At 44.3% G+C, this 72089-nt stretch overlaps 1 protein-coding gene across 1 annotated transcript; it reads right to left on the bottom strand.

The window, feature by feature from the left end:
• Positions 1 to 31409: 31409 nt before the first annotated feature.
• On the bottom strand, positions 31410 to 44468 carry LOC135549730 (transmembrane protein 170B-like). Its single transcript, XM_064979984.1, has 3 exons — positions 44028 to 44468; positions 38042 to 38212; positions 31410 to 35980 (listed from the first exon to the last, which is right to left on the bottom strand). Exons 1-3 carry the CDS (start codon positions 44185 to 44187, stop codon positions 35850 to 35852), a joined length of 462 nt encoding a protein of 153 aa, XP_064836056.1. The 5' UTR covers positions 44188 to 44468; the 3' UTR covers positions 31410 to 35849.
• Between the last annotated feature and the right edge of the window lie 27621 nt (positions 44469 to 72089).

The raw sequence follows: 72089 nt of genomic DNA, 5'->3' as shown, positions 1-72089 counted from the left end.
TCGCTTCTGGTTGGGGCATATTATCCCCTACCATAGCTCTGTCCTAAACGGCACTCTATTCCCTACATAGTGCACTACGTTTGACTATGCACTATCGAATCAAATTTTATTTGTCACATATGCCGAATACAACAGGTACTGTTGTATTTCACCTTACTGTGAAATGCTTACTTTCCATCCCTTAACCAACAATACAGTTCAAGAAATAGAGTTAGTAAAATATTTACGAAATAAACTAAAGTGATTAAAAATAAAATAATAATAATCATATATATATCAAAAAGTAACACAAGAAAATTACATAACAATAAGGGGGCTATATACAGGGGGTACCGGTACCAAGTCAACGTGCGGGGTACAGGTTAGATGAGGTCATTTGTAAAGTGACTATTTATAGATAATAAACAGCGAGTAGCAGAAGGGTAAAAACAAGGGGGGGTCAATATAAAAAGACAGACTGTTCAGCAGTCTTATGGTTTGGGGGAACCTTTTGGTCCGAGACTTGGCGCTCCCGTACCGCTTGCCGTGTGGGAGCAGAGAGAACAGTCTATGACTTCGGTGACTGGAGTCTTTGACAATTTTTTGGGCCTTCCTCTGACACCGCCTAGTATATACAGTTGAAGTCGGAAGTTTATTACATGTACCTTAGCCAAACACATTTAAACTCAGTTTTTCACAATTCCTGACATTTAATCCAAGCAAAAATTCCCTGCCTTAGGTCAGTTAGGATCACCACTTTATTTTAAGAATGTGAAATGCCAGAATAATAGTAGAGAGAATGATTTATTTCAGCTTTTATTTCTTTCATCGCATTCCCAGTGGATTAGAAGTTTATATACACTCAATTAGTATTTGGTAGCATTGCCTTTAAATAGTTTAACTTGGGTCAAACGTTTCGGGTAGCCTTCCACAAGCCTCCCACAATAAGTTGAGTGAATTTTGGTCAATTTTTCCTGACAGAGCTGGTGTAATGAAGTCAGGTTTGTATGCCTCTGTGCTGGCACACGCTTTTTCAGTTCTGCCCACAAATTGTCTATAAGATTGAGGTCATTGAGGTCATGGTTTGTGATGGCCACTCCAATACCTTGACATTGTTGTCCTTAAGCCATTTTGCCTCAACTTTGGAAGTATGCTTGGGGTCATTGTCCATTTGGAAGACCCATTTGCGACCAAGCTACAACTTCCTGACTGATGTCTTGAGATGTTGTTTCAATATATCCACATCATTTTCCATCCTCATGAAGCCATCTATTTTGTGAAGTGCACCAGTCCCTCTTGCAGCAAAGCACCCCTACAACATGATGCTGCCACCCCCGTGCTTCATGGTTGGGATGATGGTTTTCGGCTTGCAAGCCTCCCCCTTTGTCCTCCAAACATAACGATGGTCATTATAGCCAAACAGTTCTATTTTTGTTTCATCAGACCAGAGAAAAATTTGCCAAAAGTTTGATCTTTGCCCCCATGTGCAGTTGCAATCCGTAGTCTGGCTTTTTTTATGGCGGTTTTGGAGCAGTGGCTTCTTCCTTGCTGAGCGGCCTTTCAGGTTATGTCGATATAGGACTCGTTTTACTGTGGATATAGATACTTTTGTACCGGTTTCCTCCAGCATCTTCACAAGGTCCTTTGTTGTTCTGGGATTGATTTGCACTTCTCGCACCAAAGTATGTTCATCTCTAGGAGACAGAACACGTCTCCTTCCTGAGCGGTATGACGGCAGTGTGGTCCCATGGTGTTTATTCTTGCATGCTATTGCTTGTACAGATGAACGTGGAACCTTCAGGCATTTGGAAATTGCTCCCAAGGATGAACCAGATTTGTAGAGGTCTACAATTTATTTATTTATTTTGATTTTCCCATGATGTCAAGCAAAGAGGCACTTAGTTTGAAGGTAGGCCTTGAAATACATCCAAAGGTACACCTCCAATTGACTCAAATGATGTCAGAACTTCTAAAGCCATGACATAATTTTCTGGAATTTTCCAAGCTTTTTAAAGGCACAGTCAACTTGATGTATGTAAACATCTGACCCACTGGAATTGTGAAACAGTGAATTATAAGTGAAGTAATCTGTCTGTGAACAATTGTTGGAGAAATTACTTGTGTCATGCACAAAGTAGATGTCCTAACAGACCTGACAAAACTATAGTTTGTTAACAAGAATTTGTGGAGTGCTTGAAAAATACATTTTAAGGACTCCAACTTAAGTGTATGTAAACTTCCGACTTCAACTGTAGGTCCTGGATGTCAGGAAGCTTGGCCCCAGTAATATACTAGGCTGTAAGCACTACCCTCTGTAGCGCCTCACAGTCAGATGCCGAGCAGTTGCCATATCAACTGCATACCAATGCAACCGGTTAGGATGCTCTCGGCGGTGCAGCTTCAGAACTTTTTGAGGATCTGGGGACCCATGCCAAATCTTTCCAGTCTCCTGAGGGTGAAAAGGTGTTGTCATGCCCTCTTCACAACTGTCTTGGTCTGTTTGGACCATGATAGTGCGTTGGTGATGTGGACACCAAGGAACTTGAAACTCTCGAACCTCTCCACTTCAGCCCCATCGATATTAATGGGAGCCTGTTCGGCCCTCCTTTTCCTATAGTCCACGATCAACTCTGTCTTGCTCACATTAAGGGAGAAGTTGTTGTCCTGGCACCACACTGCCAGGTCCCTGACCTGCTCGGTGACCAGGCCTACCACTGTTGTGTCGTCAGCAAACTTAATGATGGTGTTGGAGTCGTGTTTGGCCAAGCAGTCGTGGATGACTATGCACACACCCGTGAGGGTTTTTGCCCACCCTTACCACATGGGGCCGGCCCGTCAGAAAGTTCAGGGTCCAGTTGTAGAGGGAGATGTTTAGTCCCAGGGTCCTTAGCTTAAGGATGAGCATTGTGGGCACTATGGTGTTGAATGCTGAGCAGTATTCAGTGAGTAGCATTCTCACATAGGTGTCCTTTTTGTCCAGGTGGGAAAGGGCAGTGTGGAGTGCGATTGAGATTGTGTCATCTGTGGATCTGTTGTGGCGGTATGCGAATTGGAGTGGGTCTAGGGTTTCCGATATGATGGTGTTGATGTGAGCCATGACCAGCCTTTCAAAGCACTTCATTGCTACCGGGCGGTAATCATTTCAGCAGGTTACCTTCATTTTCTTGAGATTGAAGAATGTAGGGAATAAGGTGCCATTTGGGACACACTATGTTTAAGTGGGTTTTTTATTGCGTTCTGGTATGTTTTCTTGGCGGGATGGATAAATAATCATTGAATACAGAAACAAGCCCACAAATTTAGCAAGCTTTTCTCAGGGGCATGCTTGCATGTAGGCTGCACATATTCCTCTTAGCACATTTGTTCTTCATAGAGTATAGATTTATGTCCTTATTAAAGTATATAGGTTGAAGTGCTTTCATTTATTTCCCCCATCCATTTTACAGTGATATAGAAATTAAAAGGATTTGGCTCAATTGAACAGCGTAAAATAAATTCTTTAATTTTTCCTTCACCACAAGGAGCTGTCTTCCAGTGATAAGCGCTACTATATACACATATCACACAAGACAGTTCTCTAATTAAATGCTATTATATATCTGAAGCCACAGAAAAAACAGCTGGTAAGTTCCCAAGCGAACTATATTTCATTATTTTCTGTTAGGGCAACCACGCATTGCTGTTAAAATGCTCCTATTATTGTAAGCAAGCGTTAAAGGGAGGGAAAGAGGGAACACTGCTGGGGCGCTTTGTTTACACCTTGCCATATGATGTTACATAACTGAGGCTGTTGCCCCGGCAACGCTGACTCTGACTCCACTCCAAGGCCCCCCTGCTCATGAGAGAGAGAGGACATTCTGTGGCCACATGAGTGACTGACTGATTTAATGCTGCTCATGTAAAATACTTCACGCTGCTTGCTTAGGGAGTACCATTTCCTCCTGATTTGGCCCATACCTAGAGTGAACTCAGGACCTCTGCCTCCAAAACACACATGACTTCTTACCCAAGCGTCTTAGCCGATCGCACCACCTCATAAGCTAGCTAATGAAGCAACACAAGTGGGACACTTTAGGCTGAGGAGTAAGTTTCACACATCCCCATGTGCTACACTCACCGATAGATATACACCCCGTAATGAGATGGCTAGCTGTCTCTCTTTCTCTCTGGTGCCCTGAAATGTTATTTCTAAGAGGGTCTAAATAGATACCTTGGGGCTGAGATGCACACAAATTAAATAGCCACATTAATGAAGAGTCTAGTGACACACCTGTAATAAACACGTGTCAGTTTAAGCTAGAGAATCTGTTTTTGATGTTGGCCTTATGCATCTGTGGTGGAGGTGTCCAAGCTACAACGATGTTTGTCAGACCATGAGACATCCTGAAAATCAGTATCCTCACGAAAATGTCTATAGCATCCAAACGGTTTAATATGGAAAGATGAGACACTCACAAACATCATAGTATTTTCTCTCCGACCCCCACAAGCCCCACGGGACTCGTCTGAATGTAACCCATACAAATTAATGTAAGTATGGAGGTAGTTTTGTGCCAACAAAAATAAGGGGTTAAATATGTGTCAAATACAAATAAAAATATATCCGAGATATAGGACAGATATTTCAAAACCTTATTCCTTATAATTACATTTTTGACTGTCTTTTTTTTATTCAATGCGTTTCTATGGGCTATAGTAGTAAAGGCCAAATTCAATATTTTATCAAATAATGTTTAATAGTGTTCAAATAGCTAAATGATCCATGGTATGACCATCTTTAAAAAATTCCATATGTTAACTTGTTTTTACCCATTTTTTCATGATATCCAATTAGTAGTTACAGTCTTGTCCCATCACTGGATCACCCCTATGGACTCGGGAGAGGTGAAGGTCGAGAGCCATGCGTACCCCGAAACACAACCTTGCCAAGCCGCACTGCTTCTTGACACACTTCTTAACCCGGAAGCCAGCCGCACCATTATGTCGGAGGAAACACCGTACAGCTGGCCAGCTGGCGACAGTAGTCAGCTTGCAGGTGCCTGGCCCGCCACTAGGATTTCGCTAGAGCGCCATGGGACAAGAAAGTCCCGGCCGGCCAAACCCTACCCTAACCAGGACGACGCTGGGCCAGTGTATTAGACCACTGCGCCACTCAGGAAGCCCTCCATATGTTAACTTATTAGAACCCCCCACATTCTAACGGCTTAGACCTTTAGAAGTTTTTAAAGGGGATCTGAGGGAGGGGATTGATGATGAAGGAATTATGAATGCATTTTTCATCATGAGGGGATCTCATGTTGCATCTGTGTAGTAGGAATAGTACAATATATTAAAATGTTTTTTTTTATGGCATTTTATCGTATACATCTGAACCAGCCTTGGTCCTTCACAATTGAATTTACCCCAAAGTATCAAATGTCAAACATTTTGTTGTACAAAAAAGCAAACCCCTAGGTAGCCTTACCTTTGAGAGAAATGTAAGGAGGCTACTTCCTGTTCAAGTCACATACAAACACGCAATATCACTGGTAACAATGAGAGTCGATTCTCATTACTTTGTGGGTGTAATCCCTCTAGAAGATGGACTCAAGGTCACAAGCACTCTGGTCCTCCTGAGCCGTGCAATAACAGCACCCGGCTTCCCCACAGAAGAAGCTGTCTCTTTGTATTCCAGGGAACATCACTGAGTGCTCTCTCAGCTCTCAACACTGCCGCTCCCTTCTCCATTCATATAGCCTACCATGTGACTTTAGTCCTTACCATCAATCAGCCTCTCTGGAATAAGTAGAAGCTTCCATGTTTCCAATCGGCAAGTCTGAGCATTCTTTGCTTGCTTTGCCTTTCTAGCAATCAATGAAAAACTCAATGAAGTGCCATTTTTCTCTTCACATTTTTGCTGATCTGTGCTTCTCACTTAGAGAGTATTGATGTCTGTGCTCTCCACAATATCCTTGATAGATTTGAGCTTGAAACATTGCAGCTCTTCGCACATCCATAAAATCAATTTGGGAGGATGAAAATTGAAAACCCTCTAACGATAAGAGGTCTGTATTAGAGATAAGCCCAGTGATCTTTTATATGGTCATTGGACCTCTAGGGCTTCTGCTTGAGCATGAATGTCAGATTTAGCCACATATAGAGAACTGTTACGATGTGTTCTTGCCTTGGATGGTATGAGTTCCAAGTCACATTTTGGTGTGCATGCGTATCCATGTGTGCGAGCATATGGTTTTACGAACCCACCAAAAAGGCCATTGCGAGAGCACCTTGCGCAGAGGAAGCCAATGTCTATGATTCACAAGGTATTTGAGGGGCTTCCGGACATGCACAAATCAAAGTAACTACTCCACCCACAGGCACTGAGCCACACAGATGCAGAGATTCTTAATGAGAGAATGGAGGGGAGAATTAAGAGTGTGCACATGAAGACTTGAGGCTGGTGGAACAGCTAGATGGAATATCCATCATGGAGCTGTAGGTTCCACTACATGTGCAGTGAATACATAATGACACGTGAGGACATTGGCCTGGTTGCATAAAACAACTTAAGTGTTTCCTTTAAGGGTTTACCTGAAGGAAACCCCTCAAACATTTCCTTAGGTAAGTGTCACGTCTGCTCCCGCTCCCCCACTCTGGCGCTGGAGGCTGCCAGGCTGCTCATCATTACGCACACCTGTGCTTCATCAGACTCACCTGGACTTCATCACGTCATTGATTGCCTCCTCTATATCTGGCACGTCCTCAGTTACACGCACCTGTGCTTCATCAGACTCACCTGGACTTCATCACGTCATTGATTGCCTCCCCTATATCTGGCACGTCCTCAGTTACACGCACCTGCGCTTCATCAGACTCACCTGGACTTCATCACGTCATTGATTGCCTCCCCTATATCTGGCATGTCCTCAGTTATACGCACCAGCGCTTCATCAGACTCACCTGGACTTCATCACGTCATTGATTGCCTCCCCTATATCTGGCACGTCCTCAGTTACACGCACCAGCGCTTCATCAGACTCACCTGGACTTCATCACGTCATTGATTGCCTCCCCTATATCTGGCACGTCCTCAGTTTCATTCCCTTGTCTACATTGATGTTGTTTTGTTTATCTTGTCCAGATGGTGTTTTTTGTTTAGTTTCTTGCTTCCCGTCTCCCAGCATCTGTGGTTACTGAAATGTTAGAGGTAAGGGTTTAATGAAGCATTTTCCTGCAGTCTAATGACCTAGTGGCCTTATGGGTGTAATGTTATTAATATTTTTCATAATTAATAAACTATTTCAAAAACCCGCCGAAAATATGGTGTTTCTATGTCAAACGGTTTTGTTATATTTCAGTCTTTTGTGATGTGTGTGTGTATATAAAGTGTGCAATTGAATACAATTTACCTGTACCATGTCAGGTATCACCGCCTGGTATGGCAACTGCTCCGCCCACAACTGTAAGGCTCTCCAGAGGGTAGTGAGGTCCGCATCACCGGGGGCAAACTGCCTGCCCTCCAGGACACCTACACCACCCAAAGTCATAGGAAGGCCATAAAGATCATCAAGGACAACAGCCACCCGTGCCACTGCCTTTTCACCCCGCTATCATTCAGAAGGCAAGGTCAGTACAGGTGCATCAAAGTAGGGACCGAGAGACTGAAAAACAGCTTCTATCTCAAGGCCATCAGACTGTTAAACAGCCACCACTAACATTGAGTGGCTGCTGCCAACATACTGACTCAACTCCAGCCACTTTAATAATGGAAAAATGTATGTAAAAAATGTATCACTAGCCACTTAATATAATGTTTACATACCCTACATTACTCATCTCATAAGTATATACTGTACTCTATACCATCTACTGCATCTTGCCATCTTTATATAATACATGTATCACTAGCCACTTTAAACAATGCCACTTTTATATGTTTACATACCCTACATTACTCATCTCATATTGCCACGATCGTCGTAGTGAGGAGACTAATGCGCAGCGTGATGTGAATACATATTTTTAATGAAAGACGAAAAAACCAGAAGTACACTAAACAAACAAACAAACAAACATGACGAACGTGACTGCTATCAAAACACTGTGCTAACATGCAACGTAACATAGACAATAACACACCAACCACAATACAAAACAGGCTACCCAAATATGGTTCCCAATCAGAGACAACGACAATTACCTGCCACTGATTGAGAACCATATCAGGCCAAAACACATAGAAATAGACAAACTAGACATACAACATAGATTACCCATTCATATCACACCCTGACCAAACAAAACATAGAAACAAACAACGCAAATCATGGTCAGGGTGTGACAGTACCCCCTCCTAAGGTGCGGACTCCGGCCGCAAAACCAAAACCTACAGGGGAGGGTCTGGGTGGGCATCCGGCCGCGGTGGTGGATCTGGCGCGGGACGTGGACCCCACTCCACCATAGTCATTGCCCTCTTCAAGGGCCTCTTTAGAGTGACGACCCTCGCCTCCGACCTTGGGCCTAAGACCCTAATTAAAGGCCCCACTGGACTGAGGAGCGCCTCTGGACTGAGGGGCAGCTCCGGACTGAGGGGCAGCTCCGGACTGAGGGGCAGCTCCGGACTGAGGGGCAGCTCCGGACTGAGGAGCAGCTCCGGACTGAGGAGCAGCTCCGGACTGAGGAGCAGCTCCGGACTGAGGAGCAGCTCCGGACTGAGGAGCAGCTCCGGACTGAGGAGCAGCTCCAAATTGAGGGGCAGCTCCAAACTGAGGGTCAGCTCCGGACTGAGGAGCAGCTCCAGACTGAGGGGCAGCTCCGGACTGAGGGGCAGCTCCGGACTAAGGGGCAGCTCCGGACTGAGGCTCCTGTCTGGTTGACGGCTCTGGCGGTTCCTGGCTGGCTGACGTCTCTGGCGGCTCCTGGCTGACTGGCGGCTCTGGTGGCTCAGGACAGATGGGAGACTCTAGCGGCTCAGGACAGATGGGAGACTCTAGCAGCTCAGGGCAGATGGGAGACTCTAGCGGCTCAGGGCAGACGGGAGACTCTAGCGGCTCAGGACAGACGAGAGACTCTAGCGGCTCAGGACAGACGGGAGACTCTAGCGGCTCAGGACAGACGGGAGACTGTAGCGGCTCAGGACAGACGGGAGACTCTTGCGGCTCAGGACAGACGGGAGACTCTGGCTGCTCAGGACAGACGGGAGACTCTGGCTGCTCAGGACAGACGGGAGACTCTGGCTGCTCAGGACAGACGGGAGACTCTGGCTGCTCAGGACAGACGGGAGACTCTGGCTGCTCAGGACAGACGGGAGACTCTGGCTGCTCAGGACAGACGGGAGACTCTAGTGGCTCAGGACAGACGAGAGACTCTAGTGGCTCAGGACAGACGGGAGACTCTAGCGGCTCAGGACAGACGGGAGACTCTAGCGGCTCAGGACAGACGGGAGACTCTTGCGGCTCAGGACAGACGGGAGACTCTGGCTGCTCAGGACAGACGGGAGACTCTGGCTGCTCAGGACAGATGGGAGACTCTGGCTGCTCAGGACAGACGGGAGACTCTGGCTGCTCAGGACAGACGGGAGACTCTGGCTGCTCAGGACAGACGGGAGACTCTGGCTGCTCAGGACAGACGGGAGACTCTGGTTGCTCAGGACAGACGGGAGACTCTGGTTGCTCAGGACAGACGGGAGACTCTGGTGGCGCTGAGCAGGAGGAAGGCACTGGCGGCACTGGACAGGCGGGAGCACCTGTACGGATGAGACGGAGAGACAGCCTGGTGCTGGGGGCTGCCACTGGAGGGCTGGTGCGTGGAGGCGTACTGGAGATCGTACTTTCCATGCACCAGATAGACCGGACCGTGAAGGCGTACTGGAGATCTTGAGAGCAGGGCTGGCACCATCCGCCCTGGCTGGATCCTCACCCTAGCCCAGCAGATGCAGGGAGCTGGGATGTAGAGCACCGGGCTAAGCATGCGTACTGGGGACACCGCACGCTCCACCGCATAACACGGTGCCTGACCAGTACAGCGCCCGCCACGGTAAGCAAGGCTCGGAGAACTGTAACACCGAGCTGGCACAGGACGTGCAGGGCTAGGGAGGCGCACAGGAGGCCTGGTGCTTGGGGCTGGCACAGTCTTCACCAGACGGCTAGCACGCACCTCAGGACGAGTATGGAGAGCTGACCCAGGTGACATCAAATCCCTGACACGCTCTGTCGGGCGGATGTCGTGCCTCAGGCACCAACACAGCACCTCCCTCATAACTCTCTCCTCCAATCTCGCGATTAACTCCTTCACTGTCTCTGCTTTGCTCACCTCCAATACCGCCCTAACTGGCTCTGGTTCCATCCTTGGCTCCTTACGGTAAGCAGAGGGAGTTAGCTCAGGTCTGACTCCTGACTCTGCCACACTCTCCCTGTGCCCCCCCCCCAAGATATTTTTTGGGCTGCCTCTCAGGCTTCCAGCCGCGCTGCCATGCTGCCTCCTCATACCGGCGCATCTCTGCTTTTGCTGCCTCCAGCTCTGCTTTGGGGCGGCAATATTCCCCTGGCTGTGCCCAGGGTCCTTCACCGTCCAGAATCTCCTCCCAAGTCCATGAGTCCTGTGTTCTTTGCCGCTGTTGCTGCTGGCCATTACCACACTGCTTGGTCCGTTGTTGGTGGGTTATTCTGCCACGATCGTCGTAGTGAGTAGACCAAAGCACAGCGTGATGTGAATACATATTTTTAATGAAAGACGAAAAAATACGAAGTACACTAAACAAACAAACAAACTAACAAGATGAGCGTGACTGCTATCAAAACACTGTGCTAACATGCAACGTAACATAGACAATAACCCACCAACCAGACTACAAAACAGGCTACCTAAATATGGTTCCCAATCAGAGACAATGACAAACACCTGCCACTGATTGAGAACCATATCAGGCCAAAACACATAGAAATAGACAAACTAGACATACAACATAGAACATAGAATGCCCATTCATATCACACCCTGACCAAACAAAACATAGAAACAAACAACGCAAAACATGGTCAGAGTGTGACACATATGTATGTGTCCATCTGATACCATCTACTGCATCTTGCCTAAGCCGTTCTGTACCATCACTCATTCATATATCCTTATGTACATATTCTTCATCCCTTTACACTTGTGTGTATAAGGTAGTTGGTGTGAAATTGTTAGGTTAGATTACTCGTTGGTTACTACTGCATTGTCGGAACTAGAAGCACAAGCATTTCGCTACACTCGCGTTAACATCTGCTAACCATGTGTATGTGACAAATAAAATTTGATTTGAGTTGTCTTTTTTTAAACCCATAACCATGTGTGTGAGGTGTATACTTTTGCTTCAAAGTAGATTTGTTTAAGACTACCAAGAAACACTCTGTGTGACCCTGATTTATCCCACTGCAGTAAAACGTTTAAGGTTTTGCAATAGTTTGAAGGCATGTAAGACAGAAAGAGTCTCTGGTTACCATGGAGATAACCTGATTCAAGATAACAAAACACTTATTTTAGCTACTTTTTCTCAACTTGTTTCTATTACTTTTTAGTTAACTTTGGCCTTATTGCCATGGATTGTGGACCTTTCATTGTTTAGCTAAGTAGCTAGCTGGTGGATGTTTTGTTTTTGAAACCAGTGCAGAGGAAAGCAACATTCACCTCCACAAATGATGTTGACATTATCCATACTGAATGAAGCATGTATTAAGGGACCTCAAGAGCAACCTTAACTTTTTCACTTGATTTAAGGGGGAAATTCACCTTAATGTTTTGTGCAACTGAATTAAAAACCTCTAAAACGGGGGAACCGCTTTGAATAAACACAAAGACAGAAATTGCTACAGTCAGAAGTTGGCATAGCAGCATTACCGACCTCAAATGAATCCTGTGACATTTGTGGGGGTTGTGGAAAAAAATGGAGAACAGCATTGTGTTCATGCGATTCTCCCTTTTCCATAGTAGGGTCATATTAGTTTGTAGCTCAAACTGGATGCTATAGACAGAAGTTGGCACATCAGCATTACTGACTTAAATCCAGTCTCGTGACCCTTGTGGGGTTTATAGAGCAAAATGGAGAACCCCATCGTGTTCGTGAGAATCTCCCCCTTCTATAGTTTGTAGGATGCTACAGATATTTTTGTGAGAAGACAATTTTCGGGACGTGTCATGGTCTGACAAACACCGCTGTAGCACGGCTACCTTCCACCGCAGATGCGGTAAGCTGACATCGGCGGATGTGGTGGATTGAGACGCATCCCACATCGATCAATCATAGACCCTTGAGGATTAAAGTTAAGGAAACTAAGGGGAAAATTCACTTAAGATGTTTTCTTCATCCAAGCCCCTTTTCCTTTGTTGCAAAAGAATGTGTAGAATTCTTATGAATAAAGCAATGATATCACCATGACCTTACCTTACACAGGGTGCATAGCATATGCCTTCTCAAATGGGACATTTTCTCTGGGTTTGTATACATGAAAGTAGGTAGCAACCATTGATTTGAAAAAGGCAGTGTTAGAATTTGGCATTTAATGCAAACTTCCCTCATCAGTGTTGCCACTGTAATGGAATATAACGTTATGACGTCCACTGAGAGAGAAGTCTAAAAATATTCTTACACCCTAATACTAATCCCTGGTGAGAAAATCACTCTGCCCTGCATCAGCTTTAAGCAGAGCGTTTCTCAGAAAACTAACATTGCTGCCTGCCTGCGGTAAACTCTGATTCTGTGCTCCCTTCGACCTACGGCTGCCTGGCTGGATCCAGCTCTCTGCTTTCTCTCTCCACAAAACGAGGCTTGAGGAAAAATAAATCCCATATTTAATTGCCCCTATGTGACCTGGCCAGGGGAGGAATTCAAGAGAAAGATGCATTTTTAAGGGCACTTCTTTCAAGTGGGGCCAGATTATTAGGAAGTGCCCTACTTCTTTGGGGGATTTTTGTTGGGACTATTTAAACTAAGAGTCACTGACCCGGTCATGGTGCGAGTGGATTACTACAGTCCATTTTCCTGCAGCGGTTCAACTGAAGACCAGCCAGGCCAGCAGGGTACAACTGAGACGATGTTATGGCAACGTTGTGGCAACAATTCAGCAATGATCCACAGTGGGATGAAAGGGAAGAGAGGGAACCTCATCCAGGGGGAGAGAAGGGAGACTGGAAACCTGGATGCTTGGTGTGTTTTGGGACTCAGGAGAAGCCTGATATTTTGTCAACATTTCCAGTGACATTATTTCAGGGAAAAAGCTGCTTGGGTTGTTGGTAAGGCAAGTCCCTGAGGAGAGGTCTATATTAAGAAGGCTAGAAGACATGCCCAAGTAGACACCATGAGACAAGTCATTTTAATAGAGCAGTCTGAGGAGGACCAATCACTTTTATTCCATTGCTTTTATATAAAGTCTCACTGCATACACGTATGCATGGTTATGAGAAAACACTACTGAAGCTGTTTTACCCTCTTCTCTGAACAAAGTGAATATAGAAGACTGCAAAGCACATACAGTCTGAAATGGCTGCAGTGGAAAAAATATCTCTGGAAAAAAACAAGGAAAATCCAAGTCATCGAAAAGCTCTGACTGTGCGGGCCACTCCTTTTTTGAGCCATCACTGGAAAGAAAAGCCCTACCTACCCCAAGCACAACCTTACCACCCTTCTTTCAGACACCTCTCTTTGTCTACACACTTGAAAGCGTTTGAAAAGCTCAATTTGTGGGGAGCTGAGGGGTGAGGTGGTGGTGGTGCCAGATGCAGGGCCCCTGGTAGATCATACATCAGATGATTTATGAGCTCCCCACACCACTTAGTAATCCTCCTCCTCGTCCTCTGTGTTGCTGGGCCGGGGCCCTGGGGAGCAGTGGCGCGGCACATGACTGGCCAGCGTCCCAAATGGAACCCTATTCCCTATTTAGTGCATTACTTTTGACCAGAGCACTATGAGATTTCCATATGGAACCTGGTCAAAATTAGTGCACTAAATAAAGAAAAGGTTGCCATTTGGGGCGCAGCCTAGTCTGCCTGCAGAGAGGAAGAGACCTGCGTTTCAATGTCTTTCTGACGCCTCCACTTGATCACTGATTAAGCTCTCTCTCTCTCTCTCTCTCTCTCTCTCTCTCTCTCTCTCAATTCAAGGGGCAATATTGGCATGGGAAACATATGTTTACATTTTACATTGGCAAAGCAAGTGAAATAGATAATAAACAATATAAAATGAACAGTTAACATTACACTCACAAATGTTCTAAAGGAATAGAGACATTTCAAATGCCATATTATGTCTATATACAGTGTTGTAACGACGTGCAAATAGTGAAAGTACAAAAAGGAAAATAAATAAACAGAAATATGGGTTGTATTTACAATCTTCACTGGTTGCCCTTTTCTTGTTGCAACATGTCACAAATCTCGCTGCTGTGATGGCACACTGGTATTTCACATAATAGGTATGGGAGGTTATCAAAATTAGATTTGTTTTCGAATTCTTTGTGGGTCTGTGTAATCTGAGGGAGATACAGTGCATTCTGAAAGCATTCAGACCCCTTGACTTTTTCCACAATGTGTTACGTTATGGCCTTATTCTCAAAATATACAGTTGTCGGAAGTTTACATACACTTAGGTTGGAGTCATTAAAACTCATTTTTCAACCACTCCACAAATGTCTTGTTAACAAACTATAGTTTTGGCAAGTCTGTTAGGACATCTACTTTGTGCATGACACAAGTCATTTTTCCAACAATTGTTAACAGACTTATTCACTGAATCACAATTCCAGTGGGTCAGAAGTTTACATACATTAAGTTGACTGTGCCTTTAAACAGCTTGGAAATTTCATGAAAATGATGTCATGGCTTTAGAAGCTTCTGATAGGCTAATTTACATAATTTGAGTCAATTGGAGGTGTAACTGTGGATGTATTTCAAGGCCTACCTTCAAGACAAATCAGCCAAGACCTCAGAAATAATTGGTAGACCTCCACAAGTCTGGTTCATCCTTGTGAGCAATTTCCAAATGCCTGAAGGTGCATGTTCATCTGTCCAAACAATAGTACGCAAGTATAAACACCATGGGACCATGCAGCCGTCATACCGCTCAGGAAGGAGACGCGTTCTGTCTCCTAGAGATGAACGTACTTTGGTGTGAGAAGTGCAAATCAATCCCAGTACAACAGCAAAGGACCTTGTGAAGATGCTGGAGAAAACAGGTACACAAGTATCTATATCCACAGTAAAACGAGTCCTACATCGACATAACCTGAAAGGCCGCTCAGCAAGGAAGAAGCCAATGCTCCAGAACAGCCACATAAAAGCCAGACTACGGTTTGCAACTGCACATTTGAACAAAGGTCATGCCTTTTTGGAGAAATGTCCTCTGGTCTGATGAAACAAAAATGGAACTGATCACCGCTATGTTTGGAGGAAAAAGTGGGAGGCTTGCAAGCCGAAGAACACCATCCCATCCGTGGCAGCATCATGTTGTGTGGGTGCATTACTGCAGGAGGGACTGGTGCACTTCACAAAATAGATGGCATCATGAGGTAGGAAAAGTATGTGGATATATTGAAGCAACATCTCGAGACATCAGTCAGGAAGTTATAGCTTGGTCGCAAATGGGTCTTCCAAATGGACAATGACCCCAAGCATACTTCCAAAGTTGTGGCCAAATGGCTTAAGGACAACAAAGTCAAGGTATTGGAGTGGCCATCACAAAGCCCTGCCCTCAATCCTATAGAAGATTTGTGGGCAGAACTGAAAAGGCGTGTGCGAGCAAGGAGGCCTACAAACCTGACTCAGTTACACCAGCTGTCAGGAGGAATGGGCCAAAATTCACCCAACTTATTGTGGGAAGTGTGTAGAAGGCTACCCAAAACATTTGACCCAAGTTAAACAATTTAAAGGCAATGCTACCAAATACTAATTGAGTGTATTACACTTCTGACCCACTGGGAATGTGATGAATGAAATAAAAGCTGAAATAAATCCTTCTCTACTATTATTGTGACATTTCAGTCTTAAAATAAAGTGGTGATCCTAACTGACCTAAGACAGGGAATTTTTACAAGGATTAAATGTCAGGAATTGTGAAAAACTGAGTTTAAATGTGTTTGGCTAAGGTGCATGTAAACTTCTGACTTCAACTGTATATATTTTTTATATTAAAAAAAATCTCATCAATCTACACACAATAACCCATAATGACAAAGCGAAACAGGTTTTTAGACATTTTTGCAAATTTATAAAAAACAGACACCTTATTTACATAATTATTCAGACCCTTTGCTATGAGACTCGAAATTGAGTTCAGGTGTATCCTGTTTCCATTGATCATCCTTGTTTCTACAACTTGATTGGAGTCCACCTGTAGTAAATTAAATTGATTGGACATGCTTTGGAAAGGCACACACCTGTCTATGTAAGGTCCCACAGTTGACAGTGCAGAAAGGCCTTGGTTAGGGAGGTGACCAAAAATCCAATGGTCACTCTGACAAAGCTCCAGAGTTCGTCTGTGGAGATGGGAGAACCTTTCAGAAGGACAACCATCTATGCAGCACCACCAATCAGGCCTTTATGGTACAGTGGCCAGACGCAAGCCACTCCTCAGTAAAATACACACGACAGCCTACTTGGAGTTTGCCAACAGGCACCTAAAGACTCTCAGACCATGAGAAACAAGATTCTCTGATCTGATGAAACCAAGATTGAACTCTTTGGCCTGTATGAAAGCGTCCCATCTGAAAGAAACCTGGCACCATCCCTACGGTGAAGCATGGTTGAACCAGCGTCATGCACTGGGGATGTTTTTCAGCGGCAGGGACTAGGAGACAAGTCAGGATCGAGGGAAAGATCAACGGAGCAAAGTACAGAGAGATCCTTGATGAAAACCTGCTCAGGACCTCAGACCGGGACGAAGGTTCACCTTCCAACAGGACAACGACCCTAAGCACACAGCCAGGACAACAGAGGAGTGGATTCAGGACTGACAGAGCTTGAGATGATCAGCAGAGAAAAATGGGAGAAGATCCCCATATACAGGTGTGACACTTGTAGTGTCAGACCCAAGAAGACTCAAGGCTGTAATAGCTGCCAAAGGTGCCTCAAAGTACTAAGTAAAGGGTCTGAATACTAATGTAAATGTGATATTTCTCTTTTTATGTTAAATAAATTAGCAAAAATGTCTAAACCTAATTTTGGTTTGTCATTATGGTGTATTGTGTGTAGATGAGGGGGGGACTATTTAATCCATTTTAGAATAAAGCTGTAACGTAACAAAATATGGAAAAAGTCAAGTGGTCTGAAAACTTTTCCGAATGCCCTGTATGTATCTCCAATATGGTCATACATTTGGCAGGAGGTTAGGAAGTGCAGCTCAGTTTCCACCACATTTTGTGGGCAGTGTGCACACAGCCTGTCTTCTCTTGAGAGCCAGGTCTGCCGGTAGCATCTCTCAATAGCAAGATTATGCTCACTGAGCCTGTACATAGTCAAAGCTTTCCTTAATTGTGGGTCAGTCACAGTGGTCAGGTACTCTGTCACTGTGTACTCTCTGTTTAGGGCCAAATAGCATTCTAGTTTGCTCTGTTTTTTTGTTAATTATTTCCAATGTGTCAAGTAATTATCTTCTTATTTCTCATGATTTGGTTGGGTCTAATTGTGTTGCTGTCTTGGGGTCAGTTTGTGTTTGTGAACAGAGCCCTAGGACCAGCTTCCTTAGGGGACTCTTCTCCAGGTTCATCTCTCTGTTGGTGATGTCTCCCTGCTTAGGTTTGGGAATCCATTCCTTTTAGCTGGTTGTAGAATTTAACAGCTCTTTTCTGGATTTTTATAATTAGCGTGTATCGGCCTAATTCTGGTTTATGTGCATTATCTGGGGTTTTACGTTGTACACAGAGGATGTTTTTGCAGAATGTTGCATACAGTCTCAATTTGGTATTTTTTCACATTTTGTGAATTCTTGGTTGGTGAGCGAACCCCAGACTTCAACTATAAAGGGCAATGGGTTCTATAACTAATTCAAGTATTTTTAGCCAGATCATAATTGGTATGTTGAAATTTATGTTCCTTTTGATTACATAGAATAGTGTTTCCCAACCAGGGGTACTAGGTACTTGGCCTACACATAGGGGTACTTGAAAAGACTCATGAGGGAGCTCTGCTTTCATGCTCCAACTGGACCAAACCTGGGGCCCAACTTGAGGCATGACATTTTCATTGAGGCTTCGCTAAGGTGCTGCCACTATGAAGCCTCCGCTGATTTAGAGACATGGGTGCCAGCGCCATCCCGTTGCTTTCAAAACAGGGGAGACCATTTTTAATATATGGTGCCATATGGTATTCAGCCCCAGGCATTCCTATCAGTCCCACAGTTCCGACCTTTCCACCAATGCTTGCCCACAGGGAAATACCGATTAGCATTGTTATGCTGGGTTGGCATGCCACTGTGTGTGTGTGTGTGTGTGTGGGGGGGGGGGGTGTGGTTCTATGTGTGTGTGCATACAGGAATTTGTGTGTGAGGGGATTGTTTGGTAGGTGAGCTGGGCCAGCAGGTTGTATTCTACTGTATCACTGCTTTAAGCAAGTGTTGTAGGCTTACTGTATGTAATTCACTTGTGCTGACTGCAACTTCTTCAAATACAGTAGTGGCTGTACGCTCTAATTGATATACTACTTCCTAGTAGTCTGTCTATTGAGTTGAGATTTGTTGCAGTATTTGCTATAGAATTTCACTGGAGCATAGGATCCAGTATATTAAGCTTTTCTATTGTCAATATCCAGAACATCACATTAGGTAATGTTTTCATCTCAAATATATGTAGAGGTAGGACCTGAAGACAGAGACATTGAAACAGTATTATGACAACATGATACAGTTGGGATATGTCTAAACCAATATTTTTATGAGGCATATTTCTTGGTATATCGGGGGGAGGGGGGAGGGGGGGGTGACTCATCGCTCCCTCAATCCCAGTCTGGGTATAAATAGACACACACACATACACACACACACACACTTTCCACACCCTGCTGCCATTACATAAGTTTGGAGTGTGGGAGGTGCGATGCAAGCCGTATATAATTCATCAATGTGGGATTGGATCTAGCCTCAGCTCCCATCTGACCACAAGACAGACCCCCCCTCAACAAACGCACACACATTCACACGCACTCACAAACAGATCTTCCAGTGTATGTTTCCATCTTTGTCCCTCTGAGCTGTACATTCCAGTAAAGTGACTGGATCATAACACACTAAGAGCTTCCTGAATACGGTGGCTTGACATGCTCGGAGATTTGGTCCTTTGTAGGAAGTGCCAATGGAGTCGTGTTGAGCCACAAAACACTTGCATTCACTGCATTCATTCTGACAACAAGATCCAAGTTTGGGAAACCCTGTCCTAGGGTAAAAGTTGAATCCCTTTGCTATAGAACAGGGATGTCAAACTCATTCCATGGAGGGCCTAGTGCCTGCTGGTTTTTGTTTTTTCCTTTCAATTAAGAACTTTTGCTATTATAAACTGGTTACCAATGGGGTTACTTTGGCTCCTGAGATGCTCAGCGGTCTAAGGCACTGCATCTTAGTGGTAGAGGCGTCAGACACCCTGGTTTGAATCCAGGCTGTATCACAACCGGCCGTGATTGGGAGTCCCATATGGCGGCACACAATTGGCCCAGCATCGTCCGGGATTGGCCGGACAATTTGTTCTTAAATGACTTGCCTAGTTAAATAAAAAAATATATAGTAAAAAAAAGGGGTTAATAGAAAATACTTAATAGATAGATTATATTGTCAAAAGGGGACCTTTTTACCTGAGGGTAAAAAATCAAGAAATGCACGTAGGAAGGCATCGTCAGAGACGGAAGAGGAAGCGAGGCATTCCACTCCCTCATTTTTTCTGGTTTGTATACAGTCAATGAACTAAGCAGAGCAGACCCAGCTGCTAATGCATTGGTGCCTATGGGAGAACCACCTTCTTAAGCACATGTACATTTTTTCAATGGTAAATGGCCTGAGTGGGACATCTTCATTTACTTACCATCTTTGGCATCATTTCTCCTCCACCACTGATACCAACTCTCCTGATCTCCATTTTCTTTTCTTCATGAAGAGTTGGTGCTCATCATTTAAATTAACATTTAAACATTTACCATTGAAAAAATGTAAGTGTGCTTAAGAAGGTGGTTCTCCCATAGGCACCAATGCATTAGCAGCTGGGTCTGCTCTGCTTAGTTCATTGACTGTATACAAACCAGAAAAAATTAGGGAGTGGAATGCCTCGCTTCCTCTTCCGTCTGACGATGCCTTCCTACGTGCATTTCTTGATCTTTTACCCTCAGGTAAAAAGGTCCCCTTTTGACAATATAATTCATTCAGATTGACTATCTATTAAGTATTTTCTATTAACCCCCTTTTTTTATTATATATTTTTTTATTTAACTAGGCAAGTCAGATAAGAACAAATTGTCCGGCCAATCCCGGACGACGCTGGGCCAATTGTGTGCCGCCATATGGGACTCCCAATCACGGCCGGTTGTGATACAGCCTGGATTCAAACCAGGGTGTCATTTAAATTAACATTTAAAGATGCACTGTGCAGAAATTGCTCCACCATTTACTGGTTTCTAAAATTCCAATAGTTTGCCTATTTTCAGCTTGTTACAAAACAAGCAAGTATAGTGCAGAGAATCATTGTACTATCTAAACCGCTGTGAAGTATCTTTTTCATAACCAAAAATATAGAATTTTCAGCTGTTTGAAGCTGGTCTACAAAACCAAAAAGAAAAGATGCAAAAACTAACCTTAAGCACTGGAAGTATAGAAATACGGCACATAGAACCGATCTACTGCTTCTTAGAATAGCTTTCAATGTGAATGAGATATCTATAACTCATATTTCTATGTGAATTTGTTTGGGTCGCCCAAAAAGTTGTGGCAGGTTTAACTCATTTGGCAGACGCTCTTATCCAGTGTGCCGTATAGGTGGAACTAGGGTTAAGTGCCTTGCTAAAAGGCACATCGGTTGATTTTTCAAACAGCCATTTCTGGGGAGACCTGATAGTCACAAGTTAAACTCAAAGGGCCCTGGGACTGTACCTTGTAGAATGCCATCGTGCCTCCAAACCATGCCTGGAGTATTATATTATTCTGTGACAGCATTACATAACTTTCCTAGTAGGATGTCATGGACTATACTCACTGTTTTTCATGAAAACATTTAACTACTTTATATCATGGCATCCAATATTGATGAGGATGATGCACATGAACAGCACATGTAGTTTGGATCAAGTAACCTCACGATGCTCTGTTGTTTCATCTGTGGAAAGAGAAAACAAAACAAGATTTCAGGAACAGTGAATGTGCATGGAGGAATCCTGGAATTTCATTGGTTTGTGGTCAGGAGGCTACAGCGTCTAACACCCAGTTTGATGCGATCTCACCTATACAACTCTGGCTTGTCCAAATGCACTGTGAGAAATGTCTCTTTGATAGTCGAACACCGGTCTACCTTCTGAATGAGATTGCTATCTCAATGGGCCTTGCCTGAGTAACGGATAAATAAATAGAAATAAAATATTGATTGTCAGTGTGAAACAAAGGCTCTGTATGCTAATTAGATGAAGCTGCCTAAACTTTACGCCTCACTCTTCCAGACGTCTCCCTGCTCATTGTTGAACTAACCTGTGGGCAGCCGGACACTCTCTCCTTCACTTTGAATATGTATCTGATTGATTATTATTTTTACTGCTCCATGGATAGAGTTATTGCCTGGGTAATCTGATTTACTATTATGTATTGGTTGATTTTCTTTTACTCTTTATCCGGTGCGCGCTGCACAGAACACCAGAAGAATTATCGCTGAATTGTCACAGTTATTATTGTAATGTTTGTTTATGTGTAAATTGTGTAAATTAATCCTGTAAGGGATGGTTGCCAACTGGCGATTTCACACGAAAATAAAATGGCATTAATTCGTCACTCATACACGATGGCTGTATGGTAAACTGAAGTACCATCCTATTCCCTGTATCTGAAGGGCTGTATCTCAATCTGAAATATCTGAAATGACACCCAATTTCCTTTATAGTGCACTACTTTTGAGTACTATGGGCGCAGGTCAAAGGTAGTGCACTATATAGTGGATAGTGTGCCAGTTCGAACACACACAATCCCTCTTTTACCACACATGGTGTGAGCCTACTGCTCTGTGGACTGGGAGCCCTGAGGTGTGAACAGTCATTATTTCACTGACGCCATCAGAGAATATAAGGGCTAGTGTCTTGATTTACAGTGGATCATCAATGCTTTGATTGACTATTGATTGTGAGAGTGACTGATGGGTTGTTTTGGCTCACATATCAGTCCCCAATAGATTGCAAAGATTAATCATACATACACACAACAGGCAGTCAGTCCCACTGGAAAATACAGCCTGGCTTGTGCCGATGAGTCGTAGACATCCAGAGAATAACTCATACACTGCTGCCCCCTGGTGGAAGTTCTGAACAAACACCGGAACTGAAGTAAAAAATAGCCAGGTTAAAAATAGAAATGCCATTTTGACTTCTCTTCTGAGGAATTACCTATTTGTGTATGGTGTGAATCTGGCAGATTTCATAAAGTAGATGTCTCAAAATGACCTGCCTGCGAATCAGAACCTGAAGTATTGAGTAACACACAAGACTACTATTCATACAGACACACCAAATGATACTCAATCAGACTGCAGTCAATTAGGGTCACTCACTCAGAGCCATGTGTGGCTGAATCTCCTTTCAACATCTTATGGTGAGAAGCCTGTACCAGAACCAGAACTAGAGGCGTGGGTCAACGCCTGCCACACTGTCCCCGCACACGACCGCCACCGGCCCAGACAATGGTCCCCTCTCAGGCGCTGAACATCAACAACAAAGGGAGGACGCCCCATCCTCACTCTCTCTCACACACACACATGCCCCTCCCCAGGGGACAACCCAGCAGGGCGAGGATTGCTTATTGTTCAGAGGGAGAGTCAGAGTGTCGGAGAAGAAGCCCAAAACAATGGGAACCAGAGAGAGAGGCCATTTTTCATGTTGTCTATAAATAGGATGAGAGGGGAGAAGACCGTAAATCAGTCCCAGGGTGCATTGTGCCGTCGGACCGCGCAGTGGGCCCGGAGCCAGTCAGATAGACCTAGGCTGAGTCCCAAATAGCACCCTATTCCCTATGTAGTGTACTACCTTTGACCAGGGCCCATAGAGCTCTGGGAGCTCTGATCTTTTGGGACAGAGCATTAGTCAGACCCAGAGCCAGGAGGAAAGTACAGTACCCGAGGTACTCCCCAAAGCATAGCCTATACAATGCACAAGACTGACCCATAGAAATAGAATTACTTTGCATAGAAAGTCTCCTGACCCACCCTCAGTGACTAAGCCAGACTGTTGGCACTGCTTTTTATTGTTCATTTATCCTTTATTTAACTTGGCAAGTCAATTAGTTATGAACACATTCTTATTTACAATGACGGCCTACTGAGGGGACAGGGTGAAACAAAACACACAATAAGAGAGACACCACAACACTACATAAAGCGAGACCTAAGGCAACAACACAACATGGCAGCAACATTGGCTACTGGCTGGATTGGACCCCTGGCCAGCTCAGGAGACAATCTTACAGTCATAGGAGGCAAGGTCAATAATTTGATATGATATGCCAGGTCAAACAACTTGGTCAGGATGCAGCCAACATTGAAGGTTGTCACTAGTTACTACAGTGATAAAGTCATAAACCTTTGCTTTTTTCAACAATTTATCTTCTTAAAATGTGATTTTAAACCTAACCCTAATATTAGCCCCACACAAACTTTATTCCTAACCCTAATCTTAAATTAAGACCAAAATGCTAATTTTGTTTCATGAATCTTTACAATAAAGGCAATTATGACTTTGTGGCTGTGCTATCTAGTGAAAACCATTGTTGAAGGGGTCTTTTCCTCTAGTCTGGACTAGTACTCAACTCTTGAGGATTTCCTGAGGAGGGAACAATAACACAATAAGACCAAGTGGTGAGATGGGGGACTTAATGAACAGACTAATCTACGGAGACAATACATTTCTATGATGAATCAATATTGAAAAAAATGTTGGGATTAGTGCAGTGATATGAGTAATTTAGTCACCATTGTGAGAAGATAAATTACATAAATGTAGTCTTGAAAGCTAATGTGTCAGTTAAAGTAGGGTGCTATATCCTAAAGAGACAATTTGACATGCTGAAATTGAATACAGTCCTGAAGGAAATAGGACATGATAGGACTTTTCACCTTAAATCAAATCAAATTTTAATTGTCACATGCGCAGAATACAACAATACTTACAGTGAAATGCTTACTTACAGGCCCTTAACCAACAAACCAAATTTAAGAAAAAACCTAAGACAATAAGTAAGAGATAAGAATTCCGGTGTCGAGGTAGAGTTATTAAAGTGGCTATGCATAGATAATAACAGAGAGTAGTGCTGGAGGGGGGGGGGGGGGGTGCAAATAGCCTGAGTAGCAATTTGAATAGCTATTCAGGAGTCTTATGGCTTGGGGGTAGAAGATGTTTAGGAGCCTCTTGGACATAGACTTGGCGCTCAGGCACCGCTTGCCGTGCGGTAGCAGAGAGAGCAGTCTATGACTGGGGTGGCTGGGGTCTTTGAACATTTTTAGGGCCGTCCTCTGACACCGCCTGGTATAGAGGTCCTGGATGTCAGGAAGCTTGGCTCCGGTGATGTACTGGGCCATTCGCACTACCCTCTGTAGTGCCTAGCGGTCGAAGGCCGAGCAGATTTCATACCAGGCAGTGATGCAAACCGTCAGGATGTGCTCAGTGGTGCAGCTGTAAAACCTTTTGAGGATCTGAGGACCCATGCCAAATCTTTTCAGTCTCCTGAGGGGGAATAGGTTTTGTCATGCCCTCTTCACAACTGTCTTGGTGTGCTTGGACCATGTTAGTTTGTTGGTGATGTGGACACCAAGGAACTTGAAGATCTCTACCTGCTCCACTACAGCCCCGTCGATGAGAATGGAGGCCTGCTCGGTCCTCCTTTTCCTGTAGTCCACAATCATCTCCTTTTGTCTTGATCACGTTGAGGGAGAGGTTGTTGTTCATGTCTCATCGATTTTGGTGAGCCCTACCACTGTTGTGTCGTCAGCAAACGTAATGGTGTTGGAGTCGTGCCTGGCCATGCAGTCATGAGTGAACAGGGAGTACAGGAGTGGACTGAGCACACACCCCTGAGGGGACCCCATGTTGAAGATCAGTGTGGCGGATGTGTTGTTACCTACCCTTACCACCTGAGGGTGGCCGTCAGGAAGTCCAGGATCCAGTTGCAAAGGGAGGTGTTTAGTCCCAGGGTCCTTAGCTTAGTGATGAGCTTTGAGGGCACTATGGTGTTGAACACTGAGCTGTAGTCAATGAACAGCATTTTCACATAGGTGTTCCTTTTGTCCAGATGGGAGAGGGCAGTGTGGAGTGCAATAGAGATTGCACCATCTGTGGATCTGTTGGTGTGGTATGCAAATTGGAGTGGGTCTAGGTTTTTTGGGATAATGGTGTTGATGTGAGCCATGACCAGCCTTTCAAAGCATTTCATGGCTGCAGGCGTGAGTGCTATGGGTCAGTAGTCATTTAGGCAGGTTACCTTAGTGTTCTTGGGCACAGGGAATATGGTGGTCTGCTTGAAACATGTTGGTATTACAGACTCAGACAGGGAGAGGTTGAAAATGTCAGTGAAGACCCTTGCCAGTTGGTCAGCGCGTGCTCAGAGTACACATCCTGGTAATCCGTCTGGCCCAGTGGCCTTGTGAATGTTGACCTGTTTAAAGGTCTTACTCTGCGGAGAGCTTGATCACACAGTCGTCCGGAACACATTCGTCCATCACACAGTTGTCCGGAACACATTCGTCCATCACACAGTCGTCTGGAACACATTCGTCCATCACACAGTCGTCCGGAACACATTCGTCCATCACACAGTCGTCCGGAACACATTCGTCCATCACACAGTCGTCCGGAACACATTCGTCCATCACACAGTCGTCCGGAACACATTCGTCCATCACACAGTCGTCCGGAACACATTCGTCCATCACACAGTCGTCCGGAACACATTCGTCCATCACACAGTCGTCCGGAACACATTCGTCCATCACACAGTCGTCCGGAACACATTCGTCCATCACACAGTCGTCTGGAACACATTCGTCCATCACACAGTCGTCTGGAACACATTCGTCCATCACACAGTCGTCCGGAGTCTCATGTAGATTAGCCACTTGTTGCCGGATCTTCACAAGGCATCTTGATCTCTTTCCGCTAAATCTACGTGTCCTTTTCCAGCGAATCACGGGGATCTGGGCCTGGTCGGGTGTATGTAGTATATCCCTCACTTCCAACTCTTTTTTTAAATGTTTTATTTCACCTTTATTTAACCAGGTAGGCCAGTTGAGAACAAGTTCTCATTTACAACTCCAACCTGGCCAGGATAAAGCAAAGCAGTGCGACAAAAACAACAACACAGAGTTACACATAAACAAACATACAGTCAATAACACAAAAGAAAAGAAACATAAAAAATATATGTACAGTGTTTACAAATGTAGAAGAGTAGGGATGTAGGCAATAAATATGCCCTAGAGGCTAAAATAATTACAATTTAGCATTAATACTGGAGTGATAGATGTGCAGATAATGATGTGCAAGTTGAGATACTGGGGTGCAAAAGAGCAAGAGGGTAAGTAATGATATGGGGATGAGGTAGTTGGGTGTGCTAATACAGATTGGCTGTGTACAGGTCAGTGATTGGTAAGCTGCTCAGACAGCTGATGCCTAAAGTTAGAGAGGGAGATATAAGACTGCAGCTTCAGAGATTTTTGCAATTTGTTCCAGTGGGTTTGAAGATGGATATGTAGTGAGGGCCAGCCAACGAGAGCATACAGGCTGCAATTGTGGGTAGTATATGGGGCTTTGGTGATAAAACGGGTGTCACTGTGATAGACTACATCCAGTTTGCTGAGTAGAGTGTTGGGGGCTATTTTGTAAATGACATCTCTGAAGTCAAAGATTGGTAGGATAGTCAGTTTTACGAGGGTATGTTTGGCGGCATGAGTGAAGGAGGCTTTTGTCACGCCCTGACCTTAGAGAGCCTTTTTATGTCTCTATTTGGTTTGGTCAGGGTGTGATTTGGGGTGGGTATTCTATGTTCTTTAGTTCTACTATATGTTTTGGCCGGGTAGGGTTCTCAATCAGGGACAGCTGTCTATCGTTGTCTTTGATTGAGAACCATACTTAGGTAGCCCTTTTTCCCACCTGTCTTTGTGGGTAGTTACCTTGGTTTGTGGCACTAATGCCCTGTAAAGCTTCACGGTCGTTTTTGTATTGCTTTGTTGAGTCATTTCAAATAAAGAGGAATATTTAAGCTCACCACGCTGCGTTTTGGTCCAGTTCATTCGATGGCCATGACAGAACTTCCCACCACCAAAGAACCAAGCAGCGTGGTCAGGAGGAGAGGACACGAAGGAAACCTGAGAGACAGCCCCAAAATATTTTTGGGGGGGAGCAGATGACTTGGCGTCGGTGCTGAGGGGTGAGTCCGAGACCGAGGTGTAATTCTTGGACCGTTTGAGTGAGGAGTGTTTGGCAGTGGAGAGGGACGAAAGAGTTTGGAGGGGTTGGAGTGTGGAGCAAGACAGTCGCTTTGAGGAGCATGTGACCCTTCAGGCACTGTGCTTTGCGGTTACACGTACTGTATCGCCGGTACACAGTTGCCGGGCTAGGGTGAGCATCCAGCTAGGATGGGTTGTGCCAGTTCTGCGCTCCAGACCTCCGGTGCGTCTGGTGCGTCCACACGGCCCAGTATATCCTGTGCCAGCTCTGCGCTCCAGACCTCCGGTGCGTCCGGTGCGTCCACACGGCCCAGTATATCCTGTGCCAGCTCTGCGCTCCAGACCTCCGGTGCGTCCGGTGCGTCCACATGGCCCAGTATATCCTGTGCCAGCTCTGCGCTCCAGACCTCCGGTGCGTCCACACGGCCCAGTATGTCCTGTGCCAGCTCTGCGCTCCAGACCTCCGGTGCGTCCACACGGCCCAGTATATCCTGTGCCAGCTCCAAGCACCTTGTCTCCTGTCTCCAGTCCGGAGCCTCCAGCGACGGTGCCCAGTCTGGGGCCTGGAGCGTGGTCTGCGTCCCACACCTGAGGCGCCACCGCGGATAGAAGCCCACCCAGACCGCACCTTAGAATGCCTTTTTATGTCTCTATTTAGTTTGGTCAGGGTGTGATTTGGGATGGGTATTCTATGTACTTTAGTTCTATTATTTGTATTTCTATGTTTTGGCCGGGTAGGGTTCTCAATCAGGGACAGCTGTCTATCGTTGTCTCTGATTGAGAACCATACTTATCCCTTTTTCCCACCTGTCTTTGTGGGTAGGTGTCATTTCAAATAAAGAGGAATATGTACACTCACCACGCTGTGCTTTGGTCCAGTTCATTCGACGGTCGTGACAGCTTTTTTTTGCGAAATAGGAAGCCGATTCTAGATTTAATTTTGTATTGGAGATGCTTAATGTGAGTCTGGAAGGAGGGTTTGAAGAACTTCTCGTCAAACAAGAACTCCTCGTCCAATTTGAGGTGAGTAATCCCAGTTCTGATGTCCAGAAGTTCTTTTCGGTCAAAAGAGACGGTAGCAGCAACATTATGTACAAAACAATTGACAAACAATGTGAAAAAACAAACAAAATAGCTTGGTTGGTTAAAAGCCAATAAGACGGCAGCCCTCCCCTCCGGAGCCATCTGTATGTACCTGTCCGTGTTTTTATAGTTCACCAGTGGACCATTAATCTGTGGTATTTTAGTGGAAACTATTACGGCATGGCTAGATAACAGTCCTTAGAATAATAAACCTCTGGTCTGTAGAAATGTGTGTTTGAACTAGATCACAGAGGTGAAGGCCGTGACCAGAGCACTTCCAGGTTACTTTCCTGGAAAATAAGAGTACAGATTGTACCAGGGGCCACGTGAAGGACAACTGGGTTTCGTCACAAATGGCGACCTATTCCCTATATAGTGCACTACTATTGACCAAGCTCAGTAGGGCTCTGGTCAAAAGTACAGTATTTAAGGAATAGGGTGCTATTTGGAACATACCTCTGGTGTGACATGTCCAATACCAGGACAAGCTATGGAAGACAGTTAAAATAGGAAAGCAACAAAACAGAGTTCCGGTTTCAGAAGATAAAATAAAGTGTCCCACAGGTAAAGTTTGGGGTAGCACCAAGTTGGCACACACACACACACACAGACTCTGCCACACGTTCCCTGTATCATTCTCACACCGCCGCTCTGCCCTACTCTATCTACTCTTGTAAAACATTTCCTGCCCCCTATCCGTGCTTAGCCTCAGGCTAAGTCCCAAATGGCATCATATTTCCTAGATAGTGCACTACTTTTGATCAAAGCATTATGGGTCCTGGTCAAAAGTAGTATACTATATAGGGAATAGGGTGCCATTTGGGACATAACCTCAGACTGGGCCACAGAGCAGCCACTGACCTCTTAACAGCTCCTCTCAGCCAAACTCCTACTCATGAAACCCTCTCCTACTGGTTATAAAACCCTCTCATACTGGTTATAAAACCCTCTCCTACTGGTTATAAAACCCTCTCCTACTGGTTATAAAACCCTCTCCTACTGGTTACAAAACCCTCTCCTACTGGTCATGAAAACCTCTCCTACTGGTTATAAAACCCTCTCCTACTGGTTATAAATCCCTCTTCTACTGGTTATAAAACCCTCTCCTACTGGTTATAAAACCCTCTCATACTGGTTATAAAACCCTCTCCTACTGGTCATAAAACCCTCTCCCACTGGCCATAAAACCCTCTCCCACTGGTCATAAAACCCTCTCCTACTGGTTATAAAACCCTCTCCTACTGGTCATAAAACCGTCTCCTACTGGTCATAAAACCCTCTCCTACTGGCCATAAAACCCTCTCCTACTGGCTATAAAACCCTTTCCTACTGGTCATAAAACCCTCTCCTACTGGTTATAAAACAGTCCCTTATTTGAAGCCTTCTGGAAGAAACCACAGGTCTAGCCAGGACGCAGCGCTCTCAGGTGAGTAGAATAACAACAAAAAAAAGAAAACATGGCGATAACGACTTGAGACTATTTACTTTTTCATTCTACAAGCTACTGATTCAATTCCAATACACACACACACACCTCAATCAGCCTATATTAGGAAATAAAGTGAACAATGACCCTTGGACATTGAGTACTTATGGTAGTACAGCTCAGAGGCTGCTAGGACATACAGTAATAGGAGACTCGGCATCTAAGCCTTGAGCTTTTGGGTTCCAGTCACGTACTTTGAATCCTCTGACAAGGCACGTTACACAAATATCAACGGAAAGAACACTTGTCTATGGTTCTAAATAGTCTTTTGTTCTGACATGGAGACTAAGATGGGATCAAGATCTTTACGATTGTTCGGCTCCACTTGCTGTGTGACGATCTATCATGTACTGAGGGCTCTCATTGAACATTGAAGGGCTGTACCATACTAGCCGAAACAGCAAACTTCCTCAAACCCAAGGGGCGGCCACATCACGTCATTCAGCAGCTCGGTTCAAAATGGCTCTTATGCAGTATTTAGAGCACGTATTATTTAACTGCTTCGTCTATAAATAGCCTAGGCTCCAGGCTCCATCTCCAGTGGTCTCCTGTTCCACCTAAAGCTGGATGTTGGACCCCTTTCTAGATCATCAGAGAAGGAAGCGTCTGGTCACCCAAGCAGCGGCACTTGGCAGCGCCAGCCCCAGTAAATGGCCGCTCCCTCCTCTCATGATCGCTCCCTGGCATAGACTCCACATCCAGCACATCCCGCTGGGCAGACTCTTGCGAGCAATGCCAGGAGACCAGACATGAATGGGAGATGGCAGGCCTGAGCCCAGTAAACAATGGCAGAGTCATATGGAAACACAATGGGGATTTGTGTTGGGGATGTGCGTGGATCTGTGGGTGGGGTGTGCCAGCCTGGTACGGCTTCAGCATGGTCAGACTGTAGGTAGTGTTCATTTTGACAGGAGGGAGGGAGGGCCGGATAGACAGGACAAAAGGAGGTAGGAACAGAGAATAATGGCAAGAGGAAAAGATAGGAAAGTTTAACAGAGGGGTGATGTGGTAGAGGAAGGGAGAGAAAACATTATTTCCAGATGGTATACTGCAGAACAGGAGCTTCTAGAAAGCAGAACGGTCGGTTGCCATGGTCGGTTGCCATGTAAGGCAGAGCTTCAGCATCATAGTCCCAATAATACTTCTACTAATACTAATCGTATTTTTTACAACATCTTTCAGCTGAACATACTTTACTATGTGAAGAAATATATTTAATACATTTAGGAACAAGTGACAATGTTAGCAAGCAGTATTTTTACTGTAAAACATTTTATTCCAACTGACTGCTCAGTATGTACAGGAGAACATTTGTACATAAATAGGCAAGTTATAAACATCAGCGGTTCGCTGGTACAAAATTAAAAAATAACATATTATACATTATCTACATGTGTCACTTGTTTTGCACACCATTGTCTATAATGGATTGTCCAAATCCATTCACACACATTATCCGAGTTGTATTGCGCATGCAATTGCTGAGGGGCAGACTTGTCAGTGGAAAGTAAGTGGCATTTTGTACAACACTGGAGAGAACTGGGGGGGGTGGCATTGGCTATAAACTCATGAGGAACACAGCGAGAAGGATTCTAGGACAGGGCTTCGTACGGTCAGATAGCGGTTGGTGCTATTTGAAACTAGGGATCGTCTGTTGCAGAATGTCGCCTTTGAGTTATTGCAGTGTAAACCAAGGATTACCCACAATCACACAGGGATAGAACCAGAAACAGACAACCCAATTCTTACTCGTCCTCATCAGATTCCAAACATTTGAATTCATGGCACACACATTGACGTTCTGAAATGTGGTAATAGACTGTATAGACAAATACATGTTATGAGTTTCAAAATACTGTCCATGGCGCAGTCATGATGTCTATGTGTGTTTCCAGTACATGTCATGGTACACATCCCTCTGATGTGAACTTTATTCTATTTACCTTAATAGCCGATGCATCGTGGTGCACTGATCTGAACAACAAAAGCTATGCTTCTTTGTCTCTCAACAAGAATAGTGCTTGGAGGTTTGTCGGCAGAAAAGTAGTTGTGAACACCTTGTAGATGACATTGTTTTTTTTAGATTTTAAAAACACATTATGTAAGACATTGCTCAGTAAGACAACATTGCTGAACACACTGGGTCAGTCAGTGTTACACCTATGACAAGGTCCTTACCCCTTTTGCTCAACTCGATAAAGCATTTCAGATGCTGCAATGACAATTGTATTGCAGGCCCCTTCTGAAAAGAAAAAAGTTAATGCATGTTATAACACTCACATTTACAACCACACAGACATACAGTACAACATCACACAACAACACTCTTGTCACAAGTCCTATGCACCATATCCAACTCTCAAACGCAGTTTCATTCACAAACAGAAATATCTAGATAATATCGCTATGACAGCATTGTAGAGCCATCAGAAATAACTCACATTTGGTCTCCGAACTCGAGCCAAAAATATTCAAATGAGTGTAATAACTTACTAATACAATATGAATTCAGTTGATCTGGGGAATTTGATCATTAATAGTATTTGCTGATTATAGTTTGTTTTATCCAAGAATTTTCTTGAATCAGAGAGTTCTGAGAGAGATAGTATTGGATAGCCATATTAGATTAGGCAAATAATCAAACACAGTCGTTTCCAGACCATCTGCAAGCCTCAGGAATTCATTTTAGAATCAAATACAAATTCAAATACAAATTGACAATATCAAAAAACTGCCACAGGTATATTTTCTTCTATACAACAACCCCGATCATTACTGTATCATTCCTAATCCACCACTGACACTGGCTACTACTCTCTTATTCAATACTCAGCGTACTGGCTCCCTCTGGTGTGCAGACTGGGTATTGAAGGTGAGTGGTGTCAATTACATAACTAAGGAAAAAACAGAGCAATCACTTTCATTGGTAAACACTCTTAGATCACTCAATTCGGTCACACACTGGAATTTCATATTAAGCCAAAATGAAGCAAATGTTGTTAACTTTTTGTGGGTTTGGGGATTTTAAATCTGTTTAGCTCAGCTAAACGTTTAGCTCAGTGCAAAATAATGGTTCTGATAAGCGATTCATACTTTCTCAGCAATAATAACAACAATCAAAAAATAAGGAACCCTTAACAAATAAAGCTAACATGTGAGAATGAAGTCCTTTGGCATAAAAACAAACCCTTTGTTTCCAGAGAGGGCCTGGTGTGGTATTCACACCTAGTTTAGGGTGCAGCAGAGGGCCTGGTGTGGTATTCACACCTAGTTTAGGGTGCAGCAGAGGGCCTGGTGTGGTATTCACACCTAGTTTAGGGTGCAGCAGAGGGCCTGGTGTGGTATTCACACCTAGTTTAGGGTGCAGCAGAGGGCCTGGTGTGGTATTCACACCTAGTTTAGGGTGCAGCAGAGGGCCTTGTTTTATTGGTCAACAGTCATTTACTGACAAATGAAAGTGACTGAGAGATGAGATATCGTCAGCTATTGATTCAAAATGAATGACATTGTAAGGTACAAACCAGTGGGCCTTGCAACCCTTCAATTCCAGGAGTGAATGTGTGCATCCCAAAATTCCCCCATAGGGCTCTGGTGAAAAGTAGTGCACATTGTAGGGAACATAGTGCCATTTGGGATGCAGTAAGACCTGTCCTATAGTTGGTTAATAAACGTGAACTGTTCCAGAGTGTGGACAGGACAGACACAAAAACATTCATTATGGTTAGTCCCACAGGGCCCCACAAAAACAAAACATTGCTCTGCAATCCCAAAAGCACCTCCAAAACCACAGCAGTGCTTCTCAAACCCATTTGGCTATGGTCAAAAAAGGGTGCACTATGAAGGGCATAGGGTGCCATTTTGGACAAAAACCTGCTTTTTGGGACCCACTGTGTGTACTGATGATGGGACATACTGTATAAAATCCTATATGGATCTATGGGTCACCCACTGGGACCAATATCATAAAACAAACTGTGCGAAATAAAGGCAGACCGTTGTCAGTGCAATATGCAAAGTCTAACTTAGTTAAAACACAAACAATACACACACGATTAGCAAGAACTAACAGGGAGGAAGGCAGGGAGCCAAAGAAAATGGCTGTTTCAGCAGCAGTAGAGGATGCTTTCCAAATGGCCCCCTATTCCCTATACAGTCCTACTGACCCTGGTCAAAAGCAGTGTACTATATATGAAAAGGGTACCATTTGGGATGCACACTAAGTCTCTGACCTTCTCCAGGAATGGCTCTCTATGGAGTGGGATTTATAGGAGTCAGGACAACATTGTTATCACAACAGCCAAGTAGCGGCTGGATTCCAACCGCTAAACCTTAACAGTAAATCTGCACCACAGCACAGACAGTAAAACTTCCAAGAGATACTTTATCAGAGATATTCCTCAAGAAGCAATACAGCTGCGACTACTAGGACAATTCTTCCTTTTTACTTCAGTTAATACATTAGTTTACCTCCATAAAACCCTGTAAGAACCAAGTAGCAACTCTGACCCTCTCCAGACAAGGTTCATGGTCAGAGTTGCTATTTCCCCAGAGTACGTTGGACAACCTGGACTGGTCTAGACTTGACAAACATCTAAAGGGCTCTACACTGTCAACGCAAATGATGGACCTACGTCAGCTCCGTTTGCGTATGCAGAGCCCTTAACAAGCGTAGTGGTTATCTCCATAGTAACCTTGAACCAACGGAACCTCAACAACCTACTGTATTTAGACACCTCTTAGATAAAGGAGGTGGATCACCAACATTTAGAAAGTGCAAAGGTTAAGCATTATGGAGTGTTACAAACAAAAAACCTGCTGTGGTAGTTGGAATACTTTACAGGAAGGAATGGTTATTAGGATGTCATCTTCCAAGGACAGAACATCCAGTTGATTGTGGTTGGTAGATTTGTTCTAACACTGAATGGTAGTTTGGTTGACCATCATCGTTGCGTTTACAACCTCTCAGGCATGTCAGAATGATGGTGGGTCTTCACAGGTCCAATTTTGTTCTGGCCATCTCATCAAAATACCGTGGCACTTCAAGGACCGTAGACTTGAATTGTTCAATTCATTACAGGTTGCTGTGGTTTGTCTTTACTGTAAAATAAATAAATAGGAGTCGTCCCCCCCCCCCACAAATAGAACAGAAAGCTTTCAACAGTCTGTAGAGATGCCATGAAATCCTTCCCCTTTTACAACACTGAAGTTAAGTCCCAGAGGACATCGGCACATAGAACCTCAAATTAGCTTTCAGTTCAGGATGTGGTTTCACTGGCTTGACACTTGACAGAGTCTGTGGACATCGCCAACTGGTGGAGAGCCCAAGGAAGTGTGTGTCTTTGACACACAGAAGTGAGGCCTGCATTGAGAGGTCCCTTGTAGCAAAGGGAGCTCTGGCAAACGTAGCAGTGGCTGAACAGAGACACTAGGGGGCACTCTTCCACATTCATTCATCCCCAAATGTCTAGACGTCTAGTACTGGGACACCATCTTCTTCTCTTCTTCTATTTGACTCTGTTTGTTTTCCTTCAAATACTACATGCAGTTAACTGCCACCCATTGCCGTCTCTGCTTGTGTAACTGGTGGGATGTGAACTCCGGTCTATCGGACATGTCCCTCCCTTCCCCTTTCCTCTCTCCTCTCTTGTGTGTCTGTTCGTCAGTGAGTCTGTCCGTGTAGTAGAGTCATCTCTTCAGAGAGTGGCCAATATACGTGAGAAGGAGATGACTACAGAGAGTGTGGTCTGGCCCACTCCAAACACCAGGGCCTGGAGGGGGGCCATGTCCTTCCCTGCCACACGATACACCCCTGCCACGGCCGCACCTGGAAAGAGACACACACATATAGATTATATGACACTGATATGACTATAAATATGGCATACAATGGGCCTGCAGACATACCGGCAGCCAGTCAAAGCTTGTCAACTGTGGCACAGACTGTTCAATAGCATTTTAGTACCAATTAGGATACACTCAAAAAAGCTCTTTCCATGAAATAGACTGACCAGGTGAATCCAGGTGAAAGCTATGATCCCTTATTGATGTCACTTGTTAAATCCACTTCAATCAGTGTAGATGAAGGGGAGGAGACAGGTTAAAGAAGGATTTTTAAGCCTTGATATATTTGTGACATGGATTGTGTATGTGTGCCAGTCAGAGGGTGAATTGGCCAGACAAAAGATTTGAGTGCCTTTAAACGGGGTATGACAGTAGGTGCCAGGCGCTCTGGTTTGAGTGTGTCAAGAACAGCAACGCTGCTGGGTTTTTTACGCTCAACAATTTCCCGTGTGTATCAAGCATGATCAACCACCCAAAGGACATCCAGCCAGCATGGGCCAGCATTCCTGTGGAATGCTTTCAACACCTTTTAGAGTCCATGCCCCAACGAATTGAGGCTGTTCTGAGGGCAAAAGGGGGTTCAACTCAATATTAGGAAGGTGTTCCTATTGCTCTGTACACTCAGTGTAGGATCTCTCCTCATCCTTCCCTCGTATCGTCATAGTTCCCTACTGGAATCTAAAGTTGTCTCCGTAGAACCTCCTGCATGGGCAGATGTAATACCGTTAAAAGATGTCCCTTTTAAAGCTGGTCGCATTAATACGTGTGATTGAGTGCCTGACCCCATACTGTGTTTACTTGCCACTCTGGATGCATCCCAAATGGCACCCGATTCCCTTCATAGAGCACTAGTGCACTATGTACTGTAGGGATTAGGGTGCCATTTGGGATGCATCACTCTCTCTCTCTCCCGACAATTTAGTCATGCTTCTCTCACAATACGCCAACTGCCTGTATTGAAGAAGGTCTCAAAAGTACAACTGTCTGAGTGCAACTTTTTTTAAATCTTATCTCAAAGCCAAGATACAAATCTTAATTTAAGTCAACATGGTAAAGAAAAGACAAGGGAGCGATAACCTATAAACTGGCTCAAAGTTGTTGACGTCTGACTTTTGCCAGTCGACCAGTGAATAACCTCACCTTCCCTCCGTCTTGACAGAGTGTTACTGGCTGGCTGCTGCTAGACGGTGCTCGCTCTTAGCTGTTTCAGCGTACACACGGGGCAATGCACAGGCAATAGTCTGCTCTCTCTCTCGGCGAGCTTCCACATTAATAATAAAGTGGTCTGTCTATTTTTGGCTTGGCTTGCCTCTCTGTGATGGAGTGTGATTCACCCAGCCCTGTCCTCAGGAGCTCCTGCCCTGTCATACCCTACGTACTGTAGCTCACAGACTCACAGACTCACAGTTTGCGTCCCAAATGGCACCCTATTACCTATACAGTGCACTGCTTTGACCAGAGCCCTATGGGTGCACTATGTGGGGTAGAAGGTGCCATTTGGGACACATAAAAAGACCGGTCTATTTCCACAGAAAGATACAGTACTATGTACCACTCTCTGATATACTTAGCTACTGGACTGGAAGATGATACATCAGAGTAGGGAGCATGATATTTGGGGTAAATAATTTGAGCATGTGTACAGAAGACAATGGGATAGAGAGAGTCAGACAGACCGGACGGACAGACAGTACACAAACAGACAGACAGACAGACAATACACAAGCAGACAGACAGACAGACAATACACAAACAGACAGACAGACAATACACAAACAGACAGAGAGACAGACAGACAATACACACAGACAGAAAGACAAACAGACAGACAATACACACAGACAGAGAGACAAACAGATAGACAATACACACAGAGAGACAGACAGACAGACAATACACACAGAGAGACACAGACAGACAATACACACAGAGAGAGAGACAAACAGACAGACAATACACACAGACAGAGAGACAAACAGACAGGGACACACCAGCCCCCCACCCCCACCCCCCACCACACACACACACACACTGTTTGACTTACTGGTGATGACCCCACCGGCCAAGGAGGCCAGGAAGCCCACGCTGACCAGGACCAGGGTGATGAGGCGACCCCTCTTGTGGCGCTGCAGCATAACTAACATGAGCAGGCCCATCGCCCCGTGGACGAAGAGCGAGGAGAAAAGACACCACAGGAACACCCAGTACCACATCTCTGAGAAGAGGATAGGAAAGAACACATGCAGTCGAGTGGTTATAAACAGGGAAACAACACGCATCGAATAGAGTGGTTAGTTAGACAGCTCTGTAGGCATACCAACAACCTCAGAAATGTTGACATACAAGTGTAGGATCTTAATTTGAGCCAGTTTGTTACAGCAGGAAAATAATCCAGCAGCAATAGGAAATGGGAATTATTATGTAGATTGTAATTGACCCTGTCAATCCCAAGACCACAGCAAAAATCTGCTTTTCTTTTATCTGACTTTCATTTATCGGCATGTCCAGCCCTTATATTTAGCCTCACAATGAAGTGTTCTACCATTTTATTTTCAGGACAACCGGGGCTACAAGTAGAATAGAAAACAATTTGACATAAACAGTTGCATTCATGCGTTTTATTGATAAAGGTCAATAAAAAAAACAATGTCCGCCAAAGCAAAAACTGGATAAAAAGGATTTTAGATGAATGTAGAAGAACCCCTGATCTTCTAATGACTCTTGTGTGGTTGTAAACGTACCTAGAGTAAAATTAGCATGTTTCTGAGTTCCTCAGCTCTTCAGAGATATATTTTTATTCATTTGTAGCTCAAAACATTCGGACTCTACAGATGTTTTTGTATAAAAGCCCCGGCCCCCTTAGGGAGCCGCCCTTGTCTCACAAACACCGCTCTAGCTCAGCCCCCGTTAATCACACAGATTAATGGTTGGTATCTACGGATGCAGAAGAAATAGACAAATCCAATGGTATACCCAGAGTTACCGTGGGACTCATTATGTTCATTTACATTTTTTGTTTGTGCAAATCAAGTATGACATTTTAAAGTGGATTGTACTGTACACACATGTCTCTGAATGGAAAACATATGGTTAGAATAGACACATTTGAAGAAACAACCCCTGCGAGGTGTCATGACCAGAGAGAGAGAGAGACAGACAGACAAGAGACAGAGAGAGACAGAGACAGAGAGAGAGAGAGAACACTGTATATATATATAATATGACATTTGTAATGTCTTTATTGTTTTGAAACTTCTGTATGTGTAATGTTTACTGTAAACTCACTTGCTTTGGCAATGTTAACATGTTTCCCATGCCAATAAAGCCCTTGAATTGAATTGAATTGAGAGAGAGACAGAGAGAGACAGAGACAGAGAGACAGAGAGAGAGAACGAGAGAGAGACAGAGACAGAGAGAGACACAGAGACAGAGAGAGAGACAGAGACAGGGAGAGAGACAGAGACAGAGACAGAGACAGAGACAGAGAGAGACAGAGAGAGACAGAGAGAGACAGAGAGAGAGAGACACAGAGAGAGAGACAGCGAGAGAGAGACAGAGAGAGAGAGAGAGAGGGAGGCAGAAAGCAGCAGCACATATGCGATTTTCAATCTGGGCCCATCAAGAAGGCAGCCGAGCATCGTAATAAACACTATGCAACAAAACAGGCTTACATTCCAAATGACACCCTACACAGACATAGTCTGCTGTTACAGATTAAAGTGGCAACATCTCAAATCCAGGTACCCATTTGGAAGGTTTATGAAGGGTATTAAATCCATTCAGTTAAGGATTTAAAAGCACTTAAATAAGCATTAACATCTCAAATCCAGGTACCCATTTTGATGATTTATGAAGGGTATTAAATCCATTCAGTGAATGATTTAAAAGCACTTAAATAAGCATTTCAATTCAATGTTATTTCAAATTTTGAGAAATGTTTGATACTGAGCATGTACCTGCTCTGTTGCTCCTGTCAGGGGAACTACTGTACGACTCAACATTACCCCAATGAAAACCCCAAACTGACACATCTCTTGGACACCCAGAACTAGTCACGAGATATTAAACTGGTTCACATACGGTACATACAGTCTAATTATCCCATTTCACAAAGAGCTTCTCCACAAATATAGAGACCGTTATGTGTTGGGGAGGATGGGACACAGTCTTATGAAGTCCCAGAGAGGGTCCTGCAGAGAGCCCGATTCACATTCTCTCCCTCTCTCTATTCCTTGTTTCCTGGGCTACAGGCTCCGAGAGACAAGCTTTGCTAGGGGCCAGATTGGCTCCACTGCCACTGAGGCAAAGTGGGTTGGATATGAGACTCGACTGGATGTTTGGGGGTAGGGGAGAGAGTGAATGGAAGCTCAGAATGCTTTGATTGGATTTTGGACATGTTATCACATTCTGGCAATACATGTGCCAACGATTTGAATGTTCTGAATGTGCCGTCTAATATGTCAACATCTGCTACGCTACCGTTGGGATGGGAATTTAAACCCCTCTGCAAAGTAATGTATCAATCAGTAGAAACTCTTTAGCATATCCATTTGACCTTGTTCCACAATCCACTGAGTGCCTACCTCCTACCTCCTCCTGTATCGATCAGGCCCGACAGCTGTCACGCTCGGCATAGAGAGAGAGAGACATTATAGGGGGGTGACACGAGGCCTTTTGTGCTGCCTAGCCTGCATGGTCTAAACAGAACACACAGCCAGCTCAGTCAGCACAGTGGCCGTGATGAGTTACAATACAGGCCCCTATCTGTGGTCACCTCCCATCTGGCAGTGGAGTGAGATGCCAGGGGAAGACAGGGTCGGGACGAGGTACTGTAAAGAGAGGGAGAGGGATGTATCGAGAGCAAGACAGAGAGTGGCAGAGAGAGGAGGATGGATGGTACAGGGAAAAAGTGTCTGTGTGAGAGAGCGAGAGAGGGAGGAATTGGGGCCAGACTGGAGAGGCACGCCAGTCAAGGAAGAAAGGTGTGGAACAAGATACTGTAAAGAAAAGGAGGGTGATGTAGAGAGATACAGAGGTAGAGAGAAAGAGATTGAAATATAGAGTTATGGAAAGAGAGAGACATAAGGAGAGTGAGATAGATGGATAGAGAGGAGCAAGCAGGGACAGACTTGGGCCAGAGAGGCACGCCACCGCCAGCCAACTCCATTAGGATTCCACACAGGCCCCGGGATGGCGCTAGCTGAGCAGCTGCCGCCCAACACTAAGCCTGGCTGGATTTGTGGTGCATAGGGGCACACCACACACCTCTGCTCTGTCACACCACTGGAACATAGATAGCTCAGCGGCACCATTCTCTGCATGGCACCGCTTATACTGTGTGTGTGCGCGTGTGTGTGTGTGTGTGTGTGTGTGTGTGTGTGTGTGTGTGTGTGTGTGTGTGTGTGTGTGTGTGTGTGTGTGTGTGTGTGTGTGTGTGTGTGTGTGTGTGTGTGTGTGTGCGTGCGTGCATCTGTGTGCGTGCATATTTTATATGTGTGAGGGGTTGGGGGGATGGAGTTGAGGTCATCTGTACTCTGGATTGTAGTACAGGTGCTGTGTCATCTTCAGGCATGCAACCCCAACCCCAACCTCAACTCTACCCCTCAGTCAGAAGACTGTAGTATTATTAATGTTTGTTATGCTGCTAATCCCCTAACACGAACCTGGGGGCCTCCGTCAGCAGCTTTCACACAGTGGGGGCCAGCTGGCCTCACATGCTAACACAAAACATGAAAGAGAAAAGCATTATGTTCCCATTCCACTGATAAGCCGTCAAACGTTTGACCCATAGATCCTACAGAGGCACTGCAAGGCATTGGTTGTATCCCAAATGGCACCATATTTAGTGAACTACTTTTGACCAGGGTCCTTCTTTGGACCAGGGTCCTTCTTTCGACCAGGGCCCATACTTCTGTATAGTAATGTCATAGTCACTGCTACAGCCTAGTCAGGCTTTGAGAGATTGTCCCCCATGACAGAGAACAGCAACGATACAGTACTGTGAAAAACACCTGAAAGTTGTCATTGAGTACTGTAATAACATGTAATGGGATGCTAATAGGATGGAATAACATGGCAATAACACATGACAGAAGTGTGAACAATTCAAGAGAAAAGAAAGCATGAAAAGACTGATGGTGCCACCACTAATCAGCAGTAATCCATCTGAGCACATCAATAATCACATTGCACAAAGACAATGGCAAATCTCTTTGCTGGGTTCATGCAATCTTATTACATCATCCTGTCGATTTTAAACTGAAAAACAGAGGCATGTTTTTGTTCTTGACTGAGAATAGAGAAGGAAATAAGAAGTGAAACTGCTGGTATGGATGTTCACAGGAAATACCATTTGTTAAAGTACTCTGCCAGAGGAGTCTGTGAGTGACACTGTAAAAGTATAAAGGAGTTGTCTATCATAACTTGTAGAGTTTATGGCCACTGTGTGAGTCTACATTGAACTTGCTTAGGGCATCTAACTTAATTGTAGCTTGTTTTTCATGACTGGTTTTGAGGATCGTATGGCAGTCCTGCTGCCAGATACTGGATGGCACTCATTGGTTTACTCTTGTCTCACCACCACAGCAACTTTACTTCTGCAATACTTGTGCTTGTGAGTCACTTCCCTGCTGAGTCAGCATGATTAATCATGGTTATGTCCCAAATAGGGTGCCATTTGGGACGAATTCCATGTCTTGTTTTTCTTCATTCTCAGCCCAGGATGTCCGCTTGGGCTTGTTCTCATAACATCTACATGCCAGCTATGATGCCCGTATACAGTGTGTCCATCCTTCGCTTTGCAAGGCAAAAAGGAATTCCAGTCAAGAGAGGTCTTGAAATATCTTGTTATTATGACATTGTAATGTCAATTGTTCCACCGCCCAATTCATTCCTAGGTTATTGTATTCTTAGCTTATTTTTTTTCTTAGGTTATTGTATTCTTAGGTTATTGTATTTTTAGGTTATTGTATTCTTAGGTTAGTGTATTCTCTTAGCACTTTAGCATTGTCACTCATTCAAAATGAATACCACAAGTACAATGACCAATGTACTAGCATGCTGATATCACATCTCATTATGTAAATAAATAAAACCTTGTAAAAGCATTTTGAGAGAGGGGGATAGGATAGAGTGAGAGATAGACGGACGGACAGACAGACAGACAGACAGACAAATACAAAGGGAGAGAGTCCTAATTGTAATGACTGGTTAGTCGGGTGTTTAATCATCTTTTGTGACACTGTCACTCATGACTGTTTACATTTCATCAAATACTTATGGTCATGTAGAAATTATCCACTGCTGTGCAGAATAGTCACAGTCGTCTACAATACAGCGTCTTGGCCTCCTTTTACACACACATACCACATACACACACTGTAAATGTAAGGCGTGGAGGGATGTGCCATATCTCCCTCGAACACCCCAGACAGCCTATCCGGGAGTTGGTGAGGATGACACTAATTACCTGTGATTACTCGACCGCAAGACAAAGGAAGAGGGCTGTGTGGCTGCAACAGAGATGACAACACTACATTTCACAGTGCCAAGTGCATTCACGCAGCACAATGATGCATTAACCGGTAGAATATATTTGTTATTCATTCGATGACTGAGTTAAATTATATTTGTGTTTATAATTTAATTGCCGTAACATATTGGCCGTTGTTATTCAAGTGACACCAAGGCATTGAGAGGCGCATGCCTCTTAATAAAAAGTAAGGTACCGGTAGGCTACAGTATGGAGACCGACAGAAGAAACACTTCGGGGCAGTTACCGGTGCCGGGTTGATATTTCATACCGTGTATACTCTCCCTTTAACAATGGACGCGCACAGCTGCCCATGTCACCCCATTCTATCCAACAGTACAGTAAATTAATAGAAAACGGCCAGCCCTGTGTGTAGCCTACTACACCGGTAATTGGGTGAACCGAGCCAGATCCCACACACAACGGTTGAAACGCTGCCAAGTGCACGACATGTGTTTACACTGTACAGTAATAATGTGACATACAGTACATAGCCTACCTGTGAAATGTTGCAGCGTCGTGCCTTGCACCCAGAGGCTCAGCACTTGCTGCACGGATAGATTGATAGAATAATCCCTATTCGTGTTCATGTTTCTGCCGCCGCCCGGGTTTGCATCCCTCTTTGTCAAATGGCTGTAAGTGGCTTTTGACGAAGACATCGAGGAGAACGGGGTGGCATGAGCTCGGAGGCTTGATCCCCCGGCGCGCACCCCTCTACCGGTGCCTCTGTTTCGGCTTAACGTTGTTGGTCTCCGCGCGGGGAATGAAAGGGCCAACAGCTCGTCTGCTCGTGCTCATTCTCGGTTGCAGCGGCGGTTGTTTGGAGGCCATGATGAGGATGGCAGCGCACACAGAGGAGTCGTCCTACATCAGCCCTTCTCTCTACATAACCCTTAAAGGGGCCGTCACCAGTTAAAGGGGAGTATACAGTGAAAGCGTACTGTTGTGATATTGTAGCAGCTTATGAATGGGGAACAAAAGATGAGTAATTAGTACAGTAGCGTTTACGCTGAAAACGTGCGTAATCATTTGGACCATGTGGGCGTAAGAGAGCGGTAAAATTGTGAAAATCAGTGATGGATGTTGTAGGCTAGTAGAAGTCTGCATTTAACTAAGGAGTGATCTGGCAAATCATTTGATTTTAAATGAAAAGGCAGTTTTGTGACACTGTACTACAAGAATGATGCGTTTGTGTATTGCAGGGCGTTGTCCATGACGTCGTATTGATGCAGGTACTGTCCATGGTGCTGATTCGTTCCCGAAGCGTCAATCTTAAATCGCCTGATAAAGGTGGAGGAGCATAGCATAATATAAAATAAGAGGCATCATATTCAGCAGATCATATATTCTGTATTACTATAAAATGAGTAAATATTAAGGTCCTAATTCGGAAATATATCAGAGATGTATCAGCTAACATTCCAGACACAAAGAGTTTGCTGTGAAAGTGGATGAAAAATCTGAAAGCTACTTTTTATTTGTCTATTTATCAGGAACCATGCACAGCATAATAAAGAGCTTTTTGCACCAGATCGAGCAACAGAGCTTATCTCCATTATGGTCCCTTCGACAAATAGATATTATAATTTAGATCAACACTTTGCATGTTTTACATTTCACATCAATTTAGTGGGGATACTTTTTACAGTAGGTATAATGCCTATTGTTAATAAGCATGAATAGACTTTGAATTTATAAATGTGAATTCCAGCATTGCTACAAAATGTACAGTACCAGTTAAAAGTTTGGACACACCTACTCATTCAAGGGTTCTTCTATAGTTTTACTATTTTCTACAATGTAGAATAATGGTGAAGACATTAAAACTATGAAATAGTTTTATTTGACCTTTACTTAAATAGGCAAGTCAGTTAGGAACAAAGTCTTATTTAGAATGACAGCCTACCCTGGACGACGCTGGGCCAATTGTGCACCACCCTATGGGACTCCCAATCACGGCCTAATGTGATGCAGCAACCAAAAAAGTGTTTAGAATCTTCAAAGTAGCCACCCTTTGCCTTGATGACAGCTTTGCACACCTGGCATTCTCTCAACCAACTTCATGAGCTAGTCATCTGGAATGCATTTAAATTAACAGGTGTAACTTGTAAAATTTAAATAGTGGAATTTCTTTCCTTCTTAATGTGTTTGAGCCAATCACTTGTGTTGTGACAAGGTAGGGGTGGTATACAGAAGATAGCTCTATTTGGTAAAACACCAAGTCCATATTATGGCAAGAGCAGCTCAAATAAGCAAAGAGAAACTACAGTCCATCATTACTTTAAGACATGAAGGCCAGTCAATCTGGAAAATGTAAAGAACTTTGAAAGTTTCTTCAAGTGCAGTCGCAAAAACCATCAAGCGCTATGATGAAACAGGCTCTCATGAGGACCTCCACAGGAAAGGAAGACCCAGAGTTACCTCTGCTACAGAGGATAAGTTCATTAGAGTTACCAGCTTCAGAAATTGCATCCCAAATAAAGGCTTCACAGAGTTCAAGTAACAGACACATCTCAATATTAACTGTTCAGAGGAGACTGAGTGAACCAGGCCTTCATATTCGAATTGCTGTAAAGAAACCACTACTAAAGGACACCAATAATAAGAAGAGACTTGTTTGGGCCAAGTAACATGAGCAATGGACATTAGACTGGTGTATTCTGTACTTTGGTCTGATGAGTCCAAATGTGAGATTTTTGGTTCCTACCACCGTGTTTTTGTGAGACACAGAGTAGGTGAATGGATGATCTCTGAATGTTTGGTTCCCACCGTGAAGCATGGAAGAGGAGGAGTGATGGTGTGGGGGTGCTTTGCTGGTGACACTGTCAGTGATTTATTTAGAATTCAAAGCACACTTAACCAGCATGGCTACCACAGCATTCTGCAGTGATACGCCATCCCATCTGGTTTGCGCTTAGTGGGACTATAATTTGAACAGGAAAATGACCCAACACCCCTCCAGGCTGTGTAAGGGCTATTTGACCAAGAAGGAGAATGATGGAGTGCTGCATCAGATGATCTGGCATCCACAATCACCCAACCTCGACCCGATTGAGTGGGTTGGGATGTGTTGGACTGCAGAGTGAAGGAAAAGTAGCCAACAAGTGCTCAGCATATGTGGAAACTCCTTCAAGACTGTTAGCAAAGCATTCCAGGTGAAGCTGGTTGAGAGAATGCCAAGAGTGTGCAACGCTTTCATCAAGGCAAAGGGTGGCTATTGTGAAGAATCTAAAATATGAAATATATTTTGATTTGTTTAACACTTTTTTGGTTACTACACGATTCCATGTGTGCTATTTCATTGTTTTGATGTCTTTACTATTATTCTACAATGTAGAAAATAGTACAAATAAAGAAAATCCCTTGAATGAGTAGGTGTGTCAAACTTTTGACTGGTACTGTATACGTATTACTAAGATTGTAAAGGCTTCTTACTGTAACATATGTAACACTGGGGTTTTGCAAATGGCTTTTTCTATGTTTTGCAAATGGCTATACAGTCGTTACTACACGAGTGCAAAAATTGTTAAATTTCTGTGTGAGAGTGGAGTCTGTAAGGATAAACTTCTATAGAAATAGGCCAATAAGACAGTCTAACTTTAATTTGCATGATCAGATTCAATACATTAAACACTGCAGAAACAAAATTGAAGTACAATATGAAGCCATCACTTACACTGTTTCAATTTCATAGTCATTGTGAGACTGATTTCATAGTCGTTGTGAGAGAGAGAAAGAGAGAAAAAGAGAGAGAGAGGAAGAGATAGACAGAAAGAGAGAGATTTACAGGGTGACAGCGAGAGAGACAGACAGACAGACAGACAGACAGACAGAGAGAGAGAGTTAGAAAGAGACAGACAGAGACAGACAGAGACAGAGCCCGTGAGAGAGAGAGAGAGAGAGAGAGAGAGAGAGAGAGAGAGAGAGAGAGAGAGAGAGAGAGAGAGAGAGACAGTGTTATGGTCTCTGAGTGTTCTGGAACAAATCTCTAAGGGTGAAGTATTTTCAGATGTGTCCCAGTTCAAAAGGTATGAAAATGAAGAAGATACGTCAGACATCTGACACCTCAGGAGTGTACCTTCGACATTATGTCAGGAATGCACAGTGAGGTGAACGACCTGAATGTGATTTGGTAGATGGAATGCTATGTCGATCATAATAGGATCACTGTACAATACCATGGGCTAGAATTACTAGGCTTTTGCAGTTTCAGAAGGCAATCAAATTCAAAAACAGACATAAACAAAAATATATATATATTTTTAAGCTTGATCCCTTTCTAAAGATCGTATTTCCTATCTTGTTTACTTGTGCTCTACCTTAAGTTTTATTCACTTTTGAAAACAACAGGTGCAAACTTTGATTTACAGTGCCTTGCGAAAGTATTCGGCCCCCTTGAACTTTGCGACCTATAACCACATTTCAGGCTTCAAACATAAAGATATAAAACTGTATTTTTTTGTGAAGAATCAACAACAAGTGGGACACAATCATGAAGTGGAACGACATTTATTGGATATTTCAAACATTTTTAACAAATCAAAAACTGAAAAATTGGGCGTGCAAAATTATTCAGCCCCTTTACTTTCAGTGCAGCAAACTCTCTCCAGAAGTTCAGTGAGGATCTCTGAATGATCCAATGTTGACCTAAATGACTAATGATGATAAATACAATCCACCTGTGTGTAATCAAGTCTCCGTATAAATGCACCTGCACTGTGATAGTCTCAGAGGTCCGTTAAAAGCGCAGAGAGCATCATGAAGAACAAGGAACACACCAGGCAGGTCCGAGATACTGTTGTGAAGAAGTTTAAAGCCGGATTTGGATACAAAAAGATTTCCCAAGCTTTAAACATCCCAAGGAGCACTGTTCAAGCGATAATATTGAAATGGAAGGAGTATCAGACCACTGCAAATCTACCAAGACCTGGCCGTCCCTCTAAACTTTCAGCTCATACAAGGAGAAGACTGATCAGAGATGCAGCCAAGAGGCCCATGATCACTCTGGATGAACTGCAGAGATCTACAGCGGAGGTGGGAGACTCTGTCCATAGGACAACAATCAGTCGTATATTGCACAAATCTGGCCTTTATGGAAGAGTGGCAAGAAGAAAGCCATTTCTTAAAGATATCCATAAAAAGTGTCGTTTAAAGTTTGCCACAAGCCACCTGGGAGACACACCAAACATGTGGAAGAAGGTGCTCTGGTCAGATGAAACCAAAATTGAACTTTTTGGCAACAATGCAAAACGTTATGTTTGGCGTAAAAGCAACACAGCTCATCACCCTGAACACACCATACCCACTGTCAAACATGGTGGTGGCAGCATCATGGTTTGGGCCTGCTTTTCTTCAGCAGGGACAGGGAAGATGGTTAAAATTGATGGGAAGATGGATGGAGCCAAATACAGGACCATTCTGGAAGAAAACCTGATGGAGTCTGCAAAAGACCTGAGACTGGGACGGAGATTTGTCTTCCAACAAGACAATGATCCAAAACATAAAGCAAAATCTACAATGGAATGGTTAAAAAATAAACATATCCAGGTGTTAGAATGGCCAAGTCAAAGTCCAGTCCTGAATCCAATCGAGAATCTGTGGAAAGAACTGAAAACTGCTGTTCACAAATGCTCTCTTTCGCAAGGCACTGTACTAACACTTGATCTGGTCTAGTGTCTGAATTCCAAACAGCCTTGGCATCATAACAAAAGATATAGCTTACAATAGAGAGAAAATGTGTCATAGGTATAATTTCACCCTCTGTGACACTACCCTGATCGGATTTCCCATCCACAAAGCTGTGAAAGTAGCAGACTGTGTCAACGCTCTGCTATGGACAACATTGGCTTCTTCAACCCTTTGGCTTCTTGAGTCCTTTGTAGTGGTTGGGAAGTTTTGCTCTGAAGCTCTCTCTCTTTCATCCCACACTGTTAACCAATCACCATCCCCCACCAATTATCCCATGTGAACGACTGTAGGCTCTGAACAGATGAACCATAACAGCTGAATTGATGATATATAGAAATATTGCACGGGGCGGTTGGGTTTTACCTATTGTTGGGTCTGTGATATCAGGTATTGAAATAGATAGATTGGATTTTAGTGTGTATCTGATATATAAAGAAGTGAGGAATTCAACTGTGGGATTTTATTGAGAGTGAAGGGCTAGGTAGATGAAAGGATGGCCATTTCTGGGGGTTGTAGCCCAACCACACCCACCCTCCAGACCTTTGAGCAGTTTAGGTCAGGTTAGTGGGATGAAAGAGCTATTTGACTCTTTCTCACCTCTCTGCATGCCTTTGATACTAAGCTATCTCTGTATGGTGTGAAAACTTCAATGGATATCAGTCATATGATCTGGATCCCAAATTGCACCCTATTTCCTATATATAGGAATTAGGGTGGTGTTTGGCATATGGCCATGACCTATGTGAGTCCAAATTAAAAGAATGTTCCTCAGTGAAATGTTCAGTTCAAATTCACTGGTACACTAGATATGCAGAAGTATGTTGACACCCCTTCAAATTAGTGGATTCGGCTATTTCAGCCATACCCGTTGCTGACAGTTGTATAAAATCGATCACATAGCCATGCAATTTCCATAGCCAAACATCGGGGGTAGAATGGCCTTACTGAAGAGCTCAGTGACTTTCAACGTGGCGCCATCATAGGATGTCGTCAGTTCATCAAATTTCTGCCCTGCTAGAGCTGCCCCGATCAACTGTAAGTGCTGTTATTGTGAAGTGGAAACGTCTATGAGCAACAACAGCTCAGCCGTGAAGTGGTAGGCCACACAAGCTCACAGAACGGGACCTGTCCTCGGTTGCAACACTCCATACCGAGTTCCAAACTGCCTCTGGAAGCAACGTCAGCACAATAACTGTTTTTTCAGGAGCTTCATGAAATGGGTTTCCATGGCCGAGCAGCCACACACAAGCCTAAGATTACCATACGCAATGCCTAGCTTCGGCTGGAGTGGTGTAAAGCTCGCCGCATTGGACTCTAGGGCAGTGGAAACAAGTTCTTTGGAGTGATCATCATGCTTCAACATCTGGCAGTCCGACGGACGATTCTGGGTTTGGCGAATGCCAGGAGAACGCTACCTGCCCCAATGCATAGTGCCATCTGTAAAGTTTGGTGGAGGAGGAATAATGGTCTGGGGCTGTTTTTCATGGTGTGGGCTTGGCTCCTTAGTTCCAGTGAAGGGAAATCTTAATGCTACAGCATACAATGACATTCTAAACGATTATGTGTTTCCAACTGTGACAACATTTTAGGGAAGGCCCTTTCCTGTTTCAGCATGACAATGCTCCCGTGCACAAAGCGACGTCCATGCAGAAATTGTTTGTCGAGATCAGTGTGGAAGAACTTGACTGGACTGCCCAGAACCCTATACTCAACTCATAGAACACTTTTGGAATGAATTAGAACGCCGACTGCAAGCCAGGCATAATTGCCCAACATCAGTGCCCGACCTCACTAATGTTGTGGCTGAATGGAAGCAAGTCCCCGCAGCAATGTTCCAACATCGCGTGGAAAGCCTTCCCAGAAGAGTGGAGGTTGTTATAGCTGCAAAAGGGGGACCAACTCTATAATAATGTCCATGATTTTGGAATGAGATGTTCGACAACCACATACTTTTGGTGATGTAGCATACGTTGTAGTGCTGCATAGCTGGTAGACAGTGTTGATCATAGAATGGCATATGTATAAATAAATGTTTTCCTTTTGAAAAGGAGCCTTGGCACATGCTCATCTTCCTGTGAACTACAGACTTGTGTTTAATTATTTGGCCACCAGATGGCCTCGTGCTCCAGGTTCCTCTATATCCCTGCTGTAGTTTTCCACAGACAGTCTATTTCAGTTCAATCCCATTCTTGCTTTTATGCTTTTATGTGACTGCACCATGTGGTTAGACGAAAAATGTAGGCGCCTTATATTTAGCCTTCTTTATTTGTTAGTGCACATTGCAGCACATCAATAACAAATAGTGTAGGCTTATACAACCATGCAAAGTTCTCAATACTTGGAACACTGAACAGTTTGAGTTCACTGAACAGTTTGAGTTTACTGAACAGTTTGAGTTCACATTGAGTAAAAGCCTTATAGATTGATGGTACACCATTAAATGACTTATATTGTTGAATAAATGTATCCAATAATTAAGAGTGAGCTTTCCCATGGGAAGCTCTCCTGTGGGTTTTTGTCTGAAAAAGGGGGATTTTGGGACAACCTGTGATATTGTCACAGTGTTCAGACAGCTTCTCTGTACCATTGTGCTCCTCCACAAAGTTAGCCTCAGGTATTGTACAGATGAAGTATTTTTGATCTATTTCATTGTCAACCCCTTTGTTTGTCCTGTGTAATTGAACCTGCAAGGTGAGATATCGTCCAAAATGCTTTCACTCACACGTACCTTTTCATGTATGGGTGCTGTGGTTTCTCTCATTGTTTCTTTCTCTTTCTTTCTCTCTTTTTTCTCTTCTTTTGCTGCAGGCAGACGGCCTTCATACCGGTGAGTCATCAACAGAAGCTCTTCATCTGGTTAGTATCCCTGTCACAGGATGTTACCTTAACTGGAACCAACTGGCTGAAGAGGATGAATCAAGGGCACCCTGCTCCCAAATGGCACCCTATCCCTATATAGTGCACTACTTTTGACAAGGACCAATAGGGTGCCATTTGGGATGCATACGAGATGCTTGTTCAGTCTATAAAAGCAAGGCAGCCAGTACTGTACACTCATCATAATCCTCTTTTAATTTGGTTTCCTTATCTGTTTATGTTTGGTTGATTCAAGGTTTTATGGCTGGGGACATTCACGAGGATCAATTTAACTGGTTGATTGTATTGTGTTGGGGCTCGGCAGACATAGCCCGGTTCCAGTTCTGTTTGTGCTTGGATTGTACAAACAGATCTGGAACCAGTCAAAGGAGAGCACAAAAAAAGGCAATAAAGCCAGTGAGTTCAATCAGTCAGGAATTTATTTTGTGTGGAGAACAGCCAGCCAGCTAACTAGCGACCTCAGGTTCACTAGCGGTGTGTTGCTGCCACTCACCTTTGATGATTTCTAAAGGTGTCCATGAGTTCCCCACAGTAAATCACAGGTTGAGGTTGAACAGCGTTTGATGTGGTTATCTATGTCTTACTGAGGGACAAAATCAGATCTGAACCACCTGAGATCTAATTGGCTCCTGTATGAAAATAACTATGTGCTCCTGAGAGGCTTGTGCTTTGCCTGAATCTGCAAAAACACCTGCCACTGACAAAGATTCTATGCCCCCAGGATGCATTGGGACAAGGCCACAACCTGCCCTTTATTTACCCCCATTCTACTATAAAAAGTACATCTACTGTACTATATCCCTGTGTTTGTTTTATATTGGTACTATTTATGTGTAATGAGATAGGCTACGGCCTGTATCACAGCCATCCGTGATTGGGAGTCCCATAGGGCGGCGCACAATTGGCCCAGCGTCGTCCGGGTTTGGCCGGTGTAGGCCGTCATTGTACATAAGAATTTGTTCTTAAATGACTTGCCTAGTTAAATAAAGGTAAGTGATAAAGTGATACGGTGATCAGCTCAGTAACAGTGGATGTTGGAACGCTGTGTGTGTTTGTGTGTGTGATTAGAGGGATTCATTTCCTGTGAAAGGTCACATCAAAAAGATTCCACCACTTCTGACACCATTCGTCCACTGTGGGAACCTAGAAGTCCACTCCCAGGCCCAGCTTCGGGCACTGTGTTCCCTTCCATGAAAGGAAACCAAACCCTACGTACTTTACTTCTTCAGCGAGGACGTGGGACTATATGGCATGCATTAGAACAACTCATCAGAGTACAGAGAGGTACAGAGTAGCTGGGCCTTTTCATGTCCCAGCATGTGTGTGAATTTAGTCTTTCATTGAGGGAATTGTTCACCTGAAGACATTACCTTAGCTGGGGGCAGTACCTGAGCTGTCAATCAGAGTCACAGAGTCAATGTCAAAGGAATATGGGTCGTTGCATTCTCAAAATGTGTATCTTTTTTTCTCTATCATGTGACATTGTAATTGAAAGACTACTATCCAAATAGTTTTTTAATAATGGACTTCTCTAAAATGTATGGTTAAGAGTTCAGTTAAATAGTTCAGATTTGATCTGGAACTCACTCCGTCTGATTTTGTCAAGCTCTCCTCGTCAGGGTTTTAAAAAAACTGTTCTGAGCCCATCACAGCTCTCCATCCCCAGTAGCTTGACTTTCTGCTTCGACTTATTACATTTTATTTAGCCTCTTTTGCAATGGGGGGGGGGGGCTACTCGACAAGCACTTCTGGGATTTTTCTCCCTTCCTGCACATACTGTTGTTGTTTTGGACTCTGTACAAACTGTCTTTTTATTTGTGCAAAGAAATTAAAACCCAAAATGTTTGAATTAAAATGGTTAGTATGGTAAGACCAAAGCAGAGGCAGGACCCCTGTAGCTAGCCCTACAAAAAGGGGGTTAGGGTTGGGACTAACTGTCCTACAAAAAGGGGTTAGGTTTGGTGCAAGGAGTGGGACTAGCTAGCCATACAAAAGGGGTTATGGTTGGTGCAAGGAGTGGGACTAGCTAGCCTACAAAAAGGGGGTTAGGGTTGGGACTAACTGCCCTACAAAAAGGGTTAGGTTTGGTGCAAGGAGTGGGACTAGCTAGCCCTACAAAAGGGGTTATGGTTGGTGCAAGGAGTGGGACTAGCTAGCCCTACAAAAAGGGGGTTATGGTTGGTGCAAGGAGTGGGACTAGCTAGCCATACAAAAAGGGGTTTAGAGTTGTGACTAACTGCCCCACAAAAGGGGTTATGGTTGGTGCAAGGAGTGGGACTAGCTAGCTCTACAAAAAGGGGGTTAGAGTTGTGACTAACTGCCCTACAAAAGGGGTTATGGTTGGTGCAAGGAGTGGGACTAGCTAGCCATACAAAAAGGGGTTTAGAGTTGTGACTAACTGCCCTACAAAAGGGGTTATGGTTGGTGCAAGGAGTGGGACTAGCTAGCTCTACAAAAAGTTTTTATTTGAGTCCATCCTCCCCAAGAAAATGTCATCCAGCTGTAACTCCAACCGGCCTATCAACGTCTAGGATCTGGAGAGTGGGGCAGATTCAGACAACCAGCCAAGATGTGTCACTTGTCTTATCAGAGTTAGTGAGGTAGAAGGATGTGCTGCAGATTCCACCAGGCACCACAGACTAACCCATTTAGAGTAAAAGGTATATCCTCTTAATCTCACAGTTAGGCTGCATCCCAAAAGGCCCTGGTCAAAAGTAATGCATAATATAGAGAATAGGGTGTAGGGTGCCATTTGGGACAACCTTTAGAATGCAGCAGTCACTTTACTGTCTGGACACTATCCCCACAATCACCTGGTCTCTACGGGTGCTCGTCTAGCTAGAAGATGACCTCGTCACTGATACCATCAGAGAGATTCTTATCAGACCAAATGGTTGACTTCTATCAGAGATGACTTCCTGTTTTAGACAAAATTCCACTTCACAGTACACACTCGCTCTTTATGTGAGTGTGTACAATGCTGACAGCATTGGCTCTGTTCATTCATCTACTGTAAAGTATGTGGGTGTAGCTACACGTATACCAATGTAATCTTATCCATGACACATCCTAATATTTAGACTCAGTAGGCTTTTACAGTGTTCATCTGAATGCATGAACACATAAGGGCTCAGTGAGCCATCCTTTAGGTCAGCTTCCCAAATGGCACCATATTCCTTAAAAAGTGCACTACTTTGGGCCTATGGGCCCTGGCCAAAAGATTGTGCACTAAATAGGGAATAGGGTACCATTTGAGTCATCTTTTAAGTCAGCGCAGGTTGGACAAAGCATCAGACTAAACAAAGGCTCTGCCGTTTGGGACTCTGATGTCATTCTATAAACTATAGTATTTCCCGAGCTCTTGCTGTATTCACATGCACTCTCCTATTAATTTTCCAAAACACACCTATCGAGGTGAGACCCAAATGCAGACACAGGAGGCAGATGGTTGGAGTCTTACGATGTTTATTAATCCAAGGCGCAGGCCAGAGAATGGTCTTGGACAGGCAAAAAGGTCAAAGGAGGTACAGAGTGACAGACAGACTCGTGGTCAAGGCAGCCAGAATGGTCAGGTAGGCAGGTACAAAGTCCAGAAACAAGCAAAGGTCAAAACAAGGGAAGACTAGAAAAAAGAGAATGCAAAAAGCAGGAGAATGGCAAAACTGCTGGTTGACTTACAAAAAAAAACAATACAAGATGAACTGGCACAGAGAGACAGGAAACACAGGGATAAATACACTGGGGAAAACAAGCGACACCTGGAGGGGGTGGAGACAATAACGAGGACAGGGGAAACTGATCAGGGTGTGACAATACCACCCTTTACAGAAAAATGTCGGTGGAAGAAATGGCAGCAGTTTTACGGGCGCCCAACCAATTGTGCTATTGTGTGTTTTTTTTGCGTTATTTGTAACTTATTTTGTACATAATGTTTCTGCAACCGTATCTTACGTCAAAAAAGAGCTTCTGCATATCAGGACAGCGATCACTACCTCGGATTAGACAAAGAGCTTCTGGATATCAGGACAGCGATCACTACCTCGGATTAGACAAAGAGCTTCTGGATATCAGGACAGCGATCACTCACCTCGGATTAGACAAAGAGCTTCTGCATATCAGGACAGCTATCACTACCTCGGATTAGACAAAGAGCTTCTGGATATCAGGACAGCGATCACTACCTCGGATTAGACAAAGAGCTTCTGGATATCAGGACAGCGATCACTAACCTCTGATTAGACAAAGATTTTTTCTTCAACGAGCAAGAAGCACAAGACATTCTCCAAACACCCAACATGGCCATCATCCCTGTTATTTGCAAGAGGAGGCGACACAGGTACAGAGGACAAAGAGCCGGATGCCTGGTCAGGACCCAGAAAAGACGAGTGGGAAAGCTGCTGCTACCGTCAATATTACTCGCCAACGTGCAATCATTGGACAAGGAATTAGACGAGGTACGATCACAAATATCCTACTAACGGGACATCAAAAACTGAAATATCCTATGTTTCACGGAATCGTGGCTGAATGACGACATGCATATTCAGCTAGTGGGATATACGCTGCACCGGCAGGATAGAACAGCACACTCCGGTAAGACGAGGTGAGGCGGTCTGTGCATATTTGTAAACAACAGCTGGTGGACGAAATCTAAGGAAGTCTGTAGATTTTGCTCGCCTGAAGTAGAGTATATTGTGATAAATTGCAGGCCACACTACTTGCCTAGAGAGTTTTCAGCTATACTTTTCATGGCTGTTTATTTACCACCACAGACAGATGCTGGCACTAAGACCACACTCAGACAGCTGTATAAGGAAATAAGCAAACAGGAAACCACTCACCCAGAGGCGGCGCTCCTAGTGGCCGGAGACTTTAATGCAGGGAAACTTAAATCAGTTCTACCAGATTTCCATCAACATGTTAAATGTGCAACTCCACACACAGAGACGTGTACAAAGCTCTCCCTCGCCCTCCATTTGGTAAATCCGACCACAACTCTCTACTCCTGATTCCTGCTTACAAGCAAAAATGAATGCAGGAAGCAACTGTGACTCAGTATATAAAAAAGTGTTCAGATGAAGCAGATGCTAAGCTACAGGACTGTTTTGCAGCACAGACTGGAATATGTTCCGGGATTCTTCCGATGGCATTGAGGAGTACACCACATCATCTTCCGATGGCATTGAGGAGTACACCACATCAGTATCAATAAGTGCGTTGAGAACATTGTCTCCACAGTGACTGTACATACATACCCCAACCAGAAGCCATGGCTTACAAGCAACATTTGCACTGAGCTAAAGGGTAGAGTTGCCGCTTTCAAGGTCCGGGACTCGAAGAAATCCTGCTATGCCCTGCGACGAACCATCAAACAGGCATCAATACAGGGCTAAGATTGAATCATACTACACCGGCTCCGACACTCATTTTATGTGGCAGGGCCTGCAAACTATTACAGACTACAAAGGGAAGCACAGCTGCGAGCTGCCCAGTGACACGAGCCTACCAGACGAGCTAAATCAATTCTATGCTCGCTTCGAGGCAAGCAAAATGCATGAGAGCATCAGCTGTTCCGGACGACTGTGTGATCACGCTCTCCATAGCCGACGTGAGTAAGACCTTTAAACAGGTCAACATACACAAGGCTGCGGGGCCAGACAGATTACACCAAGGTAACCTGCCTTAATGACTAGTGACCCGTAGCACTCATGTCTGTAGCCATAAAGTGCTTTGAAAGGCTGGTCATGGCTCACATCAACACCATCATCCCAGAAACACACTTCAACTTGCATACCGCTCCAACAGATCCACAGATGACGCAATCTCTATTGCAACTCAACACTACCCTTTCTCACCTGGACAAAAGGAACACCTTCATGAGAATGCTGTTCATTGACTACAGCTCAGCGTTCAAAACCATAGTGCCCTCAAAGCTCATCACTAAGCTAAGAACCCTACCTCTGCAACTGGATCCTCGACTTTCTGACGGGGCGCCCCCAGGCGGTAAGGGTAGACAACAACACATCCGCCACACTGATCCTCAAGACGGGAGCCCCTCAGGGGTGCATGTTTAGTCCCCTCCTGTAAACCTGTTCACCCACAACTGTGTAGCCAAGCACGACTCCAACACCATCATTATTAAGTTTGCAGACGACACAACAGTGGTAGGCCTGATCACCGACAAAGACGAGTTAGCCTATAGGGAGGAGGTCCTAGACCTTAGTGCTGCTTTTGATACCATCGATCACCACATTCTTTTGGAGAGATTGGAAACCCAAATTGGTCTACATGGACAAGTTTTGGCCTGGTTTAGATCTTATCTGTTGGAAAGATATCAGTTGGTCTCTGTGAATGGTTTGTCCTCTGACAAATCAACTGTACATTTTGGTGTTCCTCAAGGTTCCGTTTTAGGATCACCATTGTTTTCACTATATATTTTACCTCTTGGGGATGTCATTCGAAAACATAATGTTAACTTTCACTGCTATGCGGATGACACACAGCTGTACATTTCAATAAAACATGGTGAAGCCCCAAAATTGCCCTCGCTAGAAGCTTGTGTTTCAGACATAAGCGCATGGATGCAAACTTTCTACTTTTAAACTTGGACAAAACAGAGATGCTTGTTCTAGGTGCCAAGAAACAAAGAGATCTTCTGTTGAATCTGACAATTAATCTTAATGGTTGTACAGTCGTCTCAAATAAAATTGTGAAGGACCTCGGCGTTACTCTGGACCCTGATCTCTCTTTTGACGAACATATCAAGACTGTTTCAAGGACAGCTTTTTCCATCTACGCAACATTGCAAAAATCAGAAACTTTCTGTCCAAAAATTATGCAGAAAAATTAATCCATGCTTTTGTTACTTCTAGGTTAGACTACTGCAATGCTCTACTTTCTAGCTACCCAGATAAAGCACTAAATTAACTTCAGTTAGTGCTAAATACGGCTGCTAGAATCCTGACTAGAACCAAAAAATTTGATCGTATTACTCCAGTGCTAGCCTCCCTTCACTGGCTTCCTGTCAAGGCAAGGGCTGATTTCAAAGTTTTACTGCTACCCTACAAAGCATTACATGGGCTTGCTCCTACCTATCTCTCTGATTTGGTCTTGCCGTACATACTTACACGTACGCTACGGTCACAAGACGCAGGCCTCCTAATTGTCCCTAGAATTTCTAAGCAAACAGCTGGAGGCAGGGCTTTCTCCGATAGAGCTCTATTTTTATGGAATGGTCTGCCTACCCATGTGAGAGACGCAAACTTGGTCTCAACCTTTAAGTCTTTACTGAAGACTCATCTCTTCAGTGGGTCATATGATTGAGTGTAGGCTGGCCCAGGAGTGTGAAGGTGAACGGAAAGGCTCTGGAGCAACGAACCACCCTTGCTGTCTCTGCCTGGCCAGTTCCCCTCTTTCCACTGTGATTCTCTGCCTCTAACCCTATTACAGGGGCTGAGTCACTGGTTTACTGGTGCTCTTTCATGCCGTCCCTAGGAGGGGTGCGTCATTTGAGTGGGTTGAGTCACTGACGTGATCTTCCTGTCTGGGTTGGCGCCCCCCCTTTGGTTGTGTCGTGGCGGAGATCTTTGTGGGCTATACTCAGCCTTGTCTCAGGATGGTAAGTTGGTGGTGAAGATATCCCTCTAGTGGTGTGGGGGCTGTGCATTGGCAAAGTGGGTGGGGTTATATCCTTCCTGTTTGGCCCTGTCCGGGGGTATCATCGGATGGGGCCACAGTGTCTCCTGACCCCTCCTGTCTCAGCCCCCAGTATTTATGCTGCAGTAGTTTATGTGTCGGGGGCTAGGGTCAGTTTGTTATATCTGGAGTACTTCTCCTGTCTTATCCGGTGTCCTGTGTGAATTTAAGTATGCTCTCTCTAATTCTCCCTTTCTCTCTTTCTTTCTCTCTCTCGGATGACCTGAGCCTTAGGATCATGTCTCAGGACTACCTGGCATGATGACTCCTTGCTGTCCCCAGTCCACCTGGCCGTGCTGCTGCTCCAGTTTCAACTGTTCTGCCTGCGGCTATGGAACCCAGACCTGTTTTCCCCGGACGTGCTACCTGTCCCAGACCTATTATTTGACCATGCTGGTCATTTATGAACATTTGAACATATTGGCCATGTTCTGTTAGAATCTCCACCCGGCAGAAGAGGACTGGGCACCCCTCATAGCCTGTTTCCTTTGGAAGTGGTATTGGAGGGCCACTAGGAGGCACCCTTTCCTCTGGTAAACAAAAGAAATCCCCCAATCTCCCAGGGCAGTTGCTTGGGACATTGCCCTGTGTAGGGCGCTGTCTTTCTGCTGGGATGTTAAATGGGTGTCCTGACTCTCTGTGGTCACAAAAGACCCCATGGCACTAATTTTTCAGAGTACCTAATGACAAAGTTACCCCTAGGGTCTTAATCTTTGACATCACCGGTTGGCTCCTGTTTCTACCACTAAACAACCATGGTTGTGTCGCCAATGGCACCCTATTCCCCATAAAGTGTTCTACTTTCGACCAGATCGAAAGCAGTGCACTACAAAGGGAATAGGGTGCCGTGTGGGGCAGAGCCCATCTCTCTTTGAAAAGCCTGTAAAAGACAACCCCCTTGTCGGCCCAGTTACATATACAAATATGTACCATATTCATACTCACAGAAAGAAAAACTATATTTTGTTGTGTGAAGTTTATTACACTAAAGGGTGCTTCCTAGTGGACACATTTTTTTTCTTGTTTTCAAACAATCTGTCTCTGTGTGTGTCCAATGATAAAAGGTTGGGTAAACACAGTTATACCATGGGTTACAGAAGCGTCTCCTGCATCCCAAATAGCACCCTACTCCCTTTACAGTGCACTATTTTTGACCAGGTTTCATAGGGAACGGGGTGCCATTTAGGACGCAGATCCAGAGCACTAGCTGTGACCATGGAGAGCGATTGTGTCATGGGCACTGGACTGTGCCAGTCAGCCAGCCAGCCACTGACTGACTGCATGGTTGAAAATTACAGGGCATCTTCCGAGCAAAGCCGCTCATGGCATTGTTATACTCTGTGTATGAACAAACAGAGAACATTTGTGGTTGGTGAGATCTGTCACTGAGTGATTGCTATTTTGTTCTTTCCATGATCCCCTATTCGTTTCTATATTAAGTTGAACATACTGAGCAGCATGTTGACATTTCTGGCACATTGATGCAGTGTTCTTTGACCACACTGTTAATAATCATAATGGAAACATTACTGTGATGTGGGGTAAATGACAATAGAGTTGAAGTCTGAAGTTTACATACACTTAGGTTGGAGTCATTAAAACTCATTTTTCAACCACTCCACAAATGTATTGTAAACAAGCTATAGTTTTGGCAAGTCTGTTAGGACATATACTCTGTGCATGACACAATTAATTTTTTCAATAATGGTTTACAAACAGATTATTTCACTTATAATTCACTGTTTCACAATTCCAGTGGGTCAGAGGTTTACATACACTAAGTTGACTGTGCCTTTAAACAGCTTGGAAAATTCCATAAATGATGTCATGGCTTTAGAAGCTTCTGATTGACTCAAATGATGTCAATTAGCCTATTGGAGGTGTACCTTTGCATGTATTTCAAGGCCGACCTTCAAACTCAACGCTTCCTTGCTTGACATCATGGGAAAATCAAAAGAAATCAGCCAAGACCTCAGAAAACAATTGTATACCTTCACAAGTCTGGTTCATCCTTGGGAGCAATTTCCAAACACCTGAAGGCACCACGTTCATCTGTACAAACAATAGTACGCAAGTATAAACACCATGGGACGATGCAGCCATAATACCACTCATGAAGGAGATGCGTTCTGCCTCCTAGAGATGCAGATGTGAAGATGCTGGAGGAAACAGGTACAAAATATATATATCCACAGTAAAACGAGTCCTATATCAACATAACCTGAAAGGCCGCTCAGCAAGGAAAAAGCCACTGCAAGCCGAAGAACACCATCCCAACCGTGGGGCACGGGGCGGCAGCATCATGTTGTGGGTGTGCTTTGCTGCAGGAGGGACTGGTGCACTTCACAAAATAGATGGCATCATTAAGATGGGGCGGCAGTGTAGCCTAGTGGTTAGAGCATTGGACTAGTAACCGAAAGGTTGCAAGTTCAAATCCCCGAGCTGACAAAGTACAGAATCTGTCGTTCTGCCCCTGAACAGGCAGTTAACCCACTGTTCCTAGGCCGTCATTGAAAAGAAGAATTTGTTCTTAACTGACTTGCCTAGTAAAATAAAGGTAAAATAAAAAAATTAAATAAAAAGATGGAAAATTATGTGGATATATTGAAGCAACAGTCAGGAAGATGAAGCTTGGTCGCTTCAGCCGTCTTCATCAACCTGGCAAAGGCTTTTGACTCTGTCAAACACCATATTCTTATCGGCAGACTCAGTTGCCTCGGTTTTTCTAATGACTGCCTTGCCTGGTTCACCAACTACTTTGCAGACAGAGTTCAGTGTGTCAAATCGGAGGGCATGTTGTCCGGAATTTTTACTAGGATTAAATGTCAAGAATTGTGAAAAACTGATTTTAAATGTATTTGGCTAAGGTGTACATAAACTTCCGACTTCAACTGTGTGTACAGTGCCTTCGGAAAGTATTCAGACACAATGACTTTTTCCACATTTTGTTACGTTACAGCCTTATTCTAAAATTGATCAACTGTTTTTTTCCCCTCATCAAACCACACACAATACCCCATAATGACAAAGCAAAAACTTGTTTTAGAAAATGTTGCTAATTTATTAAAAATGAAAACGGTAGGAGTTTATTGGTGGCAGCATCATGCTGTGTGCATGTTTTTCAGCGGCAGGAACTGGGAGATTAGTCAGGACTGAGGCAAAGAGGAACGACGCAAAGTACAGAGCGATCCTTGATGAAAACCTGCTCCAGAGCACTCAGGACCTCAGACTAGGACAAAGGTTCACCTTCCAACAGGACAACAACCCTTAGCACCCAACCAAGACAATGAAGGAGTGGCTTCTGGACAAGTCTCTGAATGTCCTTGAGTGGGCCAGCCAGAGCCCCGATTTGAACTTGATCGAACATCTCTGGAGAGACCTGAAAATAGCTGTGTAGCAACACTCACCGTCCAACCAGACAGAGCTTGAGAGGATCTGCAGAGAAGAATGGGAGAAACTCCCCAAATATAGGCGTGCTAAGCTTGTAGGGACTTGGACTAAAGAAGACTCAAGGCCGAAATATCTCCCAAATGTGCTTCAACAAAGTAAGGTGCTTCAACAAAGTACTGAGTAAAGGGTCTGAATACTTCATAAATTAGCAAATATTTCTAAAAACCTGTTTTTGCTTTGTCATTATAGGGTATTGTGTGTAGATTGGTGAGAAAAAACAATTATTTCATCAATTTTAAAATACGGTTGTAACGTAACAAAGTGTGGAAAAAGTCAAGGGTTCTGAACACTTTCTGAAGGCACCGTAGATAATAAACATAAAACTCACAAACATTACAAAAGAATAAAGAGATTTCAAATGTCATATTATGTGGAAATAGCTAAAGTACAAAAGGGAAAATAAATAAACATAAATATGGGTTGTATTTACATTGGTGTTTGTTCTTCACTGGTTGACCTTTTGTTTTGGCAACGGGTCACACATCTTGCTGCTGTGATGGCACACTGTGGTATTTCACCCAGTAGATATGGGTCTGTGTAATCTGAGGGAAATATGTATCTCTAATACGGTCATACGTTTGGCAGGAGGTTAGGAAGTGCAGCTCAATTTCCACCTCATTTTGTGGGCAGTGTGCCCATAACCTGTCTTCCCTTTCTCATTAGCAAGGCTATGCTCTCTGAGTCTGTACATAGTCAAAGCTTTACTTAGGTTTGGGTCAGTCACAGTGGTCAGGTATTCTGCCACTGTGTCACTGTTTAGGGCCAAATAGCATTCTTGTTTGGTCAGTGTTTTTGTTCATTCTTTCCAATGTGTCAAGTAATTATCGTTTTGTTTTCTCATGATTTGGTTGGGTCTAATTGTGTTGCTGTCTTGGGCTCTGTGGGGTCTGTTTGGGTTTGTGAACAGAGCCCTAGGACCAGCTTCCTCAAGGGACTCCAGATTAATCTCTCTGTAGGTGATGGCTTTGTTATGGAAGGTTTGGGAATCGCTTAATTTTAGGTGGTTGGCTCTTTTCTGGATTTTGATCATTAGCGGGTATTGGCCTAATTCTGCTTTGCATGCATTATTTGGTGTTTTACGTTGTACACAGAGGATATGTTAGCAGAATTCTGCATGCAAAGTCTCAATTTGGTTTTGTCCCATTTTGTGAATTCTTGGTTGGTGAGCGGACCCTAGACCTCACAACCATAAAGGGCAATGGGTTGTATAACAGATTCAACTACAGTGGCTTGCGAAAGTATTCACCCCCCTTGGCATTTCTACTATTTTGTTGCCTTACAACCTGGAATTAAAATGTATTTTTGAGGGGTGTGTATCATTTGATTTACACAACATGCATACCAATTTTTATTGTGAAACAAACAAGAAATAAGACAAAACAAAGCAGAACTCGAGCGTGCATAACTATTCACCCCCCCCAAGTCAATACTTTGTAGAGCATCCTTTTGCAGCAATTAGAGCTGCAAGTCTCTTGGGGTATGTCTCTATAAGCTTTGCACATCTAGCCACTGGGATTTCTGCCCATTCTTCAAGGCAAATCTGCTCGAGCTCTTTCAAGTTGGATGGGTTCCGCTGGTGTACAGCAATCTTTAAGTCATACCACAGATTCTCAATTGGATTGAGGTCTGGGCTTTGACCAGGCAATTCCAAAACATTTAAATGTTTCCCCTTAAACCACTCGAGTGTTGCTTTAGCAGTATGCTTAGGGTCATTGTCCAGCTGGAAGGTGAACCGCTGTCACAGTCTCAAATCTCTGGTAGACTGAAACAGGTTTCCCTCAAGAATTTCCCTGTATATAGCGCCATCCATCATTCCTTCAATTCTGACCAGTTTTCAAATTCCTACCGATGAAAAACATCCCCACAGCATGATGCTGCCAACAACATGCTTCACTGTTGGGATGGTGTCTCAGGGTGATGGGAGATGTTGGGTTTGCGCCAGACATAGTGTGTTCCTTGATGGCCAAAAAGTTCAATTGTAGTCTCATCTGAACAGAGTACATTCTTCCATATGTTTGGGGAGTCTCCTACAAGCCTTTTGGGTGAACACCAAAAGTGTTTGCTTATTATTTTATTCAAGCATTGGCTTTTTTTCTGGCCACTCTTCCGTAAAGCCCAGCTCTGTGGAGTGTACTGCTTAAAGTGGTCCTATGGACAGATACTCCAATCTCCGCGGTGGAGCTTTGCAGCGCCTTCAGGGTTATTTTTGGTCTCTTTGTTGCCTCTCTGATTAATGCCCTCCTTGCCTCGTCCGTGAGTCTTGGTGGGCGGCCCTCTCTTGGCAGGTTTGTTGTGATGCCATATTCTTTCCATTTTTTAATAATGGATTTAATGGTGCTCCGTGGGATGTTCAAAGTTTCTGATATTTTTTTATAATCCAACCCTGATCTGTACTTCTCCACAACTTTGTCCCTGACCTGTTTGGAGAGCTCCTTGGTGTTCATGGTGCCGCTTGCTTGGTGGTGCCCCTTGAAAGTAATTTTTTAATTTCACATCAACCAATTTGGACTATTTTGTGTATGTCCATTACATGAAATCCAAATAAAAATCCATTTAAATTACAGGTTGTAATGCAACAAAATAGGAAAAACCCCAAGGGGGATGAATACGGTACTTTTGCAAGGCACTGTATTTTTAGCCAGATCCTAATTGGTATGTTTGAATTTTATGTTCCTTTTGATGGCATAGAAGGCACTTCTTGACTTGTCCCTCAGATCGTTCACAGCTTTGTGGAAGTTACCAATGGCGCTGATGTTTTGGCTGAGGTATGTATAGTTTTTTGTGTGCTCTAGGGCAACGGTGTCTAGATGGAATTTGTTTTTGTGGTCCTGGCAACTGGACCTTTTTTGGAACACCATTATTTTTGTCTTACTGAGATTTACTGTCAGGGCCTGGGTCTGACAGAATCTAGGTGCTGCTGTAGGCCCTCCTTGTAGGCCCTTCTGTCACTCTCTCTCTCTCTCTCTCTTTCTCTCTCTCTCTCTCTCTGTCACTCAGTATCTATCTGTCACTCCCTCTCTCTCTGTATATATACACAGTACCAGTCAAAAGTGTTTCTTTATTTTTACTATTTTCTACATTGTAGAATAGTAGTGAAGACGTCAAAACTATGAAATAACACATATGGAATCATGTAGCAACCAAAATAGTGTTAAACAAATCAAAATATATTTTATATTTGAGATTCTTTAAAGTGGCCACCCTTTGACTTGATGACAGATTGGCACACTCTGGCATTCTCTCAACCAGCTTCATGAGGTAGTCACCTGGAATGCATTTCAATTAACACGTGTCCTGTTAAAATATATTTTTTTTTACAGAAGATAGCCCTATTTGGTAAAAGACCAAGACCATATCATGGCAAAAACTGCTCAAATAAGCAAAGAGAAACAACAGTCCATCATTACTATAAGACATGAAGGTCAGTCATTCTGGAAAATGTAAAGAACTTTGAACGTTTCTTCAAGTGCAGTCGCAAAAACAATCAAGCTCTATGATGAAACTGGCTCTCATGAAGACCGCCACAGGAAATCAAGACACAGAGTTACCACTGCTACAGAGGATAAGTTCATTAGAATTACCTGCCTCAGAAATTGCTGCCCAAATAAATGCTTCACAGAGTTCAAGTAACAGACACATCTCAACATTTACTGTTCAGAGAAGACTGAGTGAATCAGGCCTTCATGGTCGAAATTGCTGCAAAGAAACCATGACTAAAGGACAACATTAATAAGAAGAGACTTGCTTGGGCCAAAAAACATGAGCAATGGACATTAGACTGGTGGAAATCTGTCCTTTGGGCTGATGAGTCCAAAAAATAGATTTTTGGTTCCAACCGCCGTGTTTTTGTGAGACGCAGAGTAGGTGAATGGATGATCTCTGCATGTGTGGTTCCCACTGCGAAGCATGGAAGAGGAGTGATGGTGTGGGGGTGCTTTGCTGGTGACACTGTCAGTGATTTATATAGAATTCAAGGCACACTTAACCAGCATGGTTACCACAGCATTCTGCAGCGATACGCCATCCCATCTGGTTTGCGCATAGTTTTGTTTTTCAACAGGACAATGACCCAACACACCTCCAGGCTGTGTAAAGGCTATTTGACCGAGAAGGAGAGTGATGGAGTGCTGCATCAGATGATCTGGCCTCCACAATCACCCGACCTCAACCCAATTGAAATGGTTTGGGATGAGTTTGACCGCAGAGTGAAGGAAAAGCAGCCAACAAGTGCTCAGCATATGTGAGAACTCCAAGACTGCTGGAAAAACATTCCTCATGAAGCTGGTTAAGAGAATGCCAAGAGTGTGCAAAGCTGTCACCATGGCAAAGGGTGGGTACTTTGAAGAATCTAAAATCTAAAATATATTTTGATTTGTTTAACACTTTTGCTTACTCCATGATTCCATATGTGTTATTTCATAGTTTTGATGTCTTCACTATTATTCTACAGTGTAGAACATAGTACAGTACATAAAATAGTAAAAGTAGTAGGTGTCCAAACTTTTGACTGGTGCTATATATGGAAACCAGTTGCACTGGGGTGGTTTGGATTCTCTTGGAATTTGACGGGTTCTAGCTAAGATAGTGTAACGGTTTTCTTGAGTCGAAGGAGAGGCGGACCAAAACACAGCGTGGTTATTATTCATGGTTCTTTAATAAAGAAACTATACATGAATAGACTAACAAAACAAGAAATGTGGAAAAACCAAAAACAGCCCTATCTGGTGCAAACACAGAGACAAGAACAATCACCCACAAAACCCAACACCAAACAGGCAACCTAAATATGGTTCCCAATCAGAGACAATGACTAACACCTGCCTCTGATTGAGAACCATATCAGGCCAAACACAGAAACAGACAAACTAGACACACAACATAGAATGCCCACTCAGATCAAACAAAACATAGAAACATACAAAGCAAACTATAGTCAGGGTGTGACAGATAGCTAACTTTATTTGAAAGTAGTTTGTGTGTGCGCATGTGCTTGTGTGTGCGTGTATTGTAACATAAACATTCTAAGGGGTGAGACTTCCTGACTTCCCCCTCCTCACCATCTAATATGTTTAGCAGAGAGAGAGAGCCCTAGCTTCCTCCTGCCTCAAAGCCCCCAGTATGCAGGGTATTCTCTTGATCTGCTCTGAGTCAGGAGGAAGGCATGCAGGACCTGATCCCAGCAAGGGTCACTGCTTCAGTCTGCTGTTTATACCAAGGCACGGACACCCAGTTGAGGGGTGTGTGTCCTGTCGGAAAGTGAGCGGGGGAGCATTTGTGTATGTGTATGTGTGTGCACACGTAATTTGTCTATTTCATCCAGGTGTATAGAAATCAACAGGTGTATAAAATCGAAAGCACAGCAATGCAATCTCCATAAATGAACATTGGCAGTAGAATGGGCTTACTGAAGAGCTCAGTGACTTTCAATGTGGCGCCATCATAGGATGCCACCTTTCCAACTGGTCAGTAAGTCAAATTTCTGCCCTGCTAGAGCTGTCAACTGTAAGTGCTGGTATTGTGAGGTGGAAAAGTCTAGGAGCAACAACGTCTCAGCTGTGAAGTGGTGGGCCACACAAGCTCACAGAACGGTACCGCGTAGCACATAAAAATAATCTGTCCTCGGTTGCAACACTCACTACTGAGTTCCAAACTGCCTCTGGAAGCAACGTCAGCAGAATAACTTTTCTTCGGGAGCTTAATGAAATGGGTTTCCATGGCCGAGCAGCCCCACACAAGCCTAAGACCACCATTCGCAATGCCAAGCATGAGCTGGAGTGGTGTGAAGTTCACCGCCATTGGACTCTGGAGCAGTGGAAACGCACTCTCTGGAGTAATGAATCACGCTTCACCATCTGGCAGTTTGACGGACAAATCTGGGTTTGGCAGATGCCAGGGGAACGCTACCTGCCTGAATGTGTAGTGCCAACTGTAAAGTTTGGGGGAGGAGGAATAATGGTCTGGGGCTGTTTTTCATGGTTTCCTGCTAGACCCCCAGTGAAGGGAAATCTTAACGCTACAGCATACAATGACATTCTAGATGATTCTGTGCTTCCAATGTTGTGGCCCTTTCCTGTTTCAGCCTGACAATCCCCAATGCACAAAGCAAGGTCCATACAGAAATAGTTTGTTGAGATCGGTGTGGAAGAACTTGACTGGCCTGCACCGAACCCTGACCTCAACCCCATTGAACACGTTTGGGATGAATTGGAACACAGACTGCGAGCCAGGCCTAATCGCCCAACATCAGTGCTGGACCTCACTAATGCTTTTGTGGCTGAGTGGAAGCAAGTTACCCACAGCAATGTTCCAACATCTGGTGGAAAACCTTCCCAGAAGAGTGGACGCTGTTTTAGTAGCAAAGAGGGGACCAACTCCATATTAATGCCCATGATTTCTGAATGAGATGTTCAACAAGCAGGTGTCCACATACTTTTGGTCATGTAGTTTATGTTGACAGAACTCACTGGGCCTTGAGTGACTCAGCCTCTGAAGTATGGAGCTGTTCTTACTGCCTCATCACAGACCTCAGCAGGATGGGACATCATCCATAATCCACCCCAAAGGCGACTCAGGCACTCATCTCCTCCTGTTAGTGGTGAGCTGGTGAAAGTCATGCACCCAGTGGGCCTTGAAGAAACTCAGAAGACTCAAGAGAGGCAGGTCTAGAGCACATCCCAAATGGCACCCTATTTCCTATAGTGCACTACTTTTGACCAGGGTCCATAGGACCAACTTCTATATAGAGGACATCTGTTTAATACAGCGTCACCACAGAGCCAGATGGCAATAATAGTAAGGTTTCCATCGCAAATTCCCAACATGCAAAGAAGGATCCACCTCTCTCCTCTCCTCCAAGCTTCACCAGTCCAGGCATCACGTCTTCTGTGCATCCCAAATGGCGCCCTATTCCCTATATGGCTTTTGGTCAAATGTAGCGCACTATGTAGGGAATAAGGTGCCATTTGGGGTAAAGCCCTTTACTTCACTCATGAACCCCAAGCCGCAGAGCTCTCGGAAAAACCTAGCTAGACACCCCTAGGAAGCATGGCTTTGTGGGATAATGGAGGAAAATGATTGGATAAACATACTGCGAGGCCACAGCCTGTTTAATCATGGAGGGTTGATGAGAGGGAAGGGATGGAGGAGGTCGAGGAGGGAGAGAGAGAGGTGAGGAAGAGAGAGATATAGAGAGAGAGAGAGAGAGAGAGAGAGAGAGAGAGAGAGAGAGAGAGAGAGAGAGAGAGAGAGAGAGAGAGCAGGATGCAGTTGGTGGGGTGGGTTTGCAGGAATCTCAGGGCACATTATGTTCCTTTGAGGCTGACTGGCTGGGCTGGCCAAGGCTCGGGGCTTAAACTAGATTATGTTCCTGTAAGGCATGCTGCCTGGGCTAGCCAGGGCTGAGGTTTTAAACTAGATTATGATCCTGTAAGGCTGGCTGGCTGGGCTAGCCAGGGCTGAGGTTTTAAACTAGATTATGATCCTGTAAGGCTGATTGGCTGGGCTAGCCATGGCTCAGGGTTTAAACTAGATTATGTTCCTGCAAGACTCGCTCGGCTGGCCAGGACTCAGGGCTTGAACTAAATTCTGCTCCTGTGAGGCTGGCCAGGGCTATGGGCTTAATATAGATTATGTTCCTGTGAAGCTGGCCAGGGCTCAGGGTTCAAACTAGACAATGTAAAAGGACATTCATCTGTGCAGAGTGACAGCAGCAAAGTCCACAAGTTTTTATTAAACACAGACTCCCTGATTACTGAGCTGTGACCCTCTGCCTGCATGATTGTCTGTCTGTCTGTCTGTCTGTCTGTCTGTCTGTCTGTCTGTCTGTCTGTCTGTCTGTCTGTCTGTCTGTCTGCTTGGTCTATTTTAGACCATGGGGAGAGAGTGTCCTCCTGTGTAAGAAGAGGGATGAGAGTGTCCTCCTGTGTAAGAGGAGACGAGAGAGTATCCTCCTGTGTAAGAGGAGAGGAGTGTCCTCCTGTGTAAGAGGAGAGGAGAGAGTGTCCTCCTGTGTAAGAGGAGAGGAGAGAGTGTCCTCCTGTGTAAGAGGAGAGGAGAGAGTGTCCTCCTGTGTAAGAGGAGAGGAGAGAGTGTCCTCCTGTGTAAAAGGAGAGGAGAGAGTGTCCTCCTGTGTAAGAAGAGAGGAGAGAGTGTCCTCCTGTGTAAGAAGAGAGGAGAGAGTGTCGTCCTGTGTAAGAAGAGAGGAGAGAGTGTCGTCCTGTGTAAGAGGAGAGGAGAGAGTGTCCTCCTGTGTAAGAGGAGAGGAGAGAGTGTCCTCCTGTGTAAGAAGAGAGGAGAGAGTGTCCTCCTGTGTAAGAAGAGAGGAGAGAGTGTCGTCCTGTGTAAGAGGAGAGGAGAGTGTCCTCCTGTGTAAGAGGAGAGGAGAGAGTGTCCTCCTGTGTAAGAGGAGAGGAGAGAGTGTCCTCCTGTGTAAGAAGAGAGGAGAGAGTGTCCTCCTGTGTAAGAGGAGAGGAGAGAGTGTCCTCCTGTGTAAGAAGAGAGGAGAGAGTGTCTTCCTGTGTAAGAGGAGAGGAGAGAGTGTCCTCCTGTGTAAGAGGAGAGGAGAGAGTGTCCTCCTGTGTAAGAAGAGAGGAGAGAGTGTCCTCCTGTGTAAGAAGAGAGGAGAGAGTGTCCTCCTGTGTAAGAGAAGAGGAGAGAGTGTTCTACTGTGTAAGAGGATAGGAGAGTGTCCTCCTGTGTAAGAAGAGGGGAGAGAGTGTGTTAATAGAGGAGAAGTCACACACCTTGTTAGCTAATCATGCTCTCTTTGATACCAGCTTAATTTGACCATTATTTGAAGTCTTTGGTGAATGGCAATCTATGCACTGATTGAAGTAGTTCCTGTTTGGAATCT

Source organism: Oncorhynchus masou, chromosome 12 (assembly GCF_036934945.1).
Source record: "Oncorhynchus masou masou isolate Uvic2021 chromosome 12, UVic_Omas_1.1, whole genome shotgun sequence".
NCBI classification, from domain to species: domain Eukaryota; kingdom Metazoa; phylum Chordata; class Actinopteri; order Salmoniformes; family Salmonidae; genus Oncorhynchus; species Oncorhynchus masou.
Note: the sequence above shows the minus strand (reverse complement) of the source record. Positions and strands in the feature narration are given on the sequence as shown.

Excerpts from the sequence above, each read along its gene's own strand:
- LOC135549730 (XM_064979984.1), bottom strand. The coding sequence starts at position 44,187 with ATGTCTTCGTCAAAAGCCACTTACAGCCATTTGACAAAGAGGGATGCA. Across the intron at positions 38,213-44,027 it reads GACGCTGCAACATTTCACAG|AGATGTGGTACTGGGTGTTC; the intron begins GTAGGCTATGTA and ends TCCTCTTCTCAG. Across the intron at positions 35,981-38,041 it reads GGCCGGTGGGGTCATCACCA|GTGCGGCCGTGGCAGGGGTG; the intron begins GTAAGTCAAACA and ends GTCTCTTTCCAG.